The sequence below is a fragment of the Mesoplodon mirus genome (genome assembly GCF_964341445.2).
Source record: "Mesoplodon mirus genome assembly, chromosome: 5".
Classification (NCBI taxonomy): domain Eukaryota; kingdom Metazoa; phylum Chordata; class Mammalia; order Artiodactyla; family Ziphiidae; genus Mesoplodon; species Mesoplodon mirus.
In genome coordinates this window covers 67799328-67871416 of record NC_138980.1, presented here as the reverse complement: position 1 = coordinate 67871416, position 72089 = coordinate 67799328, and the positions used below count along the sequence as shown (strand labels likewise).

At 39.9% G+C, this 72089-nt stretch overlaps 2 protein-coding genes across 6 annotated transcripts in view; one reads left to right on the top strand and one right to left on the bottom strand.

Annotated features, from left to right (window-relative positions):
- Positions 1 to 21889, bottom strand: part of SIL1 (SIL1 nucleotide exchange factor) — a 301233-nt gene extending 279344 nt beyond the window's left edge. Inside the window, exon 1 of one of the 2 annotated variants that reach the window (XM_082621616.1) lies at positions 21808 to 21889. Coding sequence is in view for 1 of the 2 variants with exons in the window: in XM_082621614.1 (XP_082477740.1) it covers positions 21854 to 21873 (20 nt within the window). In the remaining variant the exon portion in view is untranslated. The remainder of the gene's footprint in view (positions 1 to 21807) is intronic. The other variant, XM_082621614.1, reaches the window with a different exon arrangement.
- An 18681-nt stretch (positions 21890 to 40570) lies between these two features.
- MATR3 (matrin 3) lies at positions 40571 to 70649 on the top strand (the record flags this gene model as incomplete). Of its 4 annotated transcripts, none has more annotated exons than XM_082621608.1 (14): positions 40571 to 40711; positions 57597 to 57658; positions 58754 to 58795; positions 59124 to 59236; positions 59490 to 59542; positions 59976 to 60101; positions 60623 to 60748; positions 60938 to 61105; positions 64938 to 65069; positions 65512 to 65555; positions 65671 to 66046; positions 67434 to 67800; positions 68254 to 68375; positions 69444 to 70649. In XM_082621608.1, the coding sequence occupies 14 exons, from the start codon at positions 40664 to 40666 to the stop codon at positions 69492 to 69494; spliced, it is 1830 nt and encodes a 609-aa protein (XP_082477734.1). In that variant the 3' UTR covers positions 69495 to 70649. The 4 variants fall into 4 exon arrangements, with proteins under 4 accessions (XP_082477734.1, XP_082477735.1, XP_082477732.1 ...); XM_082621609.1 differs by having other exon boundaries at positions 40584 to 40711; positions 67578 to 67800; positions 69444 to 70533; XM_082621606.1 differs by lacking the exon at positions 40571 to 40711 and adding an exon at positions 51699 to 52610.
- Between the last annotated feature and the right edge of the window lie 1440 nt (positions 70650 to 72089).

The following is a 72089-nucleotide window of genomic DNA, read 5'->3' as shown; positions in this document are numbered from 1 at the left end:
CGGCTGGGCCCGTGAGCCATGGCCGCGGAGCCTGCGCGTCCGGAGCCTGTGCTCCGCAACGGGGGAGGCCACAACAGTGAGAGGCCCGCATACCGCAAAAAAAAAAAAAAAAAAAAAAAAAAAAACCAAAACATGAAACAGAAGCAATATCATAACAAATTCAATAAAGACTTTAAAATGGTCCACATTAAAAACATGATACAAATTTTTATTTCCATTACTCTAGGAGGCGGGTCAAAAAAGATCTTGCTGTGGTTTATGTCAAAAAGTGTTCTTCCTATGTTTTCCTCTAAGAGTTTTATAGTGTCTGGTCTTAATTTAGGTCTTTAATCCGTTTGGAGTTTATTTTTGTGTATGGTGTTAGGTAGTGTTCTAATTTCATTCTTTTACATGTAGCTGTCCAACAAAAATAAACAAATGGGACCTAATTAAACTTAAAAGCTTTTGCACAGCAAAAGAAACCATAAACAAGATGAAAAGACAACCCTCAGAATGGGAGAAAATATTTGCAAATGAAACAATGGACAGAGGATTAATCTCCAAAATATACAAACAGCTCAATATCAAAAAAACAATTCAATTACACATGGCCAAGAGGCACATGAAAAGATGCTCAACATCACTAATTATTAGAGAAATGCAAATCAAAACTACCATGAGGTATCACCTCACACCGGTCAGAATGGCCATTATTAAAAAATCTAGAAACAGTAAATGATGAAAAGGGTGTGGTGAAAAGGGAACCCTCTTGCACTGTTGCTGGGAATGTAAATTGATACAACCACTATGGACAACAGTATGGAGGTTCCTTAAAAAACTAAAAATAGAACTACCATATGACTCAGCAATCCCACTACTGGGCATATACCCTAAGAAAACCATAATTCAAAAAAATACATGTAGTACAAGGTTCATTGCAGCACTATTTGCAATAGCCAGGACATGGAAGCAACCTAAATGTCCATCAACAGATGAATGGATAAAGAAGATGTGGCACATATATACAATGGAATATTACTCAGCCATAAAAAGAAATGAAATTGAGTTATTTGTAGTGAGGTGGATGCACATAGAGTTAGTCATACAGAGTGAAGTAAGTCAGAAAGAGAAAAACAAATACCATATGCTAACACATATATATGGAATCTAAAAAAAAAAAGGAACTGATGAACCTAGTGGCAGGGCAGGAATAAAGACATGGACATAGAGAATGGACTTGAGGACATGGAGGGGAGAGGGAGGAGAGGGGGCAGCTGGAGCAAAGTGAGAGTAGCATGGACATATATACACTACCGAATGTAAAACAGTTAACTAGTGGGAAGCAGCAGCATAGCACAGGGAGATCAGCTCGGTGCTTTGCAGTGACCTAAAGGGGTGGGATAGGGAAGGTGGGAGGGAGTCTCAAGAGGGAGGGGATATGGGGATATATGTATGCATATGGCTGATTCACTTTGTTGTACAACAGAAACTAACAAAGTATTGTGAAGCAATTATACTCCAAAAAAATCTATTTTAAAAAATGATACAAATGAACTTATTTACAAAACAGAAACACTCACAGACTTAGAGAACAGATTTACGGTTACCAGGGGGAAGGGCAGGGGTAGAGATAGATTGGGAGTTTGGGATTGACATGTACACACTACTATATTTAAAATAGATAACCAACAAGGACAGTGCAGGGAACTCAGATCAATATTCTGTAATAACCTAAATGGGAAAAGAATTTGAAAAAGAATGAATACTTGTATGGGTATAACTGAATCAGTTTGCTGTACATCTGTAACTAACAACACATCATTGTTAATCAACTACACTTCAATATATAATTAAAATTTTTTAATGTTTTAATAAAATAAATAAATTAAAAAGTGAAGGAGACTTTAAGATTTGGCCAGGTAGAAAAGTGATGAGTGGTCCCTTGTCCCCTCCCCCATTGTGGATGCCCAAAAGGATGTGAAGCACACCCTCCCACACCCCACCCAACCCCCTGTAGAGAAGGAAAACTGGATAGAGCCAAACTAACATGGGCAGAGACAGAAGTCAAAAGAGCAATTGTGGATTGACTATTTGTGGCCAGGATGGGCAGTGAAGCTGGCACATGAGATGGAAGGTGGTGCCTGCCTCCTTGGACTTGCAAGAGGTAAGCTGAGCCTTGAGAGCTCCTCCTCTCTCCCCTTCTTCCCAGCTCCTCTCAGCCACTAAGCCTCTGGATCTCCTTCTCCCTCCCACCAGCCCTCTTTTGGGGAACAGCCCGCTGCTCTGTGGGCAGAGCGTGATGCCTCTATCACTCCTCCCTCTAGTGACTCATCCTCAAGACTGGGGGTGGCAGGAAGTGTCAGGGCCCTAGAGTTGCAGCCCCATCCGGATTCTGGCAGCTTAGAGACATCCTGTCTTCTTCCCTCCTCCCCTCACCCCCGCCACCTCCTCTACTTCCAGCTCTGACTCTTGACATTTTTATGTAAGAGACATCCACCTCCCTCAAAACTTTTGTTGCCTTTCCATTGCCTCCTCCGGTCCCTCAGCTCTGGCCCCCAGGGGTTGCTGGGGTGAAACAGCTTGATCTCTAGGGGAGCAGGCACAACCCAGGTTTAGGGGCCCTTTCTTGGGGAAGGTGGCCAAGTAAGAGCTATATCCCCACAGCCAGGCCTTTGAGGGGTATTACCCATGATGTAGAAAGCATTCTGAGCAACACTTAAAACAACAACAAAATTATTTTACTACCTACTAAGAACTTCATAAGTTTTCTCATTGATTCCTCACAACAACCCTGTGAGGCAGATACTATTATCACTGCCATTTTGCAAGTGAGAGGAGTGAGGGGAACTAATTTGGAAAGTAGAAGACTGGGACTCAAATCCAGGACTCTTTACCACCAGGCTTTTCTGCCTGTTTGGGAACAGAGGGCAGTGTAGTCCTCCTTGAGCACAGCCTCTGAGTAATGTAGGGCAGCACATGCAATCCTGAGGCCCTTGGTACAGCTGCCCTGAAGTCTGACTGGGGCTAAGGGCTTTGACCCTAGCCTGCCTTCCTATTCTCATTGCCTCTGTGGACCTGCCCCACTCTCCACTCCTGAGGGGTGGGAATGTGGAGGGCTACTCCTAGGATTCTCATCCCCCTCAGGAGCTTATCTTCCTATTAAACTTCTCGGACAAACAAACATCAACGTGCTTCTTGAGTGCCCAAGGGCTACTTAGAAAGAGAGAAAAGAAGGAGCATTGCTTATAGGTGCAGGCCAACAGAAGGGGGTGACAGACACCCAAGCATGGGGTTAGCCCAGGCTTGCAGACTGAGCAGACACCTGTCACATCGAAGAGGCACAGAGATGGCCCACGTGACAATAGAAATAATAATACGGGGCTTCCCTGGTGGCGCAGTGGTTGAGAGTCCGCCTGCCAATGCAGGGGACACGGGTTCGTGCCCCGGTCCGGGAAGATCCCACATGCCGTGGAGCGGCTGGGCCCGTGAGCCATGACCGCTGAGCCTGCGCGTCCGGAGCCTGTGCTCCACCGTGGGAGAGGCCACAACAGTGAGAGGCCTGCGTACTGCAAAAAATAATAATAATAAAATAAAATAATAATAATAATATCCTTGAATTATGCAGCACATTATAATTCCTCAGGCACTTTACAAACATCTGATTCTTCCGATGACCTCCAGGGAGCCAAGGAGGCAGAAAGCATTTTTTATAAGCTGTTGCCACCTGTCAAGTTTTCCCCCCAGAGGAGGAAAGGCAGGAGGCAAGCAAGGCAGTGAGTGAGTTAACCAAACCCAAGCTCCAGTGGGTAATGGATAGTTTTAATGGTGACTTTATCCTCAGACTCCTCAGATATCATATTTCCACTGGATTACCACATTTACATAACAGTGCAGGGTGAGAGACCCTGATAAATCTTCTCTGCATGGGGATGAATACAGTGGAAATGTACTCTGTTAACATCCATTTGTTTTACTACACTCCTGCCCTTCAGTTTAGGGAGGAAAGAGCAAGGCTATTGCTTTATGAAGGGAGGGAGGAAAGGAGGGAAAAATGGAAAAGGGACGGAGGAAGATCAGAGATCTGGAAAGAGAGAAGTGAATGAGAGGGTTAGAGATGGAGAGAAAGGGAGAGCTTTGGGCAAGCTGGAAAGATGAAGCAAGGAAGGAAAGAAGGAAAGCCATCTCAGCAGTCAAGGGTTTAGTGGTGAAAGGGATGGAATGATTCTGCACCATGTGGCTAGCTGCTGGGGAGCAGCCCACAGTGGGGGTGAAAAAGATTCAGAGGTTTTTTGGGTGGCTTTCACCTTTGTAGCTGGTCAGAGAGGTTGGGAGAGTAAGGAGAGCCACAGGGCACAGGACTCCTTTTAAGTCTACTTAAGGTGTTATCAGAAACCTCTCTGAACCTCTTCCCATAACATCCCACCACTTTCCATCCCCCTATATCCAGAGAACAGGTGGGCTTCTAGGGGCATCAGGACTGACCTCTAAGAATCCCTGGGCCTGAAGTCTTTCTGATCCAGAGGATTGGATTTCAGTCCCTGCTCTGCCACTAATTTAGCTGGATGATTTTACTCCCCTAAACTCTCAGCTTCGGTTTCTCTATTGGTAAAATGGGAATTTATTTTTCCATCCAACAAGTATTGACTGACTGTACACCAGGCATTTTCTATAGAGCAGAAAACAAGATAGATAATAGTCCTTTCCTTCAGAGAAAGACAATCCAACGAAAGTAACAAAACTTTGTCCGAGAAACAGGCCCTGCCCACATTAGGATACAAGAGATGACAGCTCACTCTGTGCCAGGCACTGTGCTAAGCACTTTATGTATTAACTCCTATGATCCTCACAGCAACCCAGTGAGAACAGTCCTGTTATTAACCCCATTGCACAGATGACAACACCCTAGTTGGGGCAGCCTCCCCAACACACCCCATCCTACTATTTCATTTTCTTCACAGAATTTACCACTATCTACAATGAACTTGTTAACTCACTTGTGTGCTTATTGCCTTATTCACATCTATATCCCAAACATCTTGAGCAGTTTCTGACCCAAAGGAGGTTCTCATTAACTGTATGTTGAAGGAATGAAGGAACAAAGGGATGAGGAGCTCCTGAGGAGTGAATGCCACCCTGCCCTCCACGCAGGGTGATGACGAGGGGGATCTGAGGGCAGGTGCTGGAGGTGCTCTATCACTGCAGACATGGAGGGGGCTGTAATCAGCTGACCGTTCTTTAGTGAGGAAGAAGTGCCTGTTCTTCTCCCTATCCTTCAGCTGTCTTCTTTTTTGTAACTTCCCTCAGATGTTCTGCCTCTTCTGGTCCCATGATTAATTATGCTTCCTCTAATTGTATCCTCCTCAATTTCTTTGTCTCACTCTCATTCTTGTTCTTTTTGCTTCCCTGCTTCTTTGTTTCTCTTTGAGAGAAAGCTCATCCAAAGAATTGCAGTTGGTGATTTCAGAGGCCAAGTGGAAGTGCCCTGCAGAGGGCACTTTTCTCCATCTAAAATGGGCAGACACTTTTAAAAAAAGAAAAAGGGCAGTTTTTTTTGCAGTTTTTTGAACCAGTGCTGGTGGGTCTGTGGGAGAGGGGTCCACAGCACTGACCTTCCCACATCCTCATCCAGAGAAGCCTCCCCAAAGCCTTAACCACAGAAGTCCCATAACCAACAGATAGCTACTTCCTCTCCCACTATGTGTGTTATTTACTTGTTACTTGCAGTAAATGCCAATCAGAGGAATAATAAGCCTGGCTTTCCCTCTCTCTTTGGGTTTTCTTTTTGGTACACGGGCCTCTCACTGTTGTGGCCTCTCCCATTGCGGGGCACAGGCTCCGGACGCGCAGGCTCAGAGGCCATGGCTCACGGGCCTAGTCGCTCCGCGGCATGTGGGATCCTCCCGGACCGGGGCACGAACCCATGTCCCCTGCATAAGCAGGCGGACTCTCAACCACTGCGCCACCAGGGAAGCCTTCTCTTTGGGTTTTGAAAACTCCTCAATCCATTGCATAGCAGCTTCTGCCGAGGCTGTAACCAGCAAGGCCATGGGTTAAGTGTAGAGAACCATGTCACCACATGATTGGCCGTATTGTTACCAAAAGTGGGATCTGGCTGCTCACAGCTCTAAAGCCAATAAAGAGGCAAGGTTGGTGGAAAGGAAAGTTTGCTTTATTTCAGAGGCTGCCAACTGGGGGCGGGGGGTAGGGGTAGGGGTGGGAGGGGGCAGACTCCTGTTGTCCAAAGGCCAATCCCCCCCACCACTGACAATCAGGGGGCAAGAGTTTTATAGGTAGAGGGAGGGGGCTACGTGCAGAAACAGTACAGTCAGCTCTGACAGTCATCTTGAAATTGGTCATGCAGTGGTCTGATCAGTGTCATCTTGATTGTTTTAAGTACAGTTAATCTTCAGTTCCAGAGTCCATTTGTCCCCATTTCTTTGAGGGAAAGTTCTCAGAATTTTGGCAACTTATGTCATGGCTACAGTCTGGTCATGATGGAGTTAACTTCTTCCACCTGGTGGGGGTTTCAGTATCTGCAAGACAGCTCCCAGGATATGGCTCAGAATATTATCTATAGCCCTTGAGGAGGAACTAAAGGTCCTTGACTTTGTTTAATGACTAAACTATGATTATTTGGTCTTAGTTGACTGTTTTCCTTTGCTTCAGCATTTTCTCACTTCTCTGATTAAACGTATTCTTTGGCTAAAGTTTTTCTACAGACAAAAGGCAGGCACGGGCTTCCCTGGTGGCGCAGTTGGGGGTTGGGGGTCTGCCTGCTGATGCAGGGGACGCAGGTTCGTGCCCCGGTCTGCGAGGGTCCCACGTGCCGCGGAGCGGCTGGGCCCGTGAGCCGTGGCCGCTGGGCCTGCGCGTCCGGAGCCTGTGCTCCGCGGTGGGAGAGGCCACGACAGTGGGAGGCCCGCGTACCACAAAAAAAAAAACAAAACGGCAGGCAGAAGACATGGTGGGGAAAGGACCATAGGGTCCTACTCCATTTCACTATATCAGAGTGGTTGGGAACGTGAGCCTGAAGATTCAGACAGCCCTGAGTTTGAGGCCTGGCTTCTAAGTGAGTAGACTATAGACGGCAAAGGCAGAAGTTGTGTGTCAGATGAATCCTTTTGTACTTTCCCCAAATCAGGCATTCCTCACAGGACCACCAGAGCCGCCCCCGTGTCAAGTCATTTTGGCCAGTCGAATTGGGATTACCTCTGCAGAAATGTCCAACCCACAGGATTCTGAGCTCCTCAAAAACTCAGTTTTTTTTTTCTTTGTATCCCTAGAGCCATAAAAGCAGCACGTTGTCCAGACCCAAAGATACTCATTCACTCCCTCTAGACACTGCTGTTCCTCGAGACTTTGTTATACTTAGCACCTACTGTGTGCCAAGCACCCTAAATATGTTATCTTATTTAATCCTCATAATAGCCCTTGAGTTAGGGATTAAATGAGACAATAAGCATTATCTCTCACCTGGACTATGGAAGAGCCTCCTTCTAGAAGAACACTGAGTTCTTCCTCATTTGACACCCATAGTCTATTCACACAGCAGCCACAGATCCTTTTAAAATCATGTCACTCCTCTGCTCAAAACCCTTCAATGGCTCCCCATTTCACTCAGCATAAAGTCCAAAATCCTTACTATAGGATTCTGTAGTTCTGTAGTTCTACAGGGCCCTATATTACCTCCCTAACCCCAGGCCACAAATTTTATGACCTCATGCCCTACCATTCTCCCCCTTCCTCTCTCTGGTAAGCCACACTGGCTTCCTGACAGTCCTCAAACTTTGCTGCACACACTCCTGCCTCAGGCCCTTTGCACTGGCTATCCCCTGTGCCTACAAAGCTTTATCCTGAATATGTCCATGGCCTTCTCCCTTGTTTATTTCAAATCTTTACTCAAATGTCACTTTATAATGGAAACCTTCCCTGACTCCCCTGTAGTAATTTTAAAATATGCCTACAAATTATCCGATACTATTCCCTGAAGAAGTAGAACTCAATTCTCCTCGCCTTGAATGTTGGTCCAACTTAGTGACTGCTTTCTAAACAGAATATGGCATAACAGTGTGTGACTGCTAAGACAAAGTCACAAAAGGCATTATGATTACCCTAGTCTGATCAGGAGAAAACACCAGACAAGCCCAAATTGAGGGACATTCCACAAAACACTTCATCAGTACTTTTCAAAATTCTCAAGGTCATGAAAAACAAAGAAAGACTGAGAAACTGTCACTGATCAAAGGAGACTAAGGTAACATGATGACTAAACGCAACGTGTCATCCTGGATTGGATCCTAGAACAGAAAAAGGACATTGATGGAAAAACTGGTGGAATCTGAATAAAGTCTATAGTTTAGTTAATAGTTGTGTACCAATGTTAATTTCTGACAAATGCACCATGTTTATGTAAGATATTAATGTTAGAGGAAGCTGGGTAAAGTGTATACAGGAACTCGCTGTACTATCCTTGCAACTTTTCTGTAAATCTAAAATTATTGCAGAATAAAAAGTGGCTTCCTCATTGCTCTCTTTCTTGGATCACACACTGCCATGCCATGGGGATACTCAAATAGTGAGGACCATGTGGTGAGCAACTGAGGCCTCCGGCCAAAGCCCTGTGAGCCAACCATCTTGGAAGATCCTTCAGCCCTAGTCAAGGCTTCAGACACTGGGGTCTTGACTGACACCTTGACTGCACCTTCAAAAGAGACCCTGAGCCAGAAACGCCCAGCTAAGCCACTCCTGACCCTCAGAAACCGTGAAAGATAATAAATGTTTGTTGTTGTTTTAAAGCTCTAAGTTTTAGAGCAATTCATTATGCAACAATAGATAACTAATATATGCCCCTATCTAAAATAGTCTGCTTACAGTCACATTCGACCCCCTTTCTGGCCTTAATTTTCTTTATAGCACTTACCACCTGACACAGAACAAGTTTGTTTATTTAACTTGGTCTCTATACCAGAATGTGAGCTACATGGGAGTGGAAACTTTGTTTTGTTGATGTCCCCAGCATGTAGAACTGTGCCTGACACACAGCAAATGTTCAATAAAGGATAGTTGTTGTAGTTATTATTATTGCATAATAGAGGGTTCCCTGTCCTCACCTGGAAAAAAAAACCCTGCCCCTGGGATGTGGGGTGTAAGATGGGGGGCAATGTGGCACTGGGAAATGTGAGCAGAGATGAGTACGAAACCCTGACTTCTGAGTCCAAGTTCCTCATCCACTGAGATCCCTTAGACAAGCTCTTCCTCTCTCTGGGTCTCTGTTTCCTCACCTATTAAATTCAAAAGAGGACTTCCCTGGTGGTCCAGTAGTTAAGACTCCGCGTTTCCACTGCAGGGGGCACGGGTTCAATCCCTGGTTGAGGTACTAACATCCTGCATGCCTCGCGGTGCAGCCAAAAAATATAAAATTCAAAAGACTGGGATGACCTACAAGTCACCAAGATTTCTTTTAGCTCTAATAGCCAATGATTCTAAGGGCGGGCTGGGAGAAAGAGGCACAAGAGTTCAGTTCTGGAGATGGAGGAAAGGAGAGGGATGAAGAATATGTTTATCTTCCACAGGGACCAGGCAGAACCTGCCTCCCTTTGAGCTGTGCCCACTGCCTGGAAAACTTTTTGCATTTGATCATCTACTCCTTTGCCCTGAGGCCCTGCTGCCCCTCTTCCCTCCTCTGCCAATCCTTCCCAGGGGCTGGGTTACCTACCTGTGTCTACAGGCTCCCATTGCCCTTTGCATAAGCCCTCATAAGGCACTTTCCACAGAGTATAGTAATGGGACCTTTGTGTCCTGGAACCTCATCTCCTAACAGAAACAAGTAAGTCCTGGGGAACACTCCCAGGCTTGCAATTCCCTCCCAGAGAACACGGTCCCTAAAGGGAGAAAGGAAAGAGAAAATGGGGGAGGGGCTGGAAGACCAGGTATGTGCTGAGACTCCCCTAAACCCTTCCCCTTTCCCTCTTCTCCAGTCTTAGCTTCACTACCAAGAGAAGCATGCCTACCAGCCTGCCTGCCCCTCACCTAAGAACTCTGTCAAATGCCACTTATTTGAGCCATATTATCTTTCCCTGCTCCTCCCTCCCTTAGTCCCCCATGCCCCTCCCACAACAGACTCACCCTAGGTCCCCTCCTAACATGTGCTCCAGGTCTCTGAAAGCTTCCTGGTATATTGGTATGAAGTCATTTTCTCTCCAGAAGAATAGCTCATGTAAACACTGAAGAACATGGTATGTTCCGGGAATCAGAGGTAGTAGCATGTGTTATGTTTAGTCTGTTAAGTGAGGTTGGGAGTAATGGAGATGAGGCAGGACAGATAGGCAGGAACCAGTATTGGTGGAGGATTTTGTCTCATAGGCCATGGAAGCCAATGAAGAATCTGTACAGGTTGGAACTCACTTCCCTTCTACTCGGCCCACCTCACTTACATCCCTTCCTATCTCTTTCTGTACCCCCTTGGCCCCCCACATCCCACTTGGCTCATATCATAATCTCAATAACACCAAAAATTTATTGAGAACCTTCACTGTGTAAGCTTTCTGTTCACATTACCTCATTTCAACCTTTCAGCATCGAGGAGGTAGACGTTATTATTGTCCCCACTTCATAGGTGAGGAAAATGGCTCCAGTAAGTGATTCGCCCAAAGTTGCAAATCAAGGAAGAAGCAGAGCCCATTTCTTAAGCATTACACTAATTGGTCCATGCTTTCTGACCTTTTCCAAATCTCTTCTTTGGGGGAAAAATTAGAGATGTCCATAGGAGGTCTTGAGGTCTGGAGACAGAACAGGAAAAGACTCCAGAGACTAGAGAATGCTGGAAGAGAGAGTTCCAGGCTCTGATGGGGCCTATCTCACCCAGCTTTGCTACCTGGTTGTGCTTGGCAGGCAGTCTTTTTCTGTTTTCCCCACTCCTTGTCTTGGTCCACTTGCTTCCTCCAGTTCCCACATCCTCCTTCACCTCCTTGGTTACTGTTTGCCCTTGTCCTTCAGCTTCTGGGTAATACGTTTGTTCTGAAGATGCCTGGATGAACCAGGACCCTCTGGAAGCCTCCAGATAATTCAGGTATCTGGAGAGGATGGCCATACCTTCCCCCTCTTCCCCCAACTCTAACAAAAGGGGTCACCCTGAGCTTCCAAGGGTCTTCAGCAAAGGTTAGTTCCTCTCTATCTCATCTCCTAACACCTACCCCATGCCCTCTCCCAAGCTAAAAATACATAACCACACAAGCTTCTCAGCACATGACAAGTTCTTGAAATCTTTGCACAGGCATTTTCTCTCTCAGGAACGCCAGCACCCCCTCCACCCAAGTTTGTTTCCAGGAAAACTCCTAATTATCCCCAGTCTTGACTCAAACATGACCTTTATCCCCACTGAATCATCACCATTCAGGCTGTTATTCCTTGCCTGGACTACTCCCTCACTGGTTTCTAGGATGCCACTCTGGCCCTACACTATCCATTTCCCATACTGTACCCAGAGTGATCTTTCTAGACTGTAAACTTAATCTTATCACCTCCTTTCTTAAAACTTTTAAATGGTTTCCCATGCCCTCAAGGTAAAGCCATAATCCTTAACCTGGTATGGCGGCTTTCACCCCACTCCCACCTACTTCTCCAGATGCGTGCCTTTCAGCTGAGCCTACCACCATACTAGTACTCCAGCCAGATTTCCTGACACTTTTTCTCAGTTTCTTGAAACTTGCCTGCTCTCTCTCGACCCTACACAACGTTCCCTTGGCCTGGAATTCTCTTTTCCTTCTCCTTCCCTAGCTGACTTCCACTAACCCTTCAAGCAGGTCTCGGCCTGAACTCACTTCACCACTGAGCCTTCCAGAACCCCCCAGACTAGGCGAGTTGCCTCTGCTTTCTGCCCCCAGTGTCCATTATTTCCCCTAAGACAGCATTTATCCTGTTTGTTACTACCCATTTATTTATTCATATCTCCCAGACCCAACTGCGGGCCTACTTTGTCCCCTGCTATAACCCAGAGTCTAGTACTAATGGGTTCTCCATGAACAACTGTTGAAGTGGTGAGTGAACAAAGCCTTCTCTGTCTTAACAGTGCAGACTCAGACACCCACTGCAGCTTCTACCACCACCATCCACATAGTTACTATTATGGATTACTTCTTCTCTGGGTGTTCCTCTCTATTTATGGACTGGGATGGCACCTTTCACGTTAGTACTCCAACACCTAATACAGAGCATAGCATTCATCCTTCCATCCATCCTCTCATTATTGTTTTTTTAAAAATATGTATTATCTACTATGTACTAGACACTATGGATGCAGCAGTGAGCAAGATAGACAGTCCCTGCTGTCAAGTTCACATTCTAGTGGCATATATGGGCAACTAGTGAACTGGAGGTTGAGTGGATCTCAGTCTTATTGGGAAGCCCCTGAGGGCTTTCCTCTCCATAGCTACAAAGCAAGGAGCACAGGCTCTGAGGGAGGAGATATATGCTCTTGGTGACCTCTGGACCTCCCTTTTTACAGGTTTTCTTGGGACCAGTCATCAAGCAGCAGCAGCCGCAGGGAGGAAGGGAATGAGGGAGGGTGGACCGAGTGGAGAGGGTCCAAGCCTCTAAAGACAGGCAATGGTGTTGCAGCCCAGTGCCCACAGGCACTCTGCCAGGGCAGTTTGGTAACTGGCTTTCCTTGCTATCCTGGAGCAGAGAAAGAAAGAGATCCACAAAGGGAAAGACATCAATGGACAGAGGTGACAGAGGAAAAAGGAAGGAGAGAAAAAGTGGAACAGAGAGGTGAAGGAGGAGGAGTCAGAAATACAGAGAGAAGGAAGGAGACTGAGGCACAAAAAGAAGGCCTGCGGGACTGAACCCTCCCTGTGTTGCTAGGAGAAAGCTCTGGGGCTTGGCTCCTCATTCAGGTCACTAGGGAGAAAAAAGATACAATATTGAGTCTTTAGGATTCCTCAGATGCTTTCCAGAGCCCTCTGATCCCTCAAATTGTCTTTGGCCCCATCTGGTCATCCCAGGAGGCTTCTGCCAGGGATCTGTCAGCCCCCCAACCAGGATATACTCTGTGCAGACCCTCACAAGCAAGGGATAGGCGGTGGTGGAAAAACACAATAGCTCTGGGCACAGCAACCTCTGATTTTCATCTTTTTCAGAAAGGATCGTAGAAAAGACCCTATGTTCATCATCTGTTTCCTAACTGGGGGCTCCAAGCTCTACTCTCTGAGATACCAGCCTGACCATATCCCAATGTGCAGGCACAGAGCAGAAACTTCCTGAGCTGGGAGCTGGGGAGGCAGGGGCCCCCACCCCAGGAACTCGCAGATGCCAAGCAGGAGTCTGAGTTCTTAATTGTGCTGCTGCTCTTGCCAGCAGTCTGGGATGCTCGCTCCTGAGGCTGCGATGCCATCTGCTGCTCAACTTAGGAAACTGGCTGACTCCGGCTGCATAGCCAAAGCTGAACCTGGCAGGAGTCAGCAGGAGACCTGCCTGGGTCTCAGGAGGCCATGTCTTTGTCTCTGAACAGACCCAATGCTGGGCCTCAGGGACAGAGCAAATACTCTCTTCCCTGTCATCATTCTTTCAGCAGCCATGTGAGTGAGCTTGGATGCAGATCCTCCAGCTTCAGGCAAGCCTTCAGATGACTGAGGCCCTAGTGGACAGCCTGACTGCAGCCTCACGAGTGACCCTGAGCCAGCTCAGCTGAGCTGCTCCCAGTTCCTAACCCCCAGAAGCTCTGTGAGATAAGTTTTTGCTGTTTTAAACCCTACAAGTTTGGGGGTAATTTGTTATGTAGCAACATAATAGACCTGTCACATGGTATTATTAATATTGTATCATGGCATACCATCTGCATTATATCACTTCATTTCCTTATAAGAGCTGGCATCTGGACCCCAACCCCTCAATCTCTCTAACCTCATCTCCTACCACCCCACCCTCTCCCGAGCTCACCCTCACCCTAGGCTCACTCCTGCCTGAGGCCCTTTGAACTTGCTTTTATCTCTGCTGGAGCACCCTCCTAAACCTCTGCATGGTCACTCCCTTATCTCCTTCAGGTCTTTATTCAAATGTAGCCTTTTCAGTATAGCCTTCCTTGACCCCCTGCACCCCTTATCTGCAACTCCCACATCTGCCTATCCTTTTCTCTATTTTTATTCTTAGCCCTTATGATTATAAGGCATATATATATATATATAATGTAACATATATAACAGAATATATTTTACATATTTATCTCATAACTTCTATCTCCCCCACTAGAATGTAAGCTCCATGATGGCAAGAATTTGTGTTTTTGTCTATTTTGGTCACTGCTCTGTCTCCAGCACCTGGAATAGTGATAAGCACATCATAATAGATGTGCAATACATATTTAGTTGAATGGGGAAAAAATGAATGTCATAATTCACTACTTATAGTATGTATGTCTTTTAGATCCTATATCGTATATCTCATGCCATATTATGATGTCACATATATATTATATTTAAACACAGTACAAGGCAGTGCAGAGAGAGTAGGGCCATAAACAAGAAGACCTAGCTTTGCTTGCTGATTAGCTATGTTTCTATGAGCAAGGCATGCAATCTCTCTGCGCCTCAGTTTTACTCATCTATAAAATGAGGCTATTATAACTTCCCTGTCCTATCATAGGGTAGTTGTAAAAATCAAATGATGATGAATGTTACAGCAATTAAAAAAAAACTAGCACATGCTATTATGATTGTTTCTGAAATGTGTTCCAAAGACCACCTGTCCCAGGATATGCTCTGTGGAGGAAAAAAAAGATCAAGAGGTTTGGGTAAATGGGTTTCAATATTCTAAGCACCCCCTCCCCCATGGACACTCACGGTTCATTAGCATATGAAAGGCTCTGAAAAACCTTGCTCTCTAAATATACAGAGCAGCACCTTTGTTAGCAGCATAATACTGTTACTTTAGAAGAAGGAATTCTAAAGTTTTTGGAACCGAACTCCCAGTGGGGTAGGCGACGAGATCCCACAGCTGATATAGATTGGGAGGAGGGGGTAGTGGAGAAAACGAAATGGAGGCGGCACGAGAGAGGAGGGAAGGAAAGCGAGAATAAGGAAAAGAAGGAAGAAGAAAGAAAAATGGTGGTAAAGGAGGAAAGGACAACTAAAATAATGCCCTTTGAAAAGAACTCAGCAGAACAAAGGCAACCTGAAATTTCCTGTGGGCGGGGGCGGGGGAGTGAATCCAGGAACCCTGGTGTCACCTGCTGAGCCGGGCTTATCCCTTTGAGTGCTGCCTCTGCCAATTTCTGCAGTTGGAGCTCAGGCTTCCTTTTGTTTCAAAGAACCTCTGATTGAAGAGATCTCTTCTTTATCAGGGGGGTGGAATCAGGTAAACCAAATCAGCAGCTTCTCAATTTAGTGTACTTATTAAGTGCCTGAAATGGCAGCTGCCATTTTTCCTTTCCTTGTGAGCAATAAGCCTTCTTGGCAGCATTCATCTCCCCAGAGGACGCCTGGCTTGGAAAAGGAAGGAGAACAGCAGTTCCTCCTGAAAAGATTCCCTAGGCTAAATGGGACATGAAGAGGTTGGCAGGTTTACCTCCAGGTCGACCTTCCCTAGCCCAGTCGAAACAGGTATTCTTAGAAAGAAAAGATTCTGTAGCTCTCTGAGGCATCCATTCATATTTCCAGCCCTCATGGTGAGGAAGTCCTTTGTTATACCTTATTTCAGTCTTTTTGTATGATTTCATTTTTTTTTACTGCCTTTCCTTTACCCCAGAATAAGGGAGTAATCTATCATAAATTGCACGTATAGTGCAATTTGTAGTAACCAATTTCTCTGGGCATATGATTGGTTAATACCAACTGAAGAACCTCGTTTCCCATCAAATGAGAGACTGGATTTTTTTTTTTTTTTGTAATTGTGAGATTCAAAGGTAGGATAAGGAGGTAATGGGAACAGAAGCAACATATGTCGGGCACCTGCCCCGTCCCTTATATATGCTATCTCATTTAATCATCACAACAACCTAAAGTGTAGTGATTACAACCCCCATTTTATAGGTGAGGAAACTGAGGTCCAGAGGTCAAACCACTAATATTTAAGTGGTGGAGTCAGAATCACATCCACATCTGACTGTCAAATCCATGTTCTCTCTACCCCAGGGGCTTGTGCATAACACACAGAAACCTGGGTCTTCGATTTCCTTGCATTCCTTCTGATATATTTAGTTTCTTCTTTAACCCCACAAACATGCTGGGATTTGCGCTGTTTTCACATGCACATTTACTGCAGGTTAAACTTAGCATCAGAAAGGTGCCAGTAACTCCCTCAAGGTTTTCCTGTGACCAAAACTGATCTCAATCTACCTGATGTCCACCTGCCTCATCAGACTGTAATCTCCATAATGGTAAGGACCATGTCTGTCTTATTCACCACTGTAGTCTCCTAGTGCCCAGCACAGGACCTGGTAGATATTCAATATTTGTTGAATGAATGAATAAATGAATGACAAAGGCAGACAAAAGACTCCATAAAGCAAGAGAAGAGAACCTAAGATGAAGATTAAAAAGGCCAACATTTATTTTAAAGAAGAAGCAAAGAAGAGGAGAGATAGCCAGGAAGAGAATGAGAGACAGCAAGAAAATTCAGCACAAACAAGCAAGATAAAAATATCCTCTTGCCACTGTCCTTTTAAAATTACTTTCTATATTTGAGCCCAAGTGACAAGTGAAATCTCCTCTGTAATTTCCCATGTGTTCAGCTTAATGAATTTCCGGCACATGGTTTCAGTACTGGAGGGCCAATTTGGACACTGTGGGGGTGGGGGTGGAATTGAAATAGACTAACTAATTGAGTCTAGAAACCAAATGAAGGGGTGATTGGAAGCATGTGAGGAAGGAGCCAAGTCTTGGAACTTGCTCAACATCAAGGACTGGGAATTAGTCTTGCTCTAGCTGATGTCACCATGATGTTTCCCTACATGCCATAGAGGGAGCCCAGGATCCCAGGATGCTTTGCAACTATTCTTTGTACCACATTGCCTATCTTCTATTTATTTATTTATTTAGGCTGCGTGGGATATTTGTTGCTGCAGGCAGGCTTTCTCTAGTTGTGGCGAGCGGGGGCTACTCTTCGTTGTGGTGCATGGGCTTCTCATTGCAGTGGCTTCCCTTGTTGCGGAGCACGGGCTCTAGGCACGCAGGCTTCAGTAGTTGTGGCACAGGGGCTTAGCTGCTCCACGGCATGTGGGATCTTCCCAGACCAGGGTTCGAACCCACATCCCCTGCGTTGGCAGGTGGATTCTTAACCACGCCCCACCAGGGAAGTCCCCACATTGCCTATCTTCTAAAGAGCTTTATCTGTTTATATAGAGGGTAGCCTATTAGCAACTTAATTTCAACCATTGGAAAAACAGACTAGATCTTTCCATATACCTTCTACACAGTAGGTACACCATAAATCTTAAACCGAAACATTATGAGAGAGTCAAGTTAGGGAGGGGAAGTATGAGAATGCACAGTCTACCCCTCTGCATCTGTTTGTGCTGATGTATTAATGGGTGTGGCCACCCAAATGCATTTTCTTTGTATACCGGGGAAGGAACTCTGAAAGGCCACAAGACCCAGAATAAAAAGTCCTTTCTAGACCTTAAAATTGACAATGACCATGAGGCCCACAATTTTAATCAGAATTGCAGATCTTTTAGGTCCCCAGGTATGCTTCTTATTGTTGTTTTAACACCTTTATTGAGATATAATTCACATACCATACAATTCACCCATTTAAAGTATACGATTCAACAGTTTTTATTATACTCACAGATATGTGCAACCATCACCACGATTTTAGAACTTTTTCATCCCCTCAAAAAGAAACCCCATGGGATGCTGGGCCCCACGCCTTTACGCAAACACAGCAGCTCCTCCCCCTGCACCTCTGCCTTCACCGGCCTTGCGGGGATGGTTCCATCATGGCGTCAATGTAGAAATGACTACAGAAAGAACTGTTGGCTTTGCAAAATCACCCACCTCCTGGAATAACTTTAAATGAAAAGAGTGTTCAAAATTCAGTTACACAATGGATTGTAGACATAGAAGCTGCACCAAGTACCTTATATGAAGGGGAAAAATTTCAACTTCTATTTAAGTTTAGTAGTCGATATCCTTTTGACTCTCCTCAGTTATAATTAATTCCCCATGGGACTTCTCTGGTGGTCCAGTGGTTAAGAATCCACCTTCTAATGCAGGGGACGCAGGTTTGATCCCTGGTCCGGGAACTAAGATCCCACATGCCAGGGGCAGCTAAGCCTGTGTGCTCTAGAGCCCGCACACCACAACTAGAGAGAAGCCCGCGTGCCGCAAAAAGATCCCGCATGCCGCAACTAAGACCCAATGCAGCCAAATAAATAAATAAATATTTTAAAAAAAAAGAAGAAACCCCATAACCCTTAGCTATCTCACCACCCCCACTCAACCTAAGCAACACCTAATTTACTTTCTGTCTTTATAGATTTTCCTGTCCTGGACTTTCATATGAATGGAATTAAGCACTGTGTGGTCTGGCTTCTTTAATTTAACATAATGTTTTCAAGGTTCACGTAGGTTGTAGCATGAATCAGTACTTCATTTCTTTTTATGGCCAAATAATATTCCACTGTATAGATATACCACATTTTGTTTATCCATTTGTCAGTTAAAGGACATTTGGGTTGTTTCAAATTTTTGGCTCTAATGAATAATGCTACTACGAACATGTGTGTACAAGTTTTTGTGTAGACATACATTTTCATTTTCTTGGGTATATACCTAGGAGTGGAATTGTTGAGCCATGAAGAAATTCTATGTTTAATAATATGAAGAACTACCAGACTGTTTTCCAAAGCAGTTGCACCATTTTACATTCCCACCAGCAGTGTATGAGGGTTCCAGTTTCTCTATATCCTTGACAATCTAACTACGCTTTTGAGAAATAAGGACTTCCCTGGTGGTCCAGTGGCTGAGACTCTGCACTCCCAATGCAGGCGGCCCAGGTTCAGTCCCTGGTCAGGGAACTAGATCCCACATGCCGCAACTAAGAGTTCACATGCTGCAGCTAAAGATCCCAAACGCCACAATGAAGATCCCATGTGCCGCAGCTAAGACCCAGTGCAGCCAAATAAATAAATAAATAAATAAAAATTTTAAAAAAGAAATAAGGACTACTGCAGGGCCCCACTCTAACTTTGGTAGCTATTACAGAGCAGCAGCAAGGAGTACAGGGATGCAGGAGAGATCCCTCTTCTACTCTAAGCCTTTAAGATCAGCCAGAAGGAATACTGCCATCTCTAGTACTCTTCCTGACTCCCCAGGCTAGGTTAGCTGCCCCCTGACATATGCCCAAGGATACCTATACTACTTATCTTTCTTCCCCAATAGACTGTAAGCTCTAGGCAGGCAGGAATCTCTATTCCTCTGAGTTTATTTTTTAATTTAATTTTATTTTTTATAAATTTATTTATTTTTGGCTGCATTGGGTCTTCATTGCTGCGTGCAGGCTTTCTCTAGTTGCGGCAAGCGGGGGCTACTCTTCGTTGTGGTGCGCGACCTTCTCACTGCAGTGCCTTCTCTTGTTGCAGAGCACAGGCTCTAGGCGCGTGGGCTTCTGTAGTTGTGGCTCACAGGCTCTAGAGCGCAGGCTCAGTAGTTGTTCCGCGGCATGTGGGATCTTCCTGGACCACGGATCAAACCCGTGTCCCCTGCATTGGCAGGCAGATTCTTAACCACTGTGCCACCAGGGAAGTCCTATTCCTCTGACTTTATATGCAGCACCTGAACAGGGTCTGGTAAATGGTAGATGGTCAGTAAATGTTGATGGGCAGATTAATTGTAGAAATGATTAAATATTTCTCTACTGGTTATTCCTGTCCAGGGAGGAGAGGAAAAGAGCAGTCTCAGGGCTGAAAGACATCAAGTAAGGAAGCAAGAAGTAGAGGATAAATGAAGGAGAAAGGGAAAGGCAGGCAAAAAGCTTGGAAACCTAGTGTCCCTTGGGGCCAGGCTTTTGATTATGAGGTCAAACTCAAAGCTCATGGACCTTCCCTAATCCTTTGCCTTTCATCTCACTGCATTTTTTTTCTATAAATTCTCCCTTTTCTTTTTTGTTATTCCTAACAATTTTGTCTTTGCAAGAATAAGAAACAAACAAAAAGGTAAAAAAGTAGTTGATATTATAAATAAAAGACCATATAAGTCAACTCGCCAAAATGAATTCAGAATTTAAAAGGATGGAGATTAAGAAGGTTGACTATAAAGGATTTTTTAACTGAGAAATGAAGAAATCATAATCTAGGTTTTCCTTCAAAGGACACACTAGCTAGCTAAAAAAGGTGACCACATTTTCAATATCACATGAGAACATGGCACATCTCTCAGTCTTGCTGATGTCTGGCCTTCCCTCCATCCTGCCTTCTCCCTGGACTGATCTGTGAAACCAGTTGTCTCCAGGTTATTTGGTCCCTCTCTCCTCAAAGGCCCTGGTATCTCCCTATTCTCAATTACTTCCTGTCTTTGCTCTGAAAGCACACATGCACACATTCACACAAACCTCATCCTTCCTTTTCATGAATCCTCGGGTAGCTCTGCCTTCTCCATTTTGTGTGTTTGGAACAGAAGAAAGCAAAATATATGAGATGCCAATGCAATTTCTCCTTTAGCAGAGCTCCGCAGGACAATTATCCACCCCATCTGCCTGGTTTTATAGCTCTCATAACCCTCCTTTATGAACGCACTGTGGCAGCTGGATGCAGGCATTGATTATGGCAGCAGTCTTCAGCCACTTTCCTATTTAACTGCAAAGCAGAGCTCCTGCCTACCAGCCCAGCACTGATCATGTGACGTTTTTAATTATTGTATTTATGTAAGCCTTTTTCCTACCAGAGCCTGTGTCCAATTCCATCAAAACTGGGGAGGATTTGTGCTTGCCACTTCAGTGGCTCTGTGTCCTTAGGGCCTAAAGTCTTTTCCTGGAATCAATGTAGGACTCTGGGCTTTCTCAGCAGAGGTCTGGAAGTGTGGGGGTGTACAGGAAGCACATTTTGTTGTTGTTGTTATGAAATACCCGAGGAAATAGATAATAAAACATGTTGGCAGATAAGGGCATTGGCTGACTCCCAGGGGTTCACCTGACGAAGGTGCCAGGTGCAATAGATCAGCAGAGCCAGTAGGATGCTGGAGCTATAGGAACGAAGTGGCTTTAGAATTTTGAGAATTATGGAATGGATTTTGGAATTACTGCTGCTGGGCCTTGCCCTTCTAGTCCTCAGCTTCACCAAATGTTCAGCAGGAGAGAATCATATTGACTCCAGGTAGTGGGGGAAGGTTTAGTGTTCAAAAGAAATGCTGGCAACCTGGTGGGCAAAATATGGCCTCTTTGGCTATTGTGCCACGGTGAAAGGCAAGTCTGGCAGAGAAAGTACTCTTTAGTTGCTGCAGCTCAGCTAAGGATCCCACTGCAGGGCCGCAGGGATGGTCCCGCAGGTTAGGCTGGAGTGACTAGCATAATCTAGCCGAAAACCTCCTGGAGAGATCCCAAAGGCCAAGGTGACCTGTGTGGGCAGGCGATCCGTTAGCCGAGTGACAGAACTGCTGAAGAAAGCCAGAAAGAGGATCTGCGTGGGAGGTGGAAAAAGCGTGGGCTGAGCTTGCGGCAACCGAAAGACGCCACACGTGTGAGAGGAACCCGCGGCGCTCGGTGTGGGCAGGCGGGAAGCACCGCCCCGCTAGGACACACCAAGTTTTCTCTTAAGCAGTCCCACACCCAGCGCCCTTTGCATGCGTAAGTTACAAATGGGATGGGTGTCATAATTGTAACGCTTGTTCGGATTCCTACCTTTTCTCTTCTGGGGTCTAGTTCCTGAAAAAGAGAGTATGCTCACCTCTGCCACAGCTCTCCCATTTTTCTAACTCTTTCCTGGGCGGGGTTTCTGGGCCCCGCCCGCTGAGGGCCCGCCCAGTAGCCGCCCCGGGGCGGGGCTCCCCTCGGCTCCCGGCTGCCCTTTCCCCTGCGGACTCTACCCGAGCTGCAGTGTCCCCGCCGAGCTCCGGACACGTGCTGGTGAGTAAGGGCAAATAGGGGAGAGAGTCCTTGGAGGTTTACCAGCCAGGGGCGAGAGGCAGTTGTGGGGAGGCTTCTTCCTTGGCACGGGACGAAATTGGGGTTCGTTCCCTCGTGACCCCAGGTTCGGAGGGCATGTTGAAGAGATGCTGGGGGATCGTACCCCCAGAGTCGCCCCCTGTTTCCTACCATCCCTACTGTCCCTGGAGAGTTCCCTAGAGCCGGTCTCGGAGAGTCTCGGTCCCCAGGCACCAGGGCCAGGGACTTGGGAAGGTTTCTGAGGAACACGTGTTCGGGTGGAGCTCGGTCAGTCCCTTCAACCCGAGCCCCTGAAAGGGACAGGCTATTTTTGGATTCGTTTTTAGACCTGGACAATAAGCCCCCTCTATTTTCCTTTTCCTCTAAATTGTTTGGAGGCGTTTAGGAGTGAAATTAGAGGATGGCTGGAAAAAAGTATGGTCTTAGATACTCTCACTTTATATATATAAGATAAATTATAAGGGTGAGTGTGTAGGAATGTTTATTAACATTTTGCAAATATTTCGGTTATTGTTTTCAACCAGTAGTTGGGGTCGTTGGCAGGAATGGCAACCTAACTGCCTCCAGTTCCTTTCACACCGATTACTGCATCCAATCATTTTTTAAGATGCTGTTTTATGGTTCTTCAAGAGGTCACATAATTGAGGCCCTTCTCAATCTAGTTTTAACCAGCCTCTCCAATTTTCACTGCTCTCCCAGGATAACTTTCCCTTCTACTCACCAGTATTTATCTCCTTGCCTGGAATGTAGCTCCTGATAACAAGTGTTACTGAGTTATCAGTCTATAGCAGATATTATCCTATGGGCTTAATTTATATTCCATTTAAATCTCCCAACCACCCCGGGTACTATTATCAACACCCCCATTCTACAAATGAGGAGACTGAGGTACAGAGGTTAAGTTACTTGACCACTGCCACTTGGGTGTTAAGTGACAGAGCCATTAATTTGATACTTGATGAGACCATTAATTTGCTACTGTTGAACTGCTGTGGTATGCAGGTACAAATGACATATGACAATAAAGCTAACCAAGGGAAAGCTATTTGTTTTATTTCCTGCTATTGTTTCTGTGGCTCAGGCCTCACCAAGTTACAGAGTTTTGAGGGTAGGGGTCTTGAACTCCACACACAAGTGTTCACTAACTGTTGGCTGACTCTAACCTGGAGTGCTTTGATTGCAGAGGGGCCAGCTGTGGACTTTGGGAAGATGCAGCGCCAGGTGAGTGCAACTCCATTAGCCTACCTTTGGCCCCAGCTGTAGGCAGCTGCCTAGGTTTCCATGTACCTAGGCAAGTGTTACACTGCTGGGAGAACAGCAGCCAATATAGCTGGTTGGCATTCTGGGCCTGGTTCATGCCAACTATGTTGTTAACTATACCAGGATGCCAGCATATTTGCTTTTCCATTAAGGTTAAATCTGCAAGAGCATGCCTTTGCAAGGAGAAACCTAACATGGAGAATGGTTCTGGTCCGACAGGTTTGGCTAGTATGAAGTTCCTTGAATCATGCCTTGGAAACAGAACAAAGGCAATGGAGGGATATATAAGTAGAGAGGAAAAGTTGGGCTTTTATTTTTTGAGTCTACCAAGTGCTCAAAAGGGGCCTTATAGGACTTTCCTGGTGGTCCAGTGGTTAAGACTCCAAGCTTCCACCGCACGGGATAGATCCTTGGTCGGGGAAGTTCCACATGCCCCGCGCTGCGCCCCCACCCCACCCCACCCCCCACCCCCGGCAAAACAAAACAAAACAAGTGTGCGCAGACACACACAAAAGAGGGGCGCCTTATAGAGGGTGGAAGTCAATGGGATTTTTGCAGATTTCATAGCTCCCACTCCCCCACAGTACAGAGCTAGTCAGGATAAACCCTTTGTAGAAGGATAGCTGTAGTTATCTGTGAGAATGCCATGCCTTACAAGGAAACATAGATGTGAATCTGCTTTAAAATTATGGTGGGTTTTTTTTTTTTTTTTTTTGCTGCACTGCACGGCTTGTGGGATCTTAGTTCCCCAACCAGGGTTTGAACCCGGGCCCTCAGCAGTGAAAGTGCAGTCTTAACCACTGGACCGCCAGGGAATTCCCTGGGCATTCTTTAGTTCATTAATAGAATATAAAAATATCAATTCATTGAGGGGGCTCTAGATACTAGGTCTAGCTACAATGATAATAATTTATGCTTTAGGTTGACAGTATATTTTTGTTGATATCTTACTGATTTTCAGGAGTAGGCAGACTTGTTGTCTCTTTGGAGCAGTAGATACTGAGTCCCCTTTGTAGTGATATTGTTTTAGAATGCTAATTTTCTAAAAAAAAGAGATGCTTCTCAGTTCTAGGCAATCACTTATCACTCAGGGTGATGCTGGAGGTTGTCCAATAGGGCTGACTTAGTTGCTGCTTTCTGTGAAAAGTGATATCTTAGTTCTACAGAAGGAACTGGTGAGGATGTTGGGAGGCAGAGGAGTTATTTATCAAAGCTAGTTTTGTTCTATCAATTGGCTTTGCCTTAAAAGGATTCTTTTAGCTAAATGTTGGGTGCTTTGTGTGAATACCTCAGATGTTCATTGTGAATAGCCTGTAATATGTCGGTTTTTTTTTTTTTTAAGATGTTGGGGGTAGGAGTTTATTAATTAATTTATTTATTTTTGCTGTGTTGCGTCTTCGTTTCTTTGCGAGGGCTTTCTCTAGCTGTGGCAAGTGGGGGCCACTCTTCATCGCGGTGCGCGGGCCTCTAACTATCGCGGCCTCTCTCATTGTGGAGCACAGGCTCCAGACGCGCAGGCTCAGTAGTTGTGGCTCACGGGCCTAGTTGCTCCGCGGCATGTGGGCTCCTCCCGGACCAGGGCTCGAACCCGTGTCCCCTGCATTAGCAGGCAGATTCTCAACCACTGCACCACCAGGGAAGCCCTACTGGTTCTTAATACAAGTGATATCTAGAGGTCTTTAGTAGTAACAGGCAAGAAAAAAGGTAAGTAATGGGAAATAAAATAATTGCTGAGGATATAAAAATTATGGTAAATCATAAATGACAAACAGCATTTTGTTTCTGTCTCTACAAAAAAGCAGCCTTAGGAGCTGGGATGTTGAACACTGAAATCTTTTTCTTTTTAGGATGACTTGAAAGTAGGGCATCCTTGGCCCTCCTGAAGAGAGGAAATTAGTGGCAGATGGACAGTCTGTGTATGGAGTTATCAGGTAAATGTCCTTATTCATTCCAACATTGACTATGTGCCAGGCCTGTTTGTTAGATGGAGCCCATCAGGAAACAATTGGGAGGCAGAATCAACTGTATTTGCCCCTAACAAATCCTATTCAGGGAAAGGCTGAGTAGGATTTTGGTGATTATGGTCTGAAGGCATGTGGGATCTTTGAGATTATCTGTGTCATTCCATCTGAGGAAACTGTGGGGCGATTGTAAATTCCGTGAGGGAAAGGTTAGTGTATCTTACCTTGTTCACAGCTAGATCCCAAGCACAGTGCCCAGCACATGGCAAGAACTTGCTCAATGTTGGATAAAATGACTGAAGCCATGGGAAAGGGTTTCCTGTTCCCAATTTTTTAAAGGATTTGACAGCACAGTCTGCAATCAGTGCTCCTAGGCCTCTGTTTTGCAGTCCGTGTTCAATTCATGGGGATACCTATATCCATGTCTTCTACCTGGGGTACTTGGGTATCTGAAACAAATAAGAAAACTGTTTCAGGGATCATCCAGCAATTGTCAGCTGTCCAGGCTAGTGTGATGCCTCGGATGGTGTTACACTGTTGGAAGAGCAAATGCTGCCTTTATCGAGGTCTGGCTGTAGTACTGTTTTGGCGCTGTGGCTGAGTACCTTTGGGCAACGTTTTGCACCTCTGAGAGTGGAGTAACTCCTCCTGTGGAGTTGGTCCTAGTCTGGGTGCAAACAGTTTTTTTCTGTTAGAAAAGGACCCTGCCTTAAGGGTAGCCTGTCATTCCTTTCCTCTTTGAAACCTAGATGCCTTTACCTGAGTGAGAAACCTTCCTCCACTGGGACCTCAGATGTCTGACAGCCCTTCATGACACCAAGATAAGTAATGTATGCAGTGCTTTTGTCATGTAGTTTCTAGTTAACTCACTTCAGCTCAGATGGGTGGTGTGAAATAATAGAAAAAATATATATACATACATTTTTTTATGCACACACACACACACACTTGATATATATATATATATATCTGCCCCTGGTTTTTGGTACAACTCCTAAAACCCTTCTGATTTCCTAAGTGATCAGAGCACTAGGAGCATCTTTTGTTCTAATATTTGGTCTTTGAATGTGGCTCCTGACCATGAGCTCCTAAATCCCTTGGAACTTTCTGGGTGATGTATGTCTTTTGTTCTGGTGGGGCTGGTCACCAGAAAGACCAGGCAATGATTAGAGCTTAGAATTGTCACACACACACACACACACACACACACACACACACACACACACACACTCTCTCTCTCTCTCTCTCTCTCTCTCTCTCTCTCTCTCTCTCTCTCTCTCTCTCTCTCTCTCTCTCTCAGACACACACTCATTCTCCAGAATGGGGAGAGGGGTTGGAGATGGAGTTAATGATCATGATGAAGCCTCCATAAAACTTCCAACAGTATAGGGTTCAGAGAACTTAACAGGTTGGTAAACAACATGTTGAGCTGCTGCGACATGGACAAGGACATACCTTGTCCTGCGCATCTCTTCCATCTGGATGTTCGTTTGTATCCTTTATCGTATCCTTTTATAATAAACAGGTAAACAGTAAGCTGTTTTCCTGAGCTCTTTGAGCCACTCTAGCAAAAATTAATCAAACCCAAGGAGAAGGCTGTGGCAATCTCTGACTTACAACCTTTCTGTCAGAAGTACAGGTTAACAACCTGGACTTGTGTCTGGCATCTGAAGTGGAGAAGGAGCAGTCTTGTGGGACTGTGCCCTTGGCCTCTGGGATCTGAAGTTATCTCTAGGTGTAGATATTGTCAGAATTGAGTTAAATTGCAGGGCACCCAGCTGGTGACAAGATTTGCTTGGTGTGGGAAAAACACCCACACATCTGGTGTCAGAAGTACTGAGAGTGTGATCAGAGTGTGAGACTAAAGGAAAAACAGGAGTGAGGTTTTCTTTATAGGTGGGAATACTTAAAATTCTAAAAAAAATTGTGGCAGGACTTCCCTAGTGTCTCAGTGGATAAGAATCCGCCTGTCAATGCAGGGACACAGGTTTGAGCCCTGGTCTGGGAAGATCCCACATGCTGCGGAGCAACTAAGCCCCTGTGCCACAACTAATGAACCTGCGCTTTACAGCCTGCTAGCCACAACTGTTGAGCCCACGTGCCACAACTACTGAAGCCCTCGCGCCTAGAGCCCATGCTCCGCAACAAGAAAAGCCACCACGATGAGAAGCCTGTGCCCTGCAACGGAAAGTAGCCCCTGCTCACCGCAACTAGGGAAAGCCCACACGCAGCAATGAAGACCCAACACGGCCAAAAAAAATAAACTTATTTAAAAGAAAATTATGGCGAGAACTAGAATTTTAGAGAAGAATGATTAAAGTCCAAGGCTTGGGACTTCCCTGGCAGTCCAGTGGTTAGGACTTTGGGCTTCCACTGCAAGGGGCCTGGGTTCAATCCCTGGTCGGGGAACTAAGATCTTACAAGGCATGCAGTGCGGCCAAAAAAAAAAAAAGTCCAAGACTTAAACTAAGCCCTCATATTCTAGAGCTCTGCTGTACACTACATGTGGATTTAAATTGACAAATAAAATCCATTGCTCCATATCAGTATCTAGTGACTACCTACTGGCCAGCTTTAGAAGACATTTCCAACAATGCAGGAAGTTTGCACTTGTGTTCTAGAGGAGGAGTTGGCAAACTTGCTGTAAAGGGCCCGATAATATTTTAGGTTTGTGCACCATATAGTATCTGTTGCAACTACTCAACTCTGTAATTGCAGTGTGCAAGCAGCCATAGATAATACGTTAACAAATGAGCATTACTGTGTTTCAATAAAACTTTATTTAGGGGGCTTCCCTTGTGGCACAGTGGTTAAGAATCCGCCTGCCAATGCAGGAGAAACAGGTTCGAGCCCTGGTCCGCGAAGATCCCACATACCGTGGAGCAACTAAGCCCGCGCACCTAGAGCCCGTGCTCTGCAACAAGAGAAGCCACTGCAGTGAGAAGCCCGCGCACCACAATGAAGAGTAGCCCTGGCTTGCTGCAACTAGAGAAAGCCCACGTGCAGCAATGAAGACCCAACACAGCCAAAAATAATAAATAAATAAAATAAATAAATTTATTTTTAAAAAAAACTTTATTTAGGGACATTGAAAGTGAAATTTTCAGTGTTGAAAGAAAAAATTCCCCTCAACCATGCTAAGCTTGAGAGCCTTTCAAAAACAGATGGCAGGCCAGAATTATCAAACTGTTTTAGGGAATGAAATTCAGGCCTTGGGAGTTTACAGCTCATTTGTGACAGATTTAGGGCCAGTACCAACATGTGTCCCTAAAAAATTATGTTATCAATACCTTTGCCTTAGAGCAAGCTTTTACCATATGGTATTAAACTCCTTTTAGAGGATTGAGGTGACTTAAGTAAATTATCCAGTAGTAGGATAGTCCTTATTTCTTGTGTTTAGTGTTTGTTATATATACTTTTTAAATGGGTTACTTATAATTGTTTTCTCTTTTAATGTACACCTAAAGAAGAGGCCCTAAGAAAGAATAGCAATCTGGATTCCAGCAGAAGCTGATCACAAACTCAACCCTAGGTAGTGAAGTAGAAATGGTCCCAAAGGAAAGAGGAAATTTTTATATATCATGAATAGCCAAGGTTTAAAATCTGGGATCTCAAGTTCCTCTGAGCATACAGATTGCTTTCCTGAGCATGGTAAAGCTACCCAGGTGCAGGGAGGGGCCCCTATGTTGCTACTTGGAAAGGGGAAATTCATTTGGTGTTTGTGCCTGTATTCAATACCCCAGGAGGTTTCAGTGGCTTAATCATGCACATTAAAATAATTTAATGGGATTTCCTACTTGATAAGTGAAGTTAATTGGTCACTTACTACTCCCTGTCGGCTTGATTTCTTTTTTTTTAAGATTTCCTATTGAGTCTAAGATGAAGTTACACATTTCAGAGTAGCTTTTTATCCATTCCTTCTCTTTCACCATCACCCTTTTCCCTTGCTGCAAGAAAAACTGAAATTGGACTGGCAGATATTGGTCTGTAAATATCCAAGCTGCCACCTCCTGCCATAGATAGCAGTTAGTGAACACAAGTGCCCCTTTTCATTGCTCTGCTCAAGTTTCAGGTCCTGTACTATATTAAGAGGGAAAATTAAAGCAGGATGAGTAGGGGGCCCCAAGTATTGAGTGCTGTCCCTGGCGCCTGTCAATTTATTTTCCTTCCTTCAGGGTTGAAAGAAACTTGTCAATGAACATTTACATTGAAATTTTGGATTATATCTCAAATTTTAATCAGGAAAACAAAAACCCCAGAGGAATAAATTCTGCAGGCCCCAAAGGGACATAAAAAGGTGGCTCAGTCCCTAGGAACTCACACAAAGGAAAACAACCTGGTAAGAGCAACTAATTAAGAACCTAAAACCGTGACAATGGCTCTTGTGAGTCGTGTTACTTAATTAGGGTTTTATGAACAGATCCAGTTAATGGACCTGTCAATATTCTCTTGGAAAACAATTTCACTGAATTAACAAATCAACTGTAATACTTAGAATGTCTGCTTAGCAACACCTTTCTCTTTACTGTTATTTAGGAACACTTTTAATGACCCAACATGCTAGGTCATATATTTGTCAATTTAGGATCCTAAAGCCTGGTTCAAAGGAGCCCCTGTTACTTTAGCTCTCCCTAATCTCCATTATAAGCCCTTTGGGGTGTGAGAACATTTTATACTGCTTTTTGAGGGTGACTTAACTGTTACCTGGGAAAGGCGTGATAAAATGGACCTTGAAATTTATTTCATTTTAGAATAGTTGTAGATTTACAGAAAAGTTGTGAAGATGGTACAAAGAATTCACGTGTAGCCTGCACCCAATTTCTCTTAATGTTAACATCTTATATTAGTATAGTACATTTGTCACAATTCATAGGCTAATATTGGTACATTATTATTGACTAAAGTTCATGCTTTATTCACATTTCCTTAGTTTTCACCTAATGTCCTTTGTCTGTTCCAGGATCCCACTGAAGATATTATATTTAGTCATCATGTCTCCTTAGGCTTCTCTTGGCTGTGACAGCTTCTTAGACTTTCCTTGTTTTTGATGACCTCAGGTTTTGAGTAAGGCATTTTGTAGAGTTTCTCAATTAGTTTGAGTTTTTCTCATAATTAGGATTTCAAAATCTTAAATGATTTTGAAAGGAAGACCACAGTACCATTCTCCTCCCATATCAAGGGTACATACTATCAACATAAATTATTACTATTGATGTTAACCTTGATCATGTGGCTGAGGTCATATTTTCAGGTATTTCCACTGTAAGGTTACCCCTTCTCCCCAATGCTGTACTCCTTGGAATGAAGTCACTGTGTGCAGCCCACACTTAAGAAGAGTGGAGTTGTGGTATTCCTTCTTTATAAATATATATATATTTATTGGAGTATAGTTGAGTTACAATGTTGTGTTTCTGCTGTACAGCAAAGTGAATCAGTTATACATATACATATGTCCACTCTTTTAGATTCTATTCCTGTATAGGTCACTACAGAGTATTAAGTAGAGTTCCTTGTGCTATACAGTAGGTTCTTAGTTATCTATTTTATATATAGTAGTATGGAGTTGTGGTATTCTTAAGAGTGAAATGTTTACATCAGTTTATTGAAATTCTATAGAAAGTAATTGGTCTCTTCCCTCATTTATTAAATTTATTTCTATGACTATGGACTCATGGATATTCATTTTATGCTTTGGGAAATAATCCAGTATTAAACTTAATTTTGTTCAAAGTGTTGGCATCTTTGGCCACTGGGAGCTCTTACAGTTGACTCCTGTGTCCCTTTGATATGCCCCCATCATTGTGCTGTTGTTTTTAAACACTTCTCACTTTATGGCATCATAAGATGCTCCAGGTTCATCTTATATCTTTCCTGTCCCAGAGTTAGCCATTTATCTAAGGAGTCATGTTTCATTTATTGGAGAATGGTATTAAAGAACCAAGACCTGGGCGCTAAATGTGCTCTAGATACTAAGGTGTTATTGCTTCTAGGTCCTGTCAGCTACATGGTGCTTCTATGAATATTGGGGTTCTTGTATCTTTTCATTTTATTTATTTATTGGCCGCGTTGGGTCTTTGTTGCTGCACACAGGCTTTCTCTAGTTGCTGCGAGCAGGGGCTACTCTTCCGTTGCGGTGTGCGGGCTTCTCATTGCAGTGGCTTCTCGTTGCGGAACACGGGCTCTAGGTACGCGGGCTTCAGTAGCTGTGGTGCGCAGGCTCAGTAGTGTGGCACATGGGCTCTAGAGCACAGGCTCAGTAGTTGTGCACGGGCTTAGTTGCTCTGCGGCATGTGGGATCTTCCCAGACCAGGGATCGAACCCATGTCCCCTGCATTGACAGGTGGACTCTTAACCACTGTGCCACCAGGGAAGTCCCGCTTGTATCTTTTCAAATTAGAGTTTTCTCCAGATATATCCCCAGGATTCCTGGATCATATGGCAACTCTAGTTTTTTAAGGAACCTCCATACTGTTTTCCATAGTGGCTGCTTTACATTCCCACCAACAGTGTAGGAGGGTTCCCTTTTCTCCACACACTCTCCAGCATTTGTTATTTGTAGACTTTTTAATGATGGCCATTCTGACTGGTGGGAAGTGCATTTCTCTGATAATTAGTGATGTCAAGCATCTTCATGTGCTTATTGGCCATCTGTATGTCTTCTTTAGAGAAATGTCTTATCTAGGTCTTCTACCCAGTTTTTGATTGGGTTGTTTGTTTTTTTGATACTGAGTTGTACAAGCTGTTTGTATATTAGAAATAAAGCCCTTGTCTGTAGCATCATTTGCAAATATTTTTTCCTATTCTGTAGGTTGCCTTTTCATTTTGTTTATGGTTTCCTTTGTTGTGCAAAAGCTTAAAAGTTTGATTAGGTCCCATTTTTTAATTTTTGCTTTTATTTCTGTTGCCTTGGGAGACTGACCTAAGAAAACACTGCTATGATTTATGAACATTCCATTTTTAGTACTCAACATGTCATAGTCTATGGTCTTCGTTTATTCTCTTTCATTTAGAATACTGGTTGAGGCTGTTGTCTTTTATAGTAGATGCTGTATTCCCCAAATGACGGATTTTTTTTACCCTATGAGCTCACAGAAGAGGATGGGAATTTTGTATCAGCTGGTGGTAGAAGGGAGGAGCCAAGCCCAGGCCCTAGTGTACTAATGAATTGAAGGAAAGTAGAGATGTCCTCAAGGCACAGAGCCTGTGAGTTAGAATCTGGGACTTCACCAGGATGGCAGATGGTAGAACTTCCTCTTCTTCCCCTCAGTTGTAATTCTCTAGAGGAGAACTCCAGGAGCTAATGGTTACAGTATGTTGGCCACCCCAGGAGAGTTCTTTGCCAGCCTACGGCACAACCCCTACTCCCATGGCACTCTACCCTTTTCTACACTGGGCTTCCATTTCTTTCCCCTGTATAGTAGGGCCCAATCATGATCTGTTCATCCAGGGGACTCTTCATATTTAGTTTCTCACATCCCTAACCTCCCTCTTATTTGTGTGTATAATATCTCCCGGGCCAAGTTAGAGGAAGATGAGTAAATAACCTATGCTATTTACTCATCTTGTCAGAAGACTAGTCATTTAACTCATACCCTTTTTATGGCTTTACAGCTTTTATGAACTGAACTCTGCTAGATATTGGGGATACGTGATGAACAAGACACAGTCTAGCCCTCTCTTGTTTACCACCCTCAGATTTCATTCTGGACACGCTGGTTTCTTTCAGTCCTTTTGCGTCTAGGTCTCTGCACATGCTGTTTCCCTTTCCCATTCCATCTTCCTTTTCCACTTTTTCTACTTTGAGATCTCAGCCCAGGCAGCACTTCAGCAGAGAAGCCACCCTCCCTGACTGAGCACGCATTTTATGTGTCATTGTACCATGTTTTACCACAGAGCTAGATAGCCCCATGCCATGTAACAGTCCTTTGAAAGATATTATTCACCAGTTTTTACAGGTTTACCTCACTCCCATATAGCCAAGCAGCCTCAATTCTACTGACAGCTGACTAAAGAGCCTCAACTGGTAAATATTAGTATCAGTGTGTCATAAGGTACCCAATATAGAGTAAGACCATAGGTATATCCTACTTTTTAACAATACCCCAGTGGGTAAGGATAATAACAGTGCTGGTTTGGTTTTGTTTAACTTTGAAAAGAAAAATCATGGTAACAAAGATGTTGGGTTTCCAAATCATTTGCTGGTGGACTCTAAAAATATAACAGTGGCTAACTATTTGAAACTAAATTTAGCTTCAAAGTGTTATATGAAAATAATGGAATTGCGAGGATTTGTTGTTCAAATTTGAGACATCTTTTAACTAAAATGTGTGTGGCCTTTTAAACTTTTTTTGATAATCTGTAAGTGTCTTTATGTTGAAGAAAATTTTTGAAACATCTTTCTAAATTATAACTTGTAGAACCTCTCTTACTAGCAGTCATTGCACTGACAAGTAGGTGCCAGGATAAAACTTATAACCAGATTTAAATGGATAATTTTAACATGTTTACTCTGGAGCTCTATAAAAGTGAATAATCTTTGATTCTATGGTTTTGTCATTTTAGAATATTTATGTAAATACACTTCAGGACATAGAATATGGAGAATATTTACTGCATGTTGACCATGGGCCAAAACTGCTAAATTCATTCTATACATCTCTTAATCCTCTCAACAGCCCTACAAGGTGCATGCTGTTATTTGCCCAAGGTCACACAGCTGGTCCAGGAAGTATGGTGGTGGTCACTGAATCTGACTTCAAAGCTAGTGATTGGTTTGAGGGTTTCATGTATAGTTCCCTTCCAACTAATTCTCATATATAGCTTCAATCATCAACCTCATTCAGCCTAACAGAGACTCCTGGGTGCTATGAGAGGAAGTATGAAGTACATGGAGACTCCTTTTATTTATTTATTTATTTATTTATTTATTTATTTAGTGCACTGCGTGGCATGTGGGATCTTAGTTCCCTGACCAGGGATCAAACCTGTGCCCCCTGCATTAGAAGCTCAGAGTCTTAACCACTGGACTGCCAGGGAAGTCCCCAACGGAGACTCCTTTTAAAAGCAAGGGTAGGGCTTCCCTGGTGGCGCAGTGGTTGAGAGTCCGCCTGCCGATGCAGGGGACACGGGTTCGTGCCCCGATCCCGGAAGATCCCACATGCCGCGGAGCGGCTGGGCCCGCGAGCCATGGCCGCGGAGCCTGTGTGTCCGGAGCCTGTGCTCCGCAACGGGAGAGGCCACAGCAGTGAGAGGCCCGCGTACAGCAAAAAAAAAATAAATAAATAAATAAATAAAAATCAAGGGTAAAGACTATATCTGTATATGTTCTATGTATGTTAACAGCAAAAGGAAGCTTCCTCAAGCTACAGCAGTAGTGGCCAAGATGCCGATGGCCTGAAACAAGGTATGTGGCATTTGTGATGTGTAAGAGACTAGAAGCAAGAAGAGAAGCATTTCAGTAGTCCCTGAAAGATGTCACACATCCCCACTCCTAGCTTTGCTCTTTGGTAGGGTTTATCATATTTTATTAAAATTCTCCAGTGCCTGTGCTACTAAACTATGGGCTCAATGAGAGGGTCAGAATAAGAATTTCAAGACATTTAAAAATTCCTCAAGAATTTATGTTTTTAGAGGGTGGGAGTTGGATTCTCTTTTCTGTTTCACATATATAGTGGAATATACCTGCTAAATTAGGGACATAAAGACCTTGATAGATAAACCATTATATAAAAATATAACATTATTCCTAGATTATTTTAAGAATACATCAAAAATATTTGCAATTAATTGATCTCAATAAAAGTTACATATTATCCCAACATGCTAAAATGGCATTTACTAAAATTGCTGAGAGTCAGGTTTCCAAGCCTGGTAAAATGTATCTTATTCTGAAAGCCTGTGTGATGCTTAATAGGGGAACCCTAGAACTGTTCCGATTAAAACAGAAAGCTTTTTGTTCAACGGTACTATCAAAGGCAAAGAGGTATGAGAAGAAAATGTATAAATGGGGGAAAAGGTAAAAATCAGTTGTAGATAATAAGTTTTCTTAAATGCTGTGTCAACTGAAAATAGTCCATTGAAGTAGCAAGTAATCAGTTTGAAGATAAACTGGAAGGAAGACAAAGCTAGGAATCATTAAAAAGACATGTATAAGTTATATATGAAGAAAATATTAAAATGACAAAAATGAGACCTTAAATGGAAGTCATACCATGTCCAATAAATCTCAACATAATGCTAAAGAAAAGCATAAGTTTATTAAAATCTCATTAAAAATAACAGGATAATTTTTGGAAGTAGACAAGTTGATTCTAACATTCATATGGGAAAACCATAATATTAAGAATTATTATGAATAATATAATATTAGAACTAGAGTCATAAAGGAAAACTAGCTCTACCAGATGTTAAAATAATAAGACAGGGTGGGAACTTCCTTGGCAGTCCAAGGGTTTGATCCCTGGTCGGGGAACTGAGATCCTGCATGCTGCATGGTGCAGCCAAAAAAAAAAAAAAGGGTGGTACTGGCACCTGAGTAGACTACTCTATGAATGGAACAATTAAGGGAATACAAAAATAGATCCTGAAACAAAAAGTTCAAGAACAAAACAAAGTATAATTGTGTAGTAGCTTTGCCTTCTAAGTGAAAAAAACAAAACGAATACCTAAAAAGACTGGATGATGTCTAGATTTTTAAAATGTTGTATGGAAAAACAAACAACCAATAAAATGTTTGCCAAGAGTTAATTTTTCTTTAATACAGTCCCTATAAATTAAGAGGTAAAAGCTCAACAACCCGATAGGTAATGGCAAAAGATATAAACAGTTAAGTGATCCTTAACCCTAGTTAATGCAAGTAAAATTCATAGCTTAAACTCCATTTTCCAGCAATCAGATTTACAAATAGAATTTGATAGGTTATCAAAGGAATAATTAGTTCCAATTAAAATTCCAATATTTATGTTTATTAGAACATAGTTAATGCTCGTTTATTGACCAATCGTGGCTGCTTTTGCACAAGTGCAGAGTACTTCTGACAGACCATGGGCCTTGAAGCCTAAGATGCCATTTGACACTACAGAAATTTTGCCTGACCACTGCTCTAGAACAGCACTATATAATTAAAAGTTCTGCAATGACAGAAGTTTTCTCCAAGCTGTGCACTAGTTAACTATAGATAGTAAGATTGAGAAAGTGAGTGTAGATTATGGCTGTTGTACAGCAACAGCATAGGTTTAGAAAATGAGGGGTTTATTTTAAACTGCACATAGACTTTGACATGTATAGGGTAATATGTACATAAACTTTTGATTTATGACCACATCATGTGATGGGCAGGATCTTAGTTCCCCCACCAGGGATCGAACCCATGCTCACTGCAGTGGAAGTGCCGCATCCTAACCACTGGGCCACCAGGGAGTTCCTGTACCCAAACTTTTTAATACTAATGCTTTGAATAGCAAAAAATAGGAAAATAAGAACAGGGAAAATAAGACTTTGGTGTGTCACCACATTATAAACCACCTTAAAACTTAGTAGTTCAGGGGCTTCCCTGGTGGTGCAGTGGTTCAGAATCCACCTGCCTATGCAGGGGACACGGGTTCGATCCCTGGTCCGGGAAGATAGATCACACCACAACTAGGGAAAGCCTGCCCACAGCAACGAAGACCGAACGCGGCCAAAAATTTTTTTGAAAAAAAAAATTACTAAAAAAAAAACCTTAGTAGTTCAAACAAGTATTAAAATTCTGTGGGTTAATTGGGCTCTGCTGGGTGGTTGTGTTGTTACACATGGATTTGGCTGGGGCTACTGCCATCTGGAGGCTTCACTTCGGCTGGCAGATGCCGCTGGCTGTCACCTGGAAGCTCAGCTGGGGCTGTTGACTGAAGCACCTTGATTCTTTTGATGTGGTCTCACAGCATGGCACTTGACTTCCAAGTGGATGAAAGTAGATCTTAAAATCACTTCTGTGTTCTGTTGTTAAAAGCCAATTACAGGGCCCTTACAGAGGGCAGGTAAGGGGGAAATCGATGCTACTGTTTCATAAGTACGGAAAAGGATTATCTGTGGCAATCTTTAATTCACCACAAGCGTGTGTGTGTGTGTGTGTGTGTGTGTGTGTGTGTGTATGTATGTATGTATATATATATGTTTATGTTTATAGGAAATCCTTAAAATATACAAATGGTTGATAGTGGTTGCCTTTATGTAAGGGAGTAGTGGTTGGGGAAAACTCTTTGTTGTGTGCTTTGAATTTTATATGTATTCTTTATTCAAAAACTTTTTTTTTAATTTATTTATTTATTTTTGCCCTCACCGCTACATGGCTTGTGGGATTTCCCTGACCAGGGATCGAACCCAGGACCCCTGCAGTGGAAGTGTGGAGTCCTAACCACTGGACCACCAGGGAATTCCCCCAAAACCCTTTTTTAGGCCCACTTCCCTTCCCTTGCCACTGCTAAAAAAGGGCCACTGGTTAACTGTTTTCTGTTTTTAAATAGCCTAAAGTATTGAAATGGCCTGGTTCCAGGGCATTAAATCTATTTAAAAAGTAGAGGGTGGACTGCCAGGAGATTCTGAGACCACAGCTTTGCTGAAGGCAATCCAATATAATGCTTTAAAGCTCTGGGTTTGGATTTATTTAGAGCGGGAGTTCAAATCCTGGCTTTGTCACTCTTTAGCTACATGACCTTAGGCAAGCTTTCTTAATCTCTTATGTAAAACAAGAGTAATGGTACTTTACTCTCAGAATTATAATGCATTATGAGCTACTTAGTGGTGTCAAAATACATGTCCTCAATCAATATGACTCTTCTGCTCAAAACTTTTAAAGGTATTCATTATTAGCTCAAATGTAGACTGTATCCTGGTGTTTAAAGCCTTATTCCAAACTTGTCACTTAGACCTTCCAAAGTCTCAGCAGAAATACTTGCTTCGTACCCTCTTTATCATCCCTGGTGTACCACACCCACTGCCAAGAAACCCAAATGTGAATAGAGCTCTTGATCCATCTCTTTTCATAGCCGGGCCCACCTTGAGGCCAGACTCCTTGTCCAATCTTCATCTGACTGGGATCCTCGAGAGCTGGTAATTTGTCTTATCCATCATTATATACCCACCCTTGTACACTGTCTTTCATGAAATTGGCATTTGATGACTGAAATCTTGTATCAGTTTGGTTTCCAATGTGTCTTTTTGCTGTTGACCCACTAAGCAGATCCTCAATAAATAATTACTCAATTGAAAAAGCCTGCCTTTCCTTCTTTGTACGACCACCAGATTGCATTAACAGCCTATACAAAAGCATGGTTAAGTGCATATCTGAACTAAGCATGCATTCAAGTTTCTGTCTCCAGAGAAGCAGAGCCTCTTTTTTTCATCTAAGATCTGGGGAGAACATAAAGTGAAGTCTTATCCCAAGTCAGTTGGAATCAAAGACTCACAGAGTAGAAAGCAGATCTGGTTTCAAGTGAAGGAGGACCCAGGATTCACTGAACATTTAGGATACTCCCAAATTTCATTCCAAAGTTAACTACTTAGTGGGCTTACGCCTTACTTATTCAGGAGAACCCCCAGTTCTTGATGTATTCTACCAAATGCCCTGTCAAAGCCTGTAGAAAATCATGCAACACAATGGAGGTGTGGGATTACAGTTTCACTCTTCACAACAGCTATTTAAAAATTTTCCTTCATGCAGCTCTAGCCCTTTCCACAGATGGCTTAGTCACAGAAAATTGAAGTCACCTGACTATAATTCCTAATGAAAACTCCGCACCATCCTTTCCATACCGCCTGTTACAGTAAAGACATGTCTCCTTTCAGATCCCATCCTTTGAGTAGTGTCCAATATGAATTATCCCTTCTCGTCCTGTTTTTTTTTTTTTCAACCAGTCCTTTCCTAAGATAACTCTTCTGCAAACATTTTAATTGTGCCCAAAATTCTCCCATAGTAAAACAAAAATCTTCCCCAACCCTGCTTTCTCCTCTCTTCATAGCCACTTTTTCTGCATTTGGTAGTTTCCCTCTTACAGCTTTCCATACACTCCCGTCTGACTTCCTCTCCCACTTTACTGGAAGTCCACGTTGCTAAATCTTTTGTAGATGTTTTTAGTCCTAGTCTTGACCTCTTGATAGCATTTGACCCTGTTGATCATTTTGGCCTTTAAGTACTTTGGCTGGGCTGTCAAGGCAGTACAATTTCTCTGCCTCCCCCTTCTTCGCTTTTTTCCCCTACCTCTACTCACTTGGTCTCTCTTGCCATTCAACTCTACCTCATTGTAAGATTTGCTTTTTGTCCCAAACAATCTCTTCAGCATTCTACAGGTCTCTGCTCTTCTCCATCTTTTCCCTTTCCACTATCTTCACAGTGGACCCAGAATGACGTTTCAAAGACATGAATCTGAGTTAGCATACTCTAGATTTTAAATTTTTCAGGGCTATTAATCTGACTTGTATTCACTAATTTACCTCAGGTGTCAGTTGATTCCCTGTCCCTCTGCGTTTAAACTTGAAACCCCAGGGAAATGGCCCTTTCCTCCGGCCTTATCTATACAATTTCTCAGGATTTCCACACGTGCTGTATACTCCTTTGCTCATGGGGTACTTGAGTGTTCTACGTTCAGATTCACCAAATGGCTGCGGCGGTCTTTTCAATAGCTGTCTTTCTCCTCAATGACCCTCTGCATGAAATATCTGAAATCAAAAACCACTCAAAATGGTATCTGTCCCCACTTCCCGGCCCTAACTACGACCCCTCAGCAAATTATCAGATAATACCAGAGGATAGAAATTGGGTCTAGGCCAGGGATTCCTGCGACTAGCTTCTAACGCATACTCTTTTTAAGTTTTGCACCAAGCAATATGGAGGGGGTCGAGAAAAGTCCTTTGTGGGGAATGGGACTCGAACTCCTAAGCTACGGCTCTCCATTTCCCGCCATAAGCGGGCTACAAGATTAGAGAACAACGACCGCCGCTGAGGGCGCGAGCGACGTGCGCGCGCTGAGTAGGGGGAGGGGCAGAAAGGGACCGAGGTGGGTGGGGGCGAGCTCTCGCGAGAGTGGGTTTGTTCTTGGGCTGCAACCGCTGCTGCCACCTCTTACAGCGCCGTTGCTGCGGGGGATTGTGGGAGCCTCAGCGTCCCGCTCGCTTCGAGAGAGGTACCTCTCCTCTTCCCTCTCCCTCTCCTTAAGGTAGGCGAGAAGCGGGTAAGAATCGGGGTGGGGTGGCCGGGGGCTCTCTGCGTCCGCCGGGAGGAGGCAGCGACGGCGACAGGGGCCGCGGGGAGCCGGCGGCGCGCCTTTCTTGCTCGCTCCCGCTCGCCCGCTCTGCCTCCCTCCGCGCTGCGTATGTGAGCCGCCTGATCGGCGGCCGCCATGTTAGGAGCGCAGTGGCGGCGCAACCAGCCTTCTCGGGCGGCGGAGGTGAGCGGCCCCGGAGGGAGACACGCGGCCAGTCAAGGGCCCAGGGTGCGGCGGGAGAGCCGGGGGCGCAGAGGGCAGCCGATCGGCCGAGCTTCCTGCGTCTTGGGCTTGATGTGGGCGGGGGCGGGACGACGAGCCCGTTACACGCGGACTGCAGCGCTGAGGGGAAGGGAGGAGCGCTCGAGGCCTGAGGGACCGACTAATCATAGGGGGCCTGCCGTTTGGGGAGGATAGTTAAGATAGGGCCAGCCCCAGATATATTTGCTTTTTTTTCCCTTCTGCGCCTGAAAATGTGCCCCAAAATGGAGGATTTCGTAGACTCTGAAAAGCCTAGCCGTTTGAGCGGCGTTTTTTTCCTGGTGTCGCGGCCTTCGCTCCTTTCCTCGCCCATCGTTTCATAGCGCCCCCTAAGACTCCCCTGTCTCCTGCCCACACACAGGCGCGCGCGATTTTAGCCGGACCTCAGAAACAATTCCCCTCACCCGCCATCGCGTAAAAATGGCCGAAAAATGAAACGTTAACGCTTGTTTATCGTATTGCGTCGTGGATAAAGCCTTCTTCAGTGCGCTGCGAGGCAGGAGATTTGTTGTTTAGAGAGTCACCTCACATTCCTTTCCCTCTTTATTAAAATACTCTCAGTCTAGGGTTCTCTAGAGAGGATGGCGTGGTGTGGGGACCTTCCGGTTTCCAAACAAAGGGTTTAGAGTACACCCTGGTGTAGTCGCGGCATCGTTGTTCTTTTCGTTGCCGGCGCTGTGCCATGTTCTGTGTTCTACAGGGACTTTTCCCATTTACGGCGGAGCAATATCTCCTAGGTGTTTATCCTGCTCTGTGGCCCCATTCTGTGGCATAGGCTTATTGGATCAGTTACAATTTTCCAGCCAGATATTTCTAGAACAGTTATGGCGATTCCGAAATTCTAGTCTTCAAGCGCGCTGGAATAGTGTGCGAGTCGTTGATTTCCCAGGTCGTAGTCATGAGATTTTGCATTGATGCTGCGTTCTGCGTGTTGAACAGAGCTTGGTTTAATAATTTTAGATAGTCGACAAAACAGTTTTCTCCCAGGCAAATTTAAACAGCTGTACTCTGCGGGCAAAAAATGTATTTTAGGCAATTTTTATACATGTTCAAAATAAAATTTCCTTTTAAAAAGCTAAATGGTTCAGTCACCTACGGAGTGTCTCGACATAATTGTTTCACGTTAGTACTGTTGTGGAAATCAAGAAGGCGGGGAGGACAGATTTTTGTTACAAAAAACTCTGTGTGACTTTTACACTTAACTTAAAATTAAACACGATTGAAGTATTACGTGAAGGTTCTTCTGGTTGGTCATGTAAATAAGACTTGGAAAAGAGATCGTTAGCCAGAAGCGTTTGTGTTGAAAGTGCCTTAAATTGGCATTTCTTCCTTTACACGTTATATGTTGATAACGTTAGCGTATGCTTTACCCAGAGAGGAAGTTTTCACATTATCATCTTTACACATCTCCTCAGCTTTGTGTAAGTGGAGTTGCTTTTACGTAGCATTTTGAGCTAATTAATTCAGAAGGATTTAACCACCCTTGACCTTAAAACATTGTGTATGTTAAAGGAGTCTTTAAACCTACTAATTCTACTAATGCTTTTAGGGACGTGTAAACGCCAAGTATTATTACAAGTCAATGATGTTTAAACTTTAGCAACTGAAGAATGCAAAGAAAATATCTTACATAATTTAAGAAATAACAGGTAGTTCAAATTCCTAATTTTATAGAAGAGAGAATTAAACCCCAAGGAAGTCGTTGTTATGTAGTTAACCAGTGACAGTGATGCCAGTGTATTCTAGAACGCTTGCATTTTGATTGGATACTTGCTTCAGGCTCTGCATGTTTTAATAAATAGACTTAAAAATGGAAGAACTATACTTACAGGAAGTTATCCTGTAAATAAGGGAATAATGTGTCAAAGATTGGTGTACATAAATGTTAATGTTGGTTATTAAGCATTAAAAATCCAGAAGATAAAACATTTGGAGATCTTCTAATTGTAGTGTGGCCATCAAGTGGTAATCTATACAGCTATTTAGAAGTGTTTTAAGAGGAGAGTAGTGATGGGAAAATTATAGTGGAATATAGTACCCATTGGGAAGAAAGTGTAATAAAACTCCACCAATACCAAATTTGATTTTTTTTTGTTGTTTCAAGGAACATGTAAATAAGCATAAAAATAGAGATATACCCAAAATTTTGGGTTGGATGTTAGCATCGTGGGTCATTTGTATTTCCTTCTTTTTTTTCTGAAATATCCACAAGACTTTATACTTACTTTTGTAATGAGGAAAAATGAAGCATTTTTTGAAAATGCTAGAACTGCTGAAAATACCAGAATCTCATGTTTTGTTTTTTTAGGATCTCATGTATTTTTGAGGGGAATTGAGATAGAAATGGGCCAGCTTCTTGAAATCAAGTGCAGAGTGTTCAAAAGTGACAGAAAGAAGCGCTTGTGTAAGATACCCTTGTTATTATGTGTGTACAGAGAAATCTGAAGACATTCTTATGTAAAATTATTATTAGGACTAATAATTAGATTATGATATGAACTGCAGCCATTAGCTGTTTTTAAATGATCAAAACTAGAGAATTGGGTAATGGTCTGTTAGGTGGTGTTCTTAGCAGATCTTCTAATTAAAAGTCTGTGCTTTGTTTTTATGTATCTCTCTTAGTTAGAATCGTATTAAAATTGTACCATACTGTGACAACAGGTTCTAAGTATACTTGACTGACTTAAGGTTTTGGGTAGATAATACTAAATTCATTGTGGGTGAGGTGGAAGGGTTGTAGACAGTGTAGTTTTGCAATTTTTTATATATGTGGTTATTCCAGGGCTAATTAACACTGTCCAGGAAATTGCTTTAATTTAAAATTTCTAGGTATATAGTGGGTCTTCTCATTGGACCATTAGGATCAAGGGTTGTGACATGCTTGTTAAAAAGTTTATAGGTAGAAAAGCTGTTTAGTGGATAAAGGTAGAGTAGAGAGAAGCCAGTGGATTGAGAGGACTTCGGATACGTACCCTTTAAAGTACGTTAGTTTTTGACTTATCGCAGATGATATTGACTGTAAGCTTAAATATAAACTGTAATACATTAGAAGTTATATGATAAATGCTGTGTTATCTTTCCTCACCTGAATATAATTTATTACTGTGGCAGGTCTGAATAGATGCAATACCTTTGATGTGTTGCAGCCTCCATGTGATTTTCCAGTTGTAGGTCAAGCCCTAATGTCTGTATAGAAAAGGCTCAGGAGTTGCTGAAATTAAAATTTACATGAGGTAGCAATGAAAGCTCACGTACAATTCTTTTTAATTAAATTTTTTTTTTTTTTTTTTTGCGGTACGTGGGCCTCTCACTGTTGTGGCCTCTCCCGTTGCAGAGCACAGGCTCTGGACGCGCAGGCTCAGCGGCCATGGCTCACGGGCCCAGCCGCTCCGCGGCATGTGGGATCTTCCCGGACCGGGGCGCGAACCCGTGTCCCCTGCATCGGTAGGCGGACTCTCAACCACTGCGCCACCAGGGAAGCCCGATTAAAAATTTTTTAACTTAAAATCTTTTAACTTAAAATTTTTAATTATTAAAAATTTAAAAAGTATTCCAAAGATTAAGGCTCATTGATATAAAATACTTGGTTTTTTTCTGGAAACTTTTTAAAATAGCAAATCTCTGCCTTCCTTTTGTAGAGTACCAATAGCCTGTGGTTGTTGGTACCTGTCAGAACACGTTAGTAGGAAAACAGAGGGTTCCCATGGTGGGGGGTGGGATGATAGGTCTTCCCAGCTCTTGCTGTTGGATATGCTGCTGGATAAGAAGAGCTAAGAGGGGGGAAATGCCTATAGTTGTTGTCACAGTTAGCAGTAAATGCAAATATGGAAAGTAATCTGTTGATACTAGAGTCTCAGTAGAATCTTTGATTTGTAGTATCATAGATTGTTAATAGACAACTTTCTGGTCTTTAAAGGTGATGTGTATGGTGTTGTTTTTTTTTTTTTTTTTCCCCCCTCTGTGGGAATTTCTAGGATATTAAACATCTCCCTCTGGTATAGTCACTGATAGAAGAGCTTATACCATATGTGAAAGTTTAAAGTCAAGTGTTTGAACACCTGAATCACACAGTAGGTGGGAAAGAAACAGTAATAGCAAAGAAATACAAACCTTTGTACTTAAAATTTTCTTGGGACTTCCCTGGCGGTCCAGTGGTTAAGACTTTGCCTTCCAATGCAGGGGGTGCGGCTTCAATCCCTGGTGGGGGAGCTAAGATCCCACGTGCCCCCCCAGGGGCCAAAAAACCAAAACATAAAACAGAAGCAGTATTGTAACAAATTCAATAAAGACTTTAAAAATGGTTCACATCAAAAAGTAAAAAAAAAAAATTTCCAGCTGTGAAAAGATGTGGAACAACAGAACAATTTTAATGCTTAGCTGTGTTTCCTTGTGGGCTATGATATTCTGGGAAAGCAGAATGGACGAGGAAACTTTACACTTAAGCATCAGGAAACCGAGAAATATTCATAAACAGCGTTCTTGGTAGTGACAGGAAATTGGAAACAGTCTAAATGTTCATCATCTGCAAAACAGATAAGTGTATGTGCCCTAATGGTATCTATATTGCAGTGAAAATGTAGATGTAATTCATGTGTAAATCAGTTTTAAAAAGTAAGCAATACATACATTTTAAGCCAATTTGTATAAAATTCAGAAATGCAAAATTAACACTGTTTAAAAAGATATATGTCTATTAAGTGGTAAGACTTAAAAACAAGAGACTGCAGAAGGGGAGGAGGAATCACTGGAAATTGGTAGGTAGAAGGTATCTAAGGTTTTATTAACGTTGTTTCTAAACTTTGGTGTTTATATACACAGGTTTGTATAATGTATGATATAAAGGGGGTGGTGCTGGGCCTTAAGAGAATTACTAGTATTAAGTGGAGAACGGAGAGACACATTCCAGCTAATAATTGTATTTGAGTGTGGACTTCATGTGGTAAGTAGTAGGGAGTTGTGTGTGTGTGTGTTTATTTATTATTTATTTATTGGCTGCGTTGGGTCTTCGTTGCTGTGTGCGGGCTTTTGGGGGCTACTCTTTGTTGCAGTGCGTGGGCTTCTCTCACCGTGGCTTCTCTTGTTGAGGAGCACGGGCTCTAGGCGCTCAGGCTCAACGGCCATGGCTCACGGGCCTAGCCGCTCCGCGGCATATGGGATCTTCCCGGACCGGGGCACGAACCCATGTCCCCTGCATCGGCAGGCGGACTCTCAACCACTGCGCCACCAGGGAAGCCCTAAATCTGGTCTTTTAAAGCAGACTTCTGGTTCAGAAACAGAGTTCAGATTTTAAATCTGACTTTAAATAGAAAGGGATGAGACATGATAGTATAGTTGACATATGAAATAGTGCAGTGAAAGTGAAAGGTGTTTATGTCTCTGGGCCAGTCCTTTTACTTCTAGTTTCTCATTGGTTGTGAAGATCAGATTGCATAAAGTAGATGATCACTATGGTGCTTACCATGTACCAAGTCTTATGAAATGGGTGTTACTTTTATTCCCATTTTACATACGAGGGAACAAACACAGAGATGTTAAGTAATTTGCCCAAGGTCACACAGCTATTTTGTAGTAGAACTGGGATTCAAATCCAGGCATTTGGGCTCTAAAAATCTCAGCTTATATCAAATCAGAGAGTTGTACAAATGTTTGTGGAAACCAAGAACAGTAAATCATAAAGTTGTGAGTGGAGGGGGAAAATTTTAAGAGTGCAGAATGGTGCCTTGAGAAAAACCACAAATTTTGCTTTTAAGTAGAGAGGAGAGTTAGCCAAGTTAGTGTCTTAGGTCAAATCGAGAGTCAAAATTGCCAGTTGAATGGAATAATTTTCTTTCCTATAGTATGAATTTACTTAATCAGTTTTCTCTATTGCTTAATCTGAAAATATTTAATGTCTAGTTGATAAAGTCACTAGGAAAAAAATTTAAACCTAGGAAGAAGAAAAATGTTCCAAGTCTGAATAATAGGAATCCCTTCTGTAGATTACCGTGAAGATTTCTGTTTTAGCAGATGAAGGTGCTGTGTTAGCCTAAGGATCAAGAAGTGGGCTAGAAGCTGAATCCAGGTCTGTGATTGGATTAACACCAACAGTCTTAAAGCATTTAAAAATAATACTTGTTTTTCAGCCTTCCTGGGCACGACACATTATATGGTTTTATCTTGTGTGATGAGGTACATATTGCTTTATACAAAACAAATTAATAGAGCTGGATAAACAACAAGGATATACGGTATAACAAAAGGAATAATAGCTGTTATCTTGTAATAACTTACAGTGGAGTATAATATGCAAAAATACTGAATCACTATGTTGTACACCTGAAACTAATATAGTATTGTAAATCAACTATACTTCAATTAAAAAAATAATCTGGAACAGTATTTCCTAGGGGGTTTACTATTTAAATTAATTAGTAGTTTGTTTTTTTTTTAAAAAAAAAAAACCTTGTAAGTCACTTAAAGGCATGCCATACTGAAATGAGATTATGTCACTGAAGAACACAGACTAAAATATAAGTTTTTAAAGTGGCTCAAGCTCAATATATAAAATTGAATAGTTCCTCAGATAACAATCTTTTAAAAAAATGAAACCCTTAAATGAAATACAGGTTATAAACATATATTGGGAAAGCATATAGTGACATAAGCTAATGTGAAAATGAAAATTTACTTAACACTGTAAAATGGAAACTATGTTGATACGTTATTTATAAAGCCATTATAAATTTAATAAATGAGAAACTTTAAGGAGTAATTAACCTAATCCTGTATTTTAATTGGAAATGAGTCAGTTGCTTGCTTTAAAAGTTCTGACCAGAGTAGTCAATGCTTTAAGTTACTAATAGTGAACTATCCCTGCCATCTGTTAGTGAAATGGTTAGGACATTTTTACTGTATTGGTATTGTTGGTTGCTACGTGTATTTGGCATATTTTCGCATGAATAAGTTAAATCACAAGGGTGTTTGACCTTGATAGAACGTGGGAAATCTGAAAATTTCTTACACCCTTCTGTGTTTTTAATTCAGATGGGGGAAATACCATAAGAAACTATTGTTTTTTAGCTGTTGTGTGTTAAATTTTTATGTGAGATTAAAGGGTTATTATAAGTGGATATTTTTTTCCTGAGCATCTCTACAAGCCTTTATGATTATACCATCTTAAAATTAGTTGTTTTTAAGAAGTGATTATTTCACACAACTGAAAACATAGTTAAGAATCCATATGATGGCATTAGATACCTTTAAAACATAGCATTTTTTTAATTTTTAATTTTTTTTTGCGGTACGCGGGCCTCTCACCACTGCGGCCTCTCCCGCTGCAGAGCACAGGCTCCGGACACGCAGGCCCAGTGGCCATGGCTCACAGGCCCAGCCGCTCCGCGTCATGTGGGATCCTCCCGGACCGGAGCACGAGCCCGTGTCCCCTGCATCGGCAGGCAGACTCCCAACCATTGCGCCACCAGGGAAGCCCAAAACATAGCATTTTTAAATTTAGAAGCTGAAGATGTTTTTCTATAATGTCTTTTAAAGAACTAAAGTCTGCTTATGGTCATTTCACTTCCTGCTAAATAACCCTTTGAAAGAATGAATATGTAATAGGACTAATAGGTAATCTTTATTTTACATAGGAAATCAAAATATGGAACAACTATTTGTTTTCTCTACGAACTTTCTGGATGTGTTAAGCTTTCATTTGTTTTCTGAAATATTATAGTTTTCCATTTCTTTTAATTGTTGAAGAAAATAAATCCAATAAAGAGTATCAGATAGTATTCATGGAATCGTGGAGGTTGAATATTATTAACTGAAGCTTATTTCTTAACCATATATAGAGATACTTGTTCATCTGTTGAAGGTGAAGCTAACATCTTTAGTAGCACTTATATCATGAACTAGATTTAAGTTCCAGGTTAATAATTTAGAATTGTGTATTAAAATGAGCTTTAAATCTGTTCATTGAGAATTTGAATATCAGATTGTAGTTAAATGGCATTTGTAAAGCAAGCCTAATTAGTCGTTCTTTTTCTGATGTTTTCTGGTTGGGAGTGGGGTGGAGGTACTTTCTCTTTCAGAAGTGAAATATTTTGCATTAATGGGCATTTAGAATTTATTATATAAAGAATTTAAATGGGTAAATTGGATTTTGATATTACATTCTAGATTAGTTATCTCAAAGGAATTATTTTCAAGCTTTATTAATCTCTATGAAAAGGCAACTTTATAATGATGGGGAAAAATACAGTAAAAGAAGCTAATCTTTTTTTAAGATCTTGGTAACTTAGTAAACCTCTCAGTATTGTGCTAACTTTCATAGGCAGTAGGTCTTGCTTAAAGGAGCCTTTTAAAGTGACTTGTTCGTCTTATGTTCACCATTGACCAAAGATCTAAAGGAACTTTTTGTAAATGTTCTTGCACCAGTGCTGTCCTGTCTGATTTCTCTTAATTTCTTTGTTCTAATAAAAGATTTTTAAGAACTTTGTTTCAATCAGAAGTCTGACTTAAGTTCTTTTTCAGTAATGCTACTCTCATGTCTTTGTGTGGGACTGCATTTTAAGTTGAAACTGAGCATTTTAAGTTGAAACTCTGAGTCACAAAAATATTGTTATTCTTAAGAATTACAAGTTGTCATGGGATTTACATGGTTTGTCTTGCCCTTTTTCTTAGTTTTTTTGACATCCATTTTCTGTTTGTCTTAAGGTTATCACCTTTTACCTTTACTTCTCTTAACCTTTCCTTTTTGCAGATCCACCATTTCATATATGCTACAAAGAAAAATAATTCTGTAATGCAACAATCATTTACTTCCCTTCAAATATGATCAATTAAAAAATTTACATACGATTATAATGCCGCAGTATAATTTCCCTAAGGGAAAGAATAGTTCTTTCAAAAGACCAGCTTTTCAATAATACAAAGCTTTGGCTCTCAAATGAAGGGCAAAGCTGCAATTAATAGTAACCTCGATACTTTGAAATTTTGATTTCGAAAAACCCTCTTAATGGTATTGATTTTTTTTTTAAACAAAGTATATGTGAAAACTTAGAGGGTCCTACCAATGTTTACACAGTATTTCAACCGGCATTTTGTATGGCATTTAAAAGTCATATCAAAGAAACCTTCATCCAATGATGTACACTTAGTCTTGTCTTTATTAATCTTAAGGCCTAAGTAGTTTACATAATGGATCTCATCTAGAACTAGTTTCTTTAGTGTCTTTTCTCAAATTCGTCTTTCTTGGTGTGCAAAAACATCTTCTGTACTTCCAGTCACCTCTGATAGCATTTCTATGTCTTTTTAACTTTGTTACATCTTTTTGTAAAATCTGAAGTCTTGCCTCCAACTTTTTTTTATACTTCTTCTACCACTGTTTTCATCCAGTGTTTCCTCACTTTAATCTGTCATTGGTGGAATTGGTCCCATAATAGACTTGTAACTATTGAATATTGCCTGGTTTTTACATTATTAAAGTTTAATATTTTAAACTAACAGTACTTAGGGGTATGGGTGATGAAATGTATAAAAGTTAACTGAGCAATGCCTCCTAGTAGAATTATGTAGCAAACAATTTAAGACTTATCAACCTCTGTATGTAATTGTGATTATAAAATTGTTTCATCAAGGACATTTATTGTGTATATCATTTAACTGATACTTTATGAGCTCACACAAATGCTTTCCAAATTCTTATGTAACAATTTCTGAGGTAAAATAACAATTTAAGAAAGAAAATGAAAATAATTTCATTATTTTCACGTCTTGGAGGAAACATATCTTGGAGGGTCGCATTCAGAATTTAAATTTTCCAGGTGATTGGGCTATTCTTGTGAAAGAATCTATGTTTACAGAAATCTGTGTAAGCAAGATCTCATTTTCATTTTCACCTGTTTTGAGCTCTGGGGGTGCTGTGGCCCTGAGCATTAAGTGAATGTCGATGGCTGCTACCTTGGGGAGTTTCACTTCTTTAAATCACCTATACTTCCTGTACCTGGGTTTTTTCTTGGGAGGTCTCCTATTTCTGTACTGAGCGTATTTAGTTCTCCTTACCTTTTAAGATTAGAGCTGAAATAAGCAACTGCCTGATATAGGATGGACAGTAAGAAGGCAGTTAATTATTTGGCTTAAATTTGTGCAGAAATCCTTAAACTGTAGGAAGTCACTTATTTTTCTTCACATCTGTCTTTACCTCAATTTGATTTTGCTGCATAAAGGTCTCAACTGTTGTGTTTGATCTTAAATCTTATACTAGGTACTTGACACCTAAGCTTCGTTTACTTGTGATTTTACTTGGTTCTTTCTGATAGTGTTAATAGGTCTCATTTTCTAAAACAGAATACAACTGATTCATCTTTGACTTGCTGACCTTGATTTTTTGTTTTTAGTCTTCTGGAACTTAAGCATCATACTATAGGGTGTATTTTTATTCTTCTAAAAGAAGAGACCCATCTATATTTTTATTGAAATTTTGATGTATTCAGACATCTAACCCTTCAATTGAAATGTTTTTAAATTCAGTATGAAATTCCCTTTAATAGTTAAACTTTAGCATGAAAGACTACTTTTTAAATATCTATATGCAGGCTCTGCATACATCTGAAATCTGTTTAAGTTATGTAATTCCTTGTAAGTTTGAGATCTTAAATGTTTTTTTTTAATCAACATGATGCATAAGTTTTTTTTCTAAAAAAACGGCATCTACTTAAAGGGATTTATGACTAAAATTGCTTATTTTTCTACAGAGTTGTCTGCTGGTTCTCAGCTTGAAGAAGATTCTACAGTCCTTATTGATCCTTTTTCTTGGCGTTACCATTTTTTGAAGCAAAGTTAACCTAGTTTTCTAGTTTGAGCTTTCTTTTTGGCCATCTTCTAAATTTTTTTTTTTTAATCTGTAAACTAGACAAGAGATAGTTCTACAATGTCCAAGTCATTCCAGCAGTCATCTCTCGGTAGGGACTCGCAGGGTCATGGGCGTGACCTGTCTGCAGCAGGAATAGGCCTTCTTGCTGCTGCTACCCAGTCTTTAAGTATGCCAGCATCTCTTGGAAGGATGAACCAGGGTACTGCACGCCTTGCTAGTTTAATGAATCTTGGAATGAGTTCTTCATTGAATCAACAAGGAGCTCATAGTGCACTGTCTTCTGCTAGTACTTCTTCCCATAATTTGCAGTCTATATTTAACATTGGAAGTAGAGGTCCGCTCCCTTTGTCTTCTCAACACCGTGGAGATGCAGACCAGGCCAGTAACATTTTGGCCAGCTTTGGTCTGTCTGCTAGAGACTTAGATGAACTGAGTCGTTATCCAGAGGACAAGATTACTCCTGAGAACTTGCCCCAAATCCTTCTACAGCTTAAAAGGAGGAGAACTGAAGAAGGCCCTACACTGAGTTATGGTAGAGATGGCAGATCTGCTACACGGGAGCCACCATACAGAGTACCTAGGGACGATTGGGAAGAAAAAAGGCACTTTAGAAGAGATAGTTTTGATGATCGTGGTCCTAGTCTCAACCCAGTGCTTGATTATGACCATGGAAGTCGTTCTCAAGAATCTGGTTATTATGACAGAATGGATTATGAAGATGACAGATTAAGAGATGGAGAAAGGTGTAGGGATGATTCTTTTTTTGGTGAGACCTCGCATAACTATCATAAATTTGACAGTGAGTATGAGAGAATGGGACGTGGTCCTGGCCCCTTACAAGAGAGATCTCTCTTTGAGAAAAAGAGGGGCGCTCCTCCAAGTAGCAATATTGAAGACTTCCATGGACTCTTACCGAAGGGTTATCCCCATCTGTGCTCTATATGTGATTTGCCAGTTCATTCTAATAAGGTGAGTTAATGCAACAGATACTTCTAATTTCTTTTACGTTGTAGTGCCTATTCTGTATTTACCTATATCTTTTACTCTAATTCTGTAGTCTGGTGACATTGAGTTGATCAAGAATTTTTATACTTTTGAGAACACTTACTTTATTTCGAAGGTAATTGTTTTTGAGCATTTTAAACCAGGGCTTTACATTAATACAATCTGCCTAGATTACTTCTGGCCACAAAGCTGTCATCCACTGGGATTATCTTGTTGGTTTTTGGCATCAATATGTTCTTCTTAGTCGTATATTTAAGCAGGTTTTTTGTCTGCTTTGTTGAATTGTTTTAAGTATTTTTTATTTATTTTTTATTTTTTTTATTTTTTTGCAGTCAATGTGCTCTGCCATTTAGGATGCTAGATAATCAGCTCTCCATCTGTCTTAATTACTGATTCGTATGTAGTAAAGATGTATTCTTGAACAATTCTCTTTTTTTCCTTATCTGTGGCTACAGGGAAAGAGTTAATGTAGAGCCCTGGTGTTTCAGTATATTTCATATTTTAGATTAGTTCATTCTTCCTTTTTTAATTTCCCTTTAACACAAACTCTCATGCTATAACTGAAATTTTTTCATCATTTTTTTTCTCCTTTTCCACAACTTTCTTAAACATACTTCAGAACTCACTTTTTATTATCCCATATTGCATCTATCCCTTTAGAGACTTGGGAAAATCAACTACTGCAGTATCCTGCTCTGTGTTCCTCATAAGCATGTTCTTTTTCTGACTTAGGCTTAGACTTCTGGTATAGTCGTTTGAGGAAAAAAAAATCTAATTCTCCTTTGCTTTAATTATCACATCTGGCAAAATGGGAACTTTTTCAAAATATCCTTTTAAATATATTGTCTTTTCTCTTTCAACGTTTTCAATGCTAATCATTCGCACTGTTTTTTTCCCCCCAAAATACAGTGCAGTTGACTTAAGGTCAACATTATAGCAGTCCACTAGCTTGATCTGTAATCTGACCATCCATTTTTCCTGATGTGCTGTACTTAACTGGAACATGTTGCTGCCATGAAACTGATTTGATGGTTACTGTTACAGGGTTTTTTCTTCACAGTAACATTTGGAAGGGTCATTTTCTTTTCATATCTATCCCTTTTAAATGCATTTTTAAGTGAGTGTTGATTTTTGAGCAAACTATATCATATAAGTCATTAGCAATTTTGTTTTTAATCTTTTTAAAAGTATTACCAGTCAATCCCTTTTCTGTGTTTGGATCTCAATATTTTTGTCTCAGATAAGTAAGAGAAGAGACTTCTTATATTATTTGAATTTACAGAGTACTTTGAAAAATATCTTTAAGAATAATTCCTAGCTAAATATATGTATGTATTCCTTATAATACAAAAATCTTTTGAATTAATGCATCAATAATTTAAGTATACAAGGAATATTTTAATCTTTAATCCATGTCAAAATAAATTAATTTCAAATGCTAAATTTACGTTCATAGATTAATTTTCATTTTAGACAGAACCACAAACTCATAAAAGTTAGGGAATTTAGTTGATGTTTTCCTTTTTTCAAATTTGTTGGATACACTAAGTATATCATGGAATTTAGTTTTTGTTCAGTACCAAACTTCAAGTTTTAGGTCTGGTATGAATTGATTTAATGAAAAGGTCCATTAAACTTTGGTGACTCAAAATATTTTGTTACTTCTTGCCTGTTCGCAAAAATGGCAATACAAGAAATATTTTCAGATAGGTTCTCTAAACTCTAAGGAAGATAGCTAGTTACAGTGTCTCAAAGTGATTAAGGGACTTAAAATCTTTGCTACTGGAGTCATCATAAATCAAAAGCTGTTGTTGGAAGTCTCCTTTTCCTGACTTTGAGCAGTAATTTAACCTTGCTGCTTACACATGGGAAAACAATTCAGTAAAGGAACACAAAAGAAAACCAAGAAGGACTTTAATCAGAAAAAAGTTTCTATTTTTATATATGATTATACTTTTCTCTCCAAATGTTGCTACCTTCTAGTTCCTTAACAGTTGTATTAATAAATAATGATAGTAAATGGACCTAAATTGACAAAAGAATACTTTTGAATATTTAAAACTTTGAATCAGGAGTAAGATACCTTACCTAGTGCAAGAGGTACTTTTAACCTGTAAAAATGCATGTACCCTAGCTAGTTTGGGTATTTTATCACAAATTTAGAAACAGTTAAGAATTACTTTAGAGGCCCTTTGATTGTTTGGTTTACAAAATTTATGGTATTTGTAAATTGTACCAATTTTAAGAAGTTTAGCACCTGGATTCTCTTAATGTATTTTAGTTTCCTTAACATAGCTAATGTTTTCTGGATATCTTCATTATGGAAAAAATAAATACTCACTTTTAGTTAGGATCTTTTTAATTTATAGCTGATGTAGAATCAATGAGTTTAGAGAAAGTAGATAATGAAAATTTTTTTAACATTTAATCCTGCTCTCTGGTATTGCTGCATAACTTGGAAAATCTGTTCTTTTCACTTAGTAGTAACGTTAAATAGCCTACATGATCAAAACTTCTTCTTACTATGAAATAAGAAACTTTTAGGTGAAAAACATCTAATTTGTCATCATTATTTTTGATATTTCAAGTAACTTTCAGTGATGGTGTTGCTTTTATTTCTTTCTAGGTCATTGTAGAACATCAAGTTGCTTTTCTACACAGCCTCAAACTTGCCTCAAAATTCCTTTCACTTAAAGAAAACTGGCCACTACAGCCCTTTCACTGTCTTGTCACTTGAGTTCATATTTTCCTTTCAGTATTCTAGAAGCCCTTAAGTTATTCTTTATTCTGCCATTCCACATGTGCTTCTCCAAATTATCTTTTCTTTATATAATTTAGCTGTCTCAGTGACATCAAGGTGAATGTAGTTTTTCCTGCAGAACTTCTGAATTCAAAAAGTGAATCCTTACTCTTTATTAATCTGGTGTGAGTTACCTCCATGTAGAATCCAAGGATATAGGTTTTTTTTAAAACCTTTTGGCTCTTAATCCTCACCTTAGACCAAACAGTAAAAGATCAGGTATGGTAGTGCAGATTAGTAATGGGTGGGTTTGGGAGGTATATAACTGATTCTTTGATCTTGGCTTTCCTTCTAGTACTTTGAAAGACCAGCCACACTTTCACAAGTTTGAACCTTTAAAGATCATGGGGGATTGGATATAAATAACTTCTGGTCAACTAGATATCCTTTCCATCTCCTATTAATTAGAAGCATGCCTAATAGGGTAACTTTTGCTCCTCTCCCAACACACTACTTCTCAAGGATATTTTAAATCTGAATATTTTTCGTTAAGAAAATTCTAAGTTAACGTATTTGTTTAATCCCGCTTCTGAATTTTGTGAACTTTACCTATGGCGCCTCTTGGTTACAGCCATTTTTAAAGTGGCCTTCAACAAGTCAGTGGTCTGTTGCTTTGCAAGTAGAAATGTTTTATATCCCAAATATCTGGTTGTAGAGCCAGCTGGAGAGATCTCTTCCAGTTCCTTACTTATTAGCCATTATTTTAAAAAGACAATCCAGCTTTGAGAGATAATTCCCCAAGTTCTTAGAAGTACCATTCTGTTTGAATGTGTTCCATTTTACCTCTTTCACAGTTTTAGTTAATTTTAGTAGGGCATAGAAATGTGTGTAAACTCTCAAAATGTAAGTTAGTTTTTAAAGATTAGATCCCATTTATAAAATAACTTTTTGAAAAGTTTCAGAATGGTGTCTCTTATAATTTGGTTCCTTACTTTAGTTCAGCTCTAAGTGAGACTCCCTTTTTAAAACATTGCCTGACCATGTTTTATATTCCAAATATAATGTATTAGGTAGTGTGGGTGTTGGAAAAGTTAGCTTATTTTGTGGGGATTTGTGAAACATAATACTTGTAAAGCAGGAAGTGTAAAACAAGATAGCTTTCGTTATAAGCAATATAATAATAGTTGCTTTTCTTTTTAATTAAAAAATTTTTTATTATTAGCACTTCCTATGTGCCTGGCAATGTTCCGATAAACAGGTTACCTTTATTAATTCATTACTTTTCACAAAATCCTAGGAGAATATTGAATCACAGTGAATTTAAATAACTTACACGAAGAATTCACATCTAGTAAGTGGCACCTTGGGAATTGAATGTAGGCAGTCTGGCAGCAAAGCCAACTTTTCCTAACTCTTTCTTATATTGCCTAAAATGTTAATCATTTACATGTGAATTTTTAACTAAAGAAAGGAAAGTTTATTTGCATAAAATAGGGAAAAAAATTAATCCCTTCAAATTTAAAATAATCACACAGGAGCAAATACTGAAGAAATAAAATGTTTTCCTCCTTAAAATTTAGAAATGGACACTCCTAAAATTTGCTTCTCTGTTTTTGGGAAATATAATGGGAGCTTAGTTTTTTGATAAATGGGAGCATTTTCTAGAAAGGTCACTCCTGTTGAATCAACTTAGCTTTTTATGGCTGTAGTACACTTGCAACATACCTCAAAGGCTGGATGAAATTAAAGATACTATTTTTAACTGATTATTCACATTTATAGTATATATTTTCTAAAGTGATATAAGCATGGATATTTTATCATATTTAGAGTTCTATAAAAGCAATTCTAATGATACGTAAATAAAAATTCAGTTTCGTCCACAGCAGAAATTAATATGCCTACTGATCTCAAGGTCAGTTACTACTCTTGATCTTTATTAACTCTATATCTTTTCCCTGTCAGGTCTGTTAGTATATTAACCAAGTTATCCAGTTTTTCCAAGAATGTGCATGGCGTATTTGAGGGCAGGATCAAGCTACAAGGATTCAGAGAAATGGTTTTAAATTAATTCATTGGGATTAGTGAATGGGCAGCTGTTTGTTCTGCTTATGATATTACGTATAGATTAACATCCTAGATTTTGAATGGTTCAAATGAAAATAGGTTAGTTTTATTTTTGTTAATTCTGCTAATTTACTTTGCTACAGGAGTGGAGTCAACATATCAATGGAGCAAGTCACAGTCGTCGATGCCAGCTTCTTCTTGAAATGTAGGAGTTTGAAATACCTTTAAAGAATCCTTATCGTGAATCAGAAACACCCATTGATTGCTTTGGGGAGTTCACCGTTTACTTGTAATATCCACATTGTTATTATTGCATAGTTGATACTGTCCAGGCAATGCCAATTACAAACAAAATGTTTAGATCTGGAATTGTATATGGGATGTTAGATGCAGTGGTAGTGGTACTTGGTTATTTAATATTATTTCTAGGGTTAATAAACGTTGGTTCTTTTTATACAAATTGAAAGAATTAATAGACTTAAAGATAGCCTTTGATACATAGAACAGGTTCATAAGAGCATTTGCAGTAACAGTAATACGTGCTCTAAGAATATAGAAGATGTGGAAAGGGGAGAAATTACTGGAAGTTACAAGTTAGTTTTCAAGCAGAACCCTTCAGGATGTATTTTTTGCTTTTGAGATACTTTTGATTCTGGGTTTAACCTGCTAGAATGAAATTGAATTCCTAAAGAATCTCCCTGCCTAAATAGCATATGATACCCATTGTTCACTGAAGTGGCCATTTTTACGTATGCTATGCTCTGTTGGGGCTGTCCTTTCTGTCTAGTGCCACAACTCAGCTCTGCTCTTGGTATTTAATATTGGAGAAAGAAAATCTGTGGTCAGTCTTTGTTTCCCTATATAACCCACATTTCCAGTCCCTCGTGCAGCACTTTTCCTCTTTTTGAATTAACAAATATAGGGAATTCCCTAGCGGCCCAGTGGTTAGGACTACACACGATTTCACTGCCAAGGGCTCGGGTTCAGTCCCTGGTTGGGGATACAAGCCATGTGGCATGGCTAAAAAAAACCAAATATAGGAGTATTTTAATTGCAACATACATTACCTACATTTTCAGGCAATACAGAACAAGTTTATTCTCCTTCATTTGGATTAATTTGAAATTCTGAAATTTTCCTTTGGAAATATCTACATGTCATGTTTTTAAACTGTAATATTTCTAACACTTAGACTCTGTATAACTTTACTAATGAATAATCTCTATTTTAAAGGCCAAACGAGGCTACTTTGGGAATAGGACAGTTTTATTTTAAAGTTAATTTTCTGGTCTTTTTAAAGCTACCCAGAATGGAATCCTGACAATGATACAGGACACACAATGTAAGTTAAATTTTTTAAGCTATTGTTTGTAAAGGAGATCAATGTAAGGAATTCAGGTTAAATTTTTCAACATTTCATAAACAATATTTTCTTAATTTCTTTATTGAATATGAGAGTTTGGTAAAAGTCACTGTGGGTGAAAGAATTTCTAGAAACTATCTTATGTAGTAATTTTTATGTTATGGTTGTAGATTTTTCCCTAGTTACTTCCTACAAAAATGCCCCCAAAGATTGGAATCATAGTCATACAAATGTTTTAGCAATAAATCTTAGTTATTTCTGATGGACTTGATCATGCTTTGTATTTTATGTTTTCACATTATACTAGGGGTGATCCCTTCATGTTGCAGCAATCTACAAACCCAGCACCAGGAATTCTGGGACCTCCGCCTCCCTCATTTCATCTTGGGGGACCGGCAGTTGGACCAAGAGGAAATCTGGGTGATTATAAAATTCATGTTACCTTTCCCTAAGAGCTTTTATCATAAAAATTAAATGCAGTGATGTTAGGCAAAAGAAGTGTCATAGAACTGTAACTCAGAAATAACATTGCATGAGAAGACATGTGGTACTCATATGATATTTGTAATATCCTTCATTTGTGTTTGAAAGATGTCTGTTTTTCAATTAAAATAGCCTGGTAGCACAAGTATATTTATTACAAGACTGAAAAATATACTCTTTCCTTGTAAAGGTGCTGGAAATGGAAACCTGCAAGGACCAAGACACATGCAAAAGGGCAGAGTGGTCAGTAATAAAGCTCTTGGCTTTTACTGTTTTAGCTGTTCGGGGGAATGTGATTTGACTTGAATCCTTGCTAATTGAATTTGTGTCATAGTCTTTATTATAGGAAGATAGCTTTAGTTTGAAAATCATCAGGCTTTTATATATGACTTTGATAAGAGTTAAAACTTTGTTTTCCTATGTCCATAGTCTAGAGATCTCACCTTGATTCAAAGTTAAGAACTTTGCTATCTAATTATGTACACAGTGGTCAATTTAAATATCAGTGCAGATACTGTTTTCTGAAACTTTGAGATTTGCCCCGGTGACATATTTTAAATATTTAGTTTTTTCCAGTTGACCGTAGATTATAAACGTTTTAATATAATACATAACCTGTTTCATATTGCTTCTAAAGAGACTTGTTTACTAACTTGATTTTTTTCCTAATGGATAGGAAACTAGCCGTGTTGTTCACATCATGGATTTCCAGCGAGGGAAAAACTTGAGATATCAACTATTACAGCTGGTGGAACCATTTGGAGTTATTTCAAATCATCTGATTCTAAATAAAATTAATGAGGTATGAGTTAAGTGTAGTATTTATTCATCACTAAAATATTTCCTAAGGGGATTACATAATTTTGTATTAGAAAAAGAATGTAAGCTTAAATCGTCAATATGGAATGTAATATAGAGCAAAGGGCCAATAGTTGAACTAATCAGTAATAAATTCTAGTACTAATGGATTATTAGTAACTTTATAAATGGTGATTCTTAAGCAGTAACATTGTCATTATTACACTGCTGCTACTATAAGGGCTATACAAGAATAATTATTTGGAAAACCATTTCAAACTTTTACCCAAATGGCACCAAATTATTTCAGATTCAGTAGGCATAATAAATGATAGTTTTAGTATCATGACGGTAATAAAATCTGAGGTGATCATTAATAAATAGCAAATTAGCAATGCTGGGTTTCTTGTTTTGCTTTTAGATTCTTGAAAATGCTTTCTATTTAATGATTAAACATTTTTGGAAAGACTTAAGGTAGTGTGGAATTTGGTTGGTTTGGGGAAATAATTTTTTTTGCCATTTTAGGCATTTATTGAAATGGCAACCACAGAAGATGCTCAGGCTGCGGTGGATTATTATACAACCACACCAGCATTAGTATTTGGCAAGCCAGTGAGAGTTCATTTATCCCAGAAGTATAAAAGAATAAAGGTAATATCTGTTTTTCCAGATTTGTATTACCAACCATTTGATACATCATTTTAGTATTTACTAACTAACAGCTATTTTAAGTTGTTGCTAATATCTAGGATAATCTTAACTGTTAACTAATAATTACGGCATACCTACCAATGTTTGACTCCCCCTTCCTCCCTTTTTTTCCCGTTTATTAAATTAAAGAAACCTGAAGGGAAGCCAGACCAGAAGTTTGATCAAAAACAAGAACTTGGACGTGTGATACATCTCAGCAATTTACCTCATTCTGGCTATTCTGACAGTGCTGTCCTCAAGCTCGCTGAGCCTTATGGGAAAATTAAGAATTATATACTGATGAGGATGAAAAGTCAGGTAATATACATATAGAAGTGTTGAAAAAGATTATTTCTCAGAGTGCTTTAAGTTTTTTGTTTCTTTTTTTTTTTTAATATCCTCATTTGTAGTGAAGAAAGGGCGGGGGCGGTAATTTGGCGTCCAAGGTGGAGTGGTTCTTTATCTTATCATAGATGAATTTTCTAGCCAAGTGGTAGTTAAGTAGGCAAATTCTATCAAACATTTAGAGAAGAGCTAACACCGATCCTTCTTAAACTCTTCAAAAAATTGCAGAGGGAGGAACACTCCCAAATTCACCATCACCCTGATACCAAAACCAGACAAAGATACCACAAAAGAAGAAAATTACAGACCAATGTCACTGATGAACGCAGATGCAAAAATCCTGAACAAAATACTAGCAAACAGAATCCAACAACATATTAAAAGGATCATACACCGTGATCGAATGGCATTTATCCCAGGGATACAAGGATTCTTCGGTATACGCAAATCAATCAATGTGATACACTATATTAACAAATTAAGGAATAAAAACCATATGATCGTCTCAATAGATGCAGAAAAAGCTTTTGACAGAATTCAACACCCATTTATGATAAAAACTCTCCAGAAAAATGGGCATAGAGGGAACCTTCTTCAATATAGTAAAGGCCATATATGACAGACCCACAGCAAACATCATACTCAGTGGTGAAAAACTGAAAGCATTTCCACTAAGATCAGGAACAAGACAAGGATGTCCACTCTTGCCACTCAACATAGTTTTGGAAGTCCTAGCCACGGCAATCAGAGAAGAAAAAGAAATAAAGGGAATCCAAATTGGAAAAGAAGAAGTAAAACTGTCACTGTTTGCAGATGACGTGACATAATTTTCTACTCTACATACAAAATCCTAAAGATGCCACCAGAAAACTACTAGAACTAATCAATGAATTTGGTAAGGTTGCAGGATACAAAATTAATGCACAGAAATCTGGCATTCCTATACACTAACAACGAAAGATCAGAAAGCGACATTAAGGAAACACTCCCATTTACCACTGCAACAAAAAGAATAAAATACCTAGGAATAAACCTACGTAAGGAGGTGAAAGACTTGTACTCAGAAAACTATAGAACACTGAGGAAAGAAATCAAAGATGACATAAACAGATGGAGAGATACACCATGTTCTTGGATTGGAAGAATCAATATTGTGAAAATGACTACTACCCAAAGCATTCTACAGATTCAGTGCAATCCCTGTCAAAGTACCAATGGCATTCTTCACAGAATTAGAACAAAAAATTTTGCAATTTGTGAGGAAGCACGGAACACCCCAAATAGCCAAAGCAATCTTGAGAAAGAAAAACGGAGCTGGAGGAATCAGGCCCCCCGACTTCAAACTATACTACAAAGCTACAGTAATCAAGACAGTATGGTACTGGCATGAAAACAGAAATATAGATCAACAGTACAGGATAGAAAGCCCAGAGATAAGCCCCCGCACATATGGTCACCTAATTTTCGACAAAGGAGGCAAGAACATACAAGGGAGAAAAGACAGCCTCTTCAATAAGTGGTGCTGGGAAAACTGGGCAGCTTCATGTAAAAGAATGAAATTAGAACACTCCATAACACCATACACAAAAATAAACTCAAAACGGATTAAAGACCTAAATGTAAGGCCAGACACTATCAAACTCTTAGAGGAAAACATAGGCAGAACACTCTGACATAAATCACAGCAAGGTCCTTTTTGACCCACCTCCTAGAGAAATGGAAATAAAAACAAAAACAAATGGGACCTAAGTAAACTTAAAAGCTTTTGCACAGCAAAGGAAACCATAAACAAGACAAAAAGATAACCCTGAGAATGAGAGAAAATATTTTCAAATGAAACAATGGACAAAGGATTAATCTCCAAAATATACAAACAGCTCATGGAGCTCAATAACAAAAAAATAATTGAATTAAAAAATGGGCAGAAAACCTAAATAGACATTTCACCAAAGAAGACATACACATGGCCAAGAGGCACATGAAAACATGCTCAACATCACTAATTATTAGAGAAATGCAAATCAAAACTACAATGAGGTATCACCTCACGCTGGTCAGAATGGCCATTATCAAAAAATCTAGAAACAATAAATGCTGGAAAGGGTGTGGTGAAAAGGGAACTATCCTGCACTGTTGGTGGGAATGTAAATTGATACAACCACTTTGGAGAACGGTATGAAGGTTCCTTAAAAAACTAAAATTAGAACTACTGTATGACCCAGCAGTCCCACTACTGGGCATATACCCTAAGAAAACCGTAATTCAAAGAGAGTCATGTACCAGTGTTCATTGCAGCACTGTTTACAATAACTAGGACATGGAACCAATCTAAATGTCCACCGACAGATGAATGGATAAAGAAGATGTGGCACATACATACAGTGGAGTGTTACTCAACCATAAGAAGAAACGAAATTGAGTTATTTGTAGTGAGTTAGATGAACCTAGAGTCTGTCATACAGAGTGAAGTAAGTCAGAAAGAGAAAAATGAATACCGTATGCTTACATACATATGTATGGAATCTAAAAAAAAAAAAAAAAGAACCGATGAACCCAGTGGCAGGGCAGGAATAAAGACATAGACATGGAGAATGGACTTGAGGACATGGAGTGGGGAGAGGGGGAAGCTGGGGTGAAGTGAGAGTAGCATCGACATATATACACTACCGAATGTAAAATAGTTAGCTAGTGGGAAGCAGCAGCATAGCACAGGGTGATCAGCTCGGTGCCTTGAGATGACCTGGAGAGGTGGGATTGGGAGGGAGGCTCGAGAGGGAGGGGATATGGGGACATATGTATGCATATGGCTGATTCACTTTGTTGTACAACAGAAACTAACACAGTATTGTGAAGCAGTTATACTCCAGTAAAGCTCTATTTAAAGATTATTTCTCAAAGTGCTTTAAGTTTTGTTTGTTTTTTGTTTAATATTCTCATTTGTAGTGAATAAATAAAGAAAAGTGGAAAGTAAAGATCTTTTCTCTTGCTTGGTTAATAACACTATTTGTTTCCAGAGTTTGCTTCCAGAGATCTTCCTTTGTGTATATAGGTATACTTTTTCCCCTTACTTCAAATGGGATTATATCATACTGTTGTTTTCCACATTATATGATTCCATTGAGTAAACTGTAATGAATTTAATTTCTTTAGTTGATGGATATTAGAGTTGCTAGTATTTTGGCTGTGCCATTAATGCTGCTGTGGACTTTGTGGCATGTGAATTTATGCATTTGATTGAAGGGTACAATTTCAGAATTGGAATTTTGGATCCTGATATTTGCTTTCTTTACTTTGATGGTGTCAAATTGCTCTTCAAAAAACAGTATAGTCACACCAGCATTGTCCGAGAGTGAGAGCTTTGCAAACACTGGATATTAAAGACTTTTCAAATTATGTGAATTTAATGGATGGATTAAGTTATGTCATACTTGTGTTTCATTTTTAAAATTCACAGTAAGGAGAGCATCTTTTCTTTTTTGTTAACCCTTTTGTAGCAACATGAGTTTGTATCCTTCCAAACTTTTACTTTTTAATTTTTTGTTCTTTTCCATAATGTATTTTGAGTGATATTTTCTAAGCTTAGTACTTCAGTTACTTTTGCAAAAAGACTGCATACAGGTGGTTTAATATTTGGACAAGATACTTTGTAAATCTGACAAATTGCCCTTATTTCACTGGGTGATTTTTAACTCTTACTGCTATCTCTATACTAAAGATTAAATTCTCCTAACAGGTAGAAAAAATAAGCTCTAACATTCTGTACAATTCTCTGAAAAATAACGTCTTTGCTAATTTTTTTTTTCAGGCCTTTATTGAGATGGAGACCAGAGAAGATGCAATGGCAATGGTTGACCACTGTTTGAAAAAGGCCCTTTGGTTTCAAGGAAGATGTGTAAAAGTTGACCTGTCTGAAAAATACAAAAAATTGGTACTCAGGGTATGTAGTATTTGATTCTACTTCATTATAAAGTTTGTTTTCATGCTTTTCAAGCCATGACATTCTTATAAACATTTTTATATGCCAAGGATATAGGGTTTGGTTATTGAAAGAGAATAACCTTTCCTCTTTTTCTGGTCTTCATTAGTACAGAAATTTTTAAACTGATGTCTGTATAAAGCACTTTTTTACTTTTATCTATTTTATTTAAGATTTTATTTGAACAGTTCTGTTAACAAAGTGTTTATTACTCACTGCTCTATGGAAATGTTGATTGTAATGAATTGTAATGTGCAGCTTAAATTCTTAGGTATGGTTACAGAGATTGAATAAGCTTAGTTGATATATAAAGGATGGTCATCAATTATTAGTTAATTGGATAATTATATATTCTACAAATTCTAATACATTTATTTAACTTCTGTAAAATTTTGTCTTTTAGATTCCCAACAGAGGCATTGACTTACTGAAAAAAGATAAGTCCCGGTAATTTCCCTTTGTGTGTGTGTGTGTGTGTCTGTGTCTTTGTATACACTAGTATATTAAAAACTTTTGTTTTCCAGCTCAGGTGAATTAATTCAGATGTATCTTTTGGTTTCAGGAAAAGATCTTACTCTCCAGATGGCAAAGAATCTCCAAGTGATAAGAAATCCAAAACTGATGGTTCCCAGAAGACTGAAAGTACAACCGAAGGTAAAGAACAAGAAGAGAAATCAGGAGAAGATGGTGAAAAAGATACAAAGGATGACCAGGCAGAACAAGAACCTAACATGCTTCTTGAATCTGAAGATGAGCTACTTGTAGATGAAGAAGAAGCAGCAGCACTGCTAGAAAGTGGCAGTTCAGTGGGAGATGAGACAGATCTTGCTAATTTAGGGGATGTGGCATCTGATGGGAAAAAGGAACCATCAGACAAAGTTGTGAAAAAAGATGCAAATGCGAGTGCTTCAGCAACTGCCAAGAAAAAGCTTAAAAAGGTAAAAGAAGATTATATGTTGACCTGTTTTAGTAGAAAACGAGATCAGATAAACGTTTCAAGTTATATATGTTAGGGTCACAGTAAAGAGAAGTCACTTATATTAGGAAAAAATAGATATGAATAATAAAAACATTGAAGTCTAAACTCTGCAATAAATAGATTAAATAGGACTAATTTTCAAAAGAAAAATGTCAGTTCACAAAAGGAACTTTTTAGTAGTGAAGGAGAAAGACTTAAAACTACATATGATTCTGTTTTGTAATGATAGTGTGTAAGTAGTAGTAGGCAGCCTTTATGGTCCAGCTTGTTTTTTAAAAGATGGGGTATGAATTTTACAGTAACTTAACTGACCCAGGCTACTAAAAACCTTTTGTCAAGAATGGTTGAATTTGAAGAATTTTCCTATTAGAGAAATGTAACCTTGAACAGATACTTTAATAGGTTTTAAAACATTTTTTCTTAGAACACATGTCACATATAAGAGCATATAAGGCAGATATCAATACAAAAATACATACTTTGTAAAAGAATAGTAACTCAAGAGACCCATGGTGTATTGACTACCTATGTTTGGAGCTCCTTAAGATAAATGGGTCTTGAAATGAGATTTTTATAATCCTATTTCATTGGTTCCTTCTAAGCAGTACTCAGCTACTAGGAAACTAATACTTACCTCCAGTTTTTGATGGCTTGGTCAAAAAAGTTAGTCTTGAGATTCTTTTTCTCGTGGAAATGGATAGTGCTGTGTTTGCACTCTTAAGAGCTAATTATTGAGCGCTTATTACATGCAATAAGTTTTCCTAAGCTCTTCGTGTGTGCTGATTAACTGATTCTTATAATGACCCTATGCCATAGATACTTTGTTATCCCCATTTCATGAATGAGCAGATAGAGATATGTTAAAATTGAGTGGATTGTGGTTATACTGCCTGTAAATGGCAGAGCCAAAATCTAAACCTAAGCAATCATGCTCCAGAGCTTGATTTTTAAACCACAGTGCTATTTTTAGACTGAATGTTCTCTAAGCAAGATTTATACTGTAAGATACCTTCTTTGAAGGACATCTTTCACCTACCAGATCAGTTCTTTGATACATTCCCTAGCAGCAGAATAGTCTCAGAAAGTATAGAATATGAATGTCCTCATATTTATTTTCTGCTCTTTGTATGAGGCAAGCCTTCGATTATTTAGTTTTAAAACAGGCTAAGGTGTTTTTGAAAAGGTTAGTAATTTAGAGGGGAAAAAGGAAGAAGTCAGCTTTTTTTTTTTTTTTTTTTTTTTTAAGAAAATGAAGGCAAAGACGCTATCCCTTTCCCTTCAAGTAAAGCAAATGGAAGGGATGCTGCAGGATAATTGTTGCAGAGTAAATTTGTCTTTCTTAACAGCGTCGTTTCCCAGGGAGTATGGAAGGTTTTGTCACTCTAGATGAGGTTGGTGATGAGGAAGATTCGGAACTTCAGAAACTTCGTAAATCGGGCATGGCATTTAAATCTGGTGACAAAAATGATGATGGTTTGGTTGAAATTAAGGTGGACAAGATCGAGGAACTTGACCAAGAAAACGAAGCAGCGTTGGAAAATGGAATCAAAAATGAGGAAAATACAGAACCAGGTGCTGAGTCTGCTGAGAATGCTGATGATCCCAACAAAGATACAAGTGAAAACGCAGATGGCCAAAGTGATGAAAACAAGGAGGACTATACAATCCCAGATGAGTATAGAATTGGACCATATCAGCCCAATGTTCCTGTTGGTGAGATTTAAGGCTTTGTTCTTCCCCTCTCACTCTCCCCAAACTCTTATTAAATAAGATTTTTAAAATTGGTCTTACATAAGCTCTGATAACATTCTTAATTTACTTCTCTGCAAAACAGTTTGTAAATCTTAATTGGAACACTCTTTTTTCCTCTTACCCATGTCTCCTGATTTTGTATTATCTTTTGTTACCATTCCATAATATGTTCTCTTTTCTCAAAGTTTTCTGAGAATTTCACATTGCTTTTTGTTTTGTTTACCTTTTCTATTTCAAGATTTAAGTACAAACTATTAACAATGTCATGGGTTTTGTTTTGTTTTAGCTTAGGCTATATTAGACTTGTCACAAATGTTACCTCATTCAAATTATATTGACAGGAAAAAAAGATTTGAGAACACTATTAAAATCTTCAGTTTACTGAATTTGTAAGAATGTATGTTTGTGTTCTAGGTATAGACTATGTGATACCTAAAACAGGGTTTTACTGTAAGCTGTGTTCACTCTTTTATACAAATGAAGAAGTTGCAAAGAATACTCATTGCAGCAGCCTTCCTCATTATCAGAAATTAAAGGTAAGGCTATATCTAAAAGAGTAGAGTTCTTTAGTGAAAACTAGCAAATCATGTAAGTTTATGGAAAGTACTGTCTGTGGACCTAGCATGCTTTATCCTGGAGATAACATTCTTTATTGATGGGCCTTGAGCAGTTAAATGAATTCTAGAAACATCTGTTAATTAAGCCTCTTTCTAGAAAACACTCTTAACTAAATGTTGATAATTGAGTAATTTCTAAATTTATAGTTCTAAATGTTATAAATTCTTTGGTATAATTAAAGTTATTTGAGTATTCTCAAATGGTTGTTAGACTGTGATTTCTCTAATTTGGATATTGGAGGCCTGAAAGCCAGCTTTATAAAGTGCCACATCCCTTCATACTTAATGATTTTTACATTGACTTTAAATTATTATATATTAATAATGACACTTCAGTAAGTTTCATGATCAACAGGATATAAAGATAAAAGGATAAATTAAAAAAGCACAACATGGTAAAGCATAACAAATTTCTGTTTGGATATTTTGAAGTCTGGTGTTTTAGTTAGTGGCTTAAGGACTAAGTATTGAAATAAATAATGGGGAAAAACTTGAAAGTTAAAGAATTCATAATTTTAGATAACTTAATTGTAGATAACACTGATTTATAATATAAAGCTACTAGAGCATTAAGAACTGTGTATTTTCAGTGGTAGTAGCAATTTAATATAAATATTTTGTCTGCTTGGCTTAGTGGAAGGGTCATTGAATAAATATGTGTCATTTTAACTAAGTTCTTGGGGTTTAGCAGTAGTTCTTCTGTGTGGCTGTTATGGTCTTTGATCATCTCTGTAAGTTAGTCTTAATTGCACATTAAATAACTTTTCCATGTTTTACCGTTTTTCTCCTATGCCTTACTGTGGTGTCCAGTTTAGTTTCATACCTGCCTAATAAGAATAACTGGATCTTAAAAATATTGATAAGGTTATAGTTAAATTAGACTCAAGTCCCTAAACATGGATAGAATATTTGGAGTTAATCCATTTGTTATGTTTCACTGTGGTGACTTAACCTTTGTAAAAAAATTTTTTTCTCTTTTCTTTTCAGAAATTTCTGAATAAATTGGCAGAAGAACGCAGGCAGAAGAAGGAAGCTTAAGATGTGCAAGAAGCTTAATGAATTCAAAGAAAATAATGGTTCTTTGTTTTTAAATGTTAACCTTTTTTAAATACAATACAGATAGTTAGAAGAAAACTATTGTACTCTTTTGTTATAGTGGAAAAATAATAGACGTCTGTTCATGTGTTAAGTGTTATAGCAAAAATACATATACGGTTAAGTTAATGAAGAATTGTTTTTGTTTTATCAAAATGGTAACAGACAGAAATACTTGTTAGAGACTGACTTCATATGCTACTTAAGACACTTGCACCACTAAGAAAGATACGTAGAAACATTCAGAGAAATGAAATTTAGTAGTTCCAAGCTTCAAAGAAATGTCAAAACTTTTGATTCCATTCAATAAAGAACAAAACCAATTGTATTTTTACTACTTTCATCTGAAACATTCCACATTTTAATCTGAGCCTTGCAGACTTTTCATTTGCAGTTCGAAGCATTTTTTGGTTTTGTTTCAATTTTTGAGAACTTGATTAATGTGAGATTGGTAATTAAAATGCAGGTGCAGTTTCTTTTTAATGTCATGCTGTTTAGGTAATAAGAAATACTAAGTAATTGGCTTTAGATTTTGTAATTTTTTCCCTAAGTTCCTGCTAGATTTCGTATTCTAGTAGTCATTGTATTTTTCAGTGAAATGTAAAAATATTCCCATTCTCTTTGACCAGTGTTAATTTCTTGCGATATTGCTTGTCACTTGAATCCTGTAGCTGTCATACATCTGGTATAAGCACATTTGATTTTTGAAGTGTGTAGACCATCTCTTCATATTTTCAAGATGTAATTTTACATTTCTGCATTTTAAAACCAGTTTGGCCATAATCTTAGACGCACGCTTCTAATTCATATACTGCATATGTGACCTTTGTGAACACAAATTTGCATGTATAATCTGTGTTTACTTGTAACTTTCTGGTTATATACTGCTTATATCTGTGGATTCAAGTTTCTGAAGTGAGTACCAATAAAAAAAAAACCTAGGCCATGTTCATTGGTTATACATGTTTGAAATGTTAACCAATATATTTGTCAGTTGTGGTTTTTATTCACTGTTACACTTTTTGCATGCTTTAACAAATTATTACATTTTTAATTTAGAGTGTTCTAAAGAGTGCTACTAAAGATCTGAGTTTTAAAGCTTTTGGTGCTGGTGGATTTCTTGTTCCTGTTACATAACTGAAAATGGGACTCTTCATAGTTTTTTAAAACCTTGGAGTTTTAAGATGTTAACGGGTGAGGAAATGGTAAAAGCTCATGTTTAGACATGTCTAAATATTTAACGATAAAATTGGAAGTAACATGGAATAACAAGAATTGGTTTTACCAGCCTTTCAAAGTTGTTGGAATTATAGGTATGAGAGATTATTGTCAAACAAATTTTTGATTTAAAACAAGAATTTAAGGGATTCTCTTTGAAACTCTTAGGTCCAAGTGTATTAAAGGATATATCAAATAGTTGAAAGAAATATGATCTACCACTGAGGGGCAGATGACACTTTTTTAAGTGTAACATGCACAAAAAATCCTTGCCAGTTTACTTCTGTAGTTTAATTTTGGCCTTTACTAATTACCTGCTTTTGTTTAACTCCAACTTTTAACTAACAGCAGCTACACAAAGCATTTTGTGTACACAAATCAAGGAATCCCTTGATTGTTTTCTGTCAATGATAACTTTTTTCATAGATCCTACTTTGTCAGATATACCAAGTTGTAGAAAAGAATGTTTAATATCTTCATTGGAAAGCAGAAATTCTCATAAATAAATTGCTAGTGATTAATAAATCTGTAACAGCTATTTCCCAGATTATGGCAAACCTTTATTTAAGAGGAATGTTTCCACTTTAACCAGCTATAAAGTTGAAAATTTCCCCACCACCATTTTAGTTTTTAGTTTAATCTGCTGTTAATCCTGGGTAAAGGAAACTTTTATAAACACCTTCATGTTTGTTTTACAGTTTTCTTTTAACCGATTGTTGATAAATTTGGCATATGAGAGTGACCCTGGTAAGGCTTGAGTTGGCTAGCTTAGTATTGTGTATCCTAAAAATTTTATTTAAGATTTTATTAATGAGGAAGGTGAATTTCTGGCTATAGAGTACACCAGGAAGTACCTCCTCTAGAAAATGGTATGATTGCAAGGAACTTTTAAAGGTTATATCCTTTCTCTGAATTCTTTTACCCCTTAGGGTGATGGGGACAAGGATGTATATACCCTATTAAGTATTATGGTGGCATTAAGTTTATAAAAGGGAAAGGGTACACATACTTTATGCCTCGCTTTGTTCACAGTGCATTTTTGGTGGCTTTGACCTGTAAAACAACATCATGAATAAACATTGTGGGAAAAGAAGCTCACGGTATGTAGTAGAAATCTGTAGGAACACTGCAGATTATATTTTTAAATCAGTAACAAAATTGGTATAGACAGTTTGGTTAGGATAATATGCACTAGGGCTAGGAGTGAGTATCTCTGTACTGTTCTGTATTGGTCTCCATCATAGAAAATGGCCTAGGATAGCTGAAAGCTCAGGTATTGAATGGTTATGCATTTGAGATTATATTCCCTGACAAGGAAGG